This window comes from Pyrus communis, chromosome 16 (genome assembly GCF_041283825.1).
Source record: "Pyrus communis isolate YQ-2024b chromosome 16, ASM4128382v1, whole genome shotgun sequence".
Classification (NCBI taxonomy): domain Eukaryota; kingdom Viridiplantae; phylum Streptophyta; class Magnoliopsida; order Rosales; family Rosaceae; genus Pyrus; species Pyrus communis.
In genome coordinates, this window is record NC_142580.1 from 16,309,709 (window position 1) to 16,381,797 (window position 72,089).

The 72,089-nt window shown below is 37.7% G+C and overlaps 4 protein-coding genes, 1 long non-coding RNA gene and 1 pseudogene across 6 annotated transcripts; 4 read left to right on the plus strand and 2 right to left on the minus strand.

Annotated features, from left to right (window-relative positions):
- Positions 1–1,343: 1,343 nt before the first annotated feature.
- On the plus strand, positions 1,344–3,320 carry LOC137732363 (7-deoxyloganetin glucosyltransferase). Its single transcript, XM_068471675.2, has 2 exons — positions 1,344–1,910; positions 2,209–3,320. The coding sequence occupies exons 1-2, from the start codon at positions 1,385–1,387 to the stop codon at positions 3,135–3,137; spliced, it is 1,455 nt and encodes a 484-aa protein (XP_068327776.2). The 5' UTR covers positions 1,344–1,384; the 3' UTR covers positions 3,138–3,320.
- A 1,631-nt stretch (positions 3,321–4,951) lies between these two features.
- Positions 4,952–5,633, plus strand: LOC148690047 (uncharacterized). Its single transcript, XR_015957532.1, has 2 exons — positions 4,952–5,080; positions 5,254–5,633. It is a non-coding gene; the product is annotated as an uncharacterized LOC148690047 (long non-coding RNA).
- Positions 5,634–20,232: 14,599 nt separating this feature from the next.
- Positions 20,233–27,401, minus strand: LOC137731383 (uncharacterized). The gene is made up of 15 exons (XM_068470493.2): positions 26,880–27,401; positions 26,328–26,486; positions 26,062–26,178; positions 25,820–25,904; positions 25,286–25,394; positions 25,112–25,179; positions 24,907–25,032; positions 23,867–24,807; positions 23,332–23,535; positions 23,163–23,223; positions 21,900–22,013; positions 21,323–21,436; positions 21,146–21,232; positions 20,888–20,963; positions 20,233–20,593 (listed from the first exon to the last, which is right to left on the minus strand). The coding sequence occupies exons 1-14, from the start codon at positions 26,960–26,962 to the stop codon at positions 20,937–20,939; spliced, it is 2,295 nt and encodes a 764-aa protein (XP_068326594.2). The 5' UTR covers positions 26,963–27,401; the 3' UTR covers positions 20,233–20,593; positions 20,888–20,936.
- An 8,590-nt stretch (positions 27,402–35,991) lies between these two features.
- LOC137730853 (beta-amylase 1, chloroplastic) lies at positions 35,992–39,462 on the plus strand. Its single transcript, XM_068469843.2, has 4 exons — positions 35,992–36,854; positions 37,607–37,817; positions 38,091–38,201; positions 38,283–39,462. Exons 1-4 carry the CDS (start codon positions 36,265–36,267, stop codon positions 39,084–39,086), a joined length of 1,716 nt encoding a protein of 571 aa, XP_068325944.2. The 5' UTR covers positions 35,992–36,264; the 3' UTR covers positions 39,087–39,462.
- Positions 39,463–44,779: 5,317 nt separating this feature from the next.
- Positions 44,780–46,046, plus strand: LOC148690048 (uncharacterized). Its single transcript, XM_088688150.1, has 3 exons — positions 44,780–44,915; positions 45,156–45,290; positions 45,617–46,046. Exons 1-3 carry the CDS (start codon positions 44,862–44,864, stop codon positions 45,695–45,697), a joined length of 270 nt encoding a protein of 89 aa, XP_088544276.1. The 5' UTR covers positions 44,780–44,861; the 3' UTR covers positions 45,698–46,046.
- A 9,012-nt stretch (positions 46,047–55,058) lies between these two features.
- On the minus strand, positions 55,059–57,532 carry LOC148690049 (uncharacterized; annotated as a pseudogene). Its single transcript, XR_015957611.1, has 3 exons — positions 56,090–57,532; positions 55,890–56,008; positions 55,059–55,805 (listed from the first exon to the last, which is right to left on the minus strand). The product of XR_015957611.1 is annotated as an uncharacterized LOC148690049 (transcript).
- Between the last annotated feature and the right edge of the window lie 14,557 nt (positions 57,533–72,089).

Here is a 72,089-nt window from a genome sequence, read left to right on the forward strand (position 1 = left end):
CGAGGGTTTTGAGTCGTTTGTTACTTGTTTTCCCTTGGGTTCTGAGCACTGGCCACTTCCGTTTATGCTCCTCTTCTCTGCAACCAACAACCACAAAATATTGCAGTTCAGCATCAACCCCACACAGTACAAAACATTCACATTGTAATATCATGGTTGGACATTAACAGGACATATGGAATTGCTTCCTGCCTATCTCCAATGCCATTCAAACAAGGTGGTCCGAGGAAGGTAAAAGGAAATAAAAAAAATGCAGAAACAAAACCAAACAAAGGATGGTTCATTGAACATAACCACAAACCATTAAAGAGTGCATAACAAAAATTTCTTCAGCTCACATAATTTCTCATCCAAACAATTCACAAACATCCAACCCTACATGCAATTTAATAAAATAAAAAAGAGAAACTGGTAAAGATTCGTGAACCAAGAACATAAAAACGAAAAACCACACAGATTTATGCTAACATAACAGAGATGAAAGTATGTGTCCCTTCTGCAAAAGAAACTTGTCGATTTTATGGCCAAGCATGGTTTCTGAGTTCGGATTTGAAAGAAAAGTTGAAATATGAAAACCCCAAATTCTAATCTTAAATTGATCTAAAAATCAAAACCCTAATTTGTTCAAGTGCAGAGGTCTATGATTGAAAATTTCTCAAACCCAAAACAACAAAATCAAATAAAGCTCAGTAATATCACGATCTGCAAAACAAATGACGAAATAAATTGAAGATTCGAAGTTTACCAGACAACTCCGAGCAGATGAGGGCGAGCAGATGCAGATGAGGGAAGACGCAGAGATGAGGACGAGCAGGAGGAGTGACTTTCTCGTGGTTTTCTCTGGGCTTACGAGTCCGCCCGAAATTGAGGATCCTCGTTAAGAACTCGTAAGGAGGTGTACAATCCGAGCGAGTCCCACCTAAGGTCATTAAACCTAATCCTGGTGCAGACCAAATAAGGGACTATAGTCCAGTCCAGTCCAATCCTCCCTAATCCTGTCAAACAAACGGGCCTAAAAGGACTACTAGTGCAATTTGATCTTGTATTTAACGATTTGTTGAATGCATGTGGGATTATGTTATTCGAGTATCATATGGCTCATGCTATATGTAGAAAGATGAGAGAATAATTCAGGCCAAGCATTACAAAAATGAAATTTTCTAGTATGCATTGGCAGAAAGTGTACATCAGAATCCTGGTCCATTGAATTTTTAGCCGAATATCTTGACTTTTTATTTGTGCGTACTAGAAAATTCCAATTTTTTTGTTTTATATATCAGGACAATGAGATCCTGGCAAAAGAGTTTGACTTGCCAACATATAAAACACATCATTTGTGAGAGTGGTGCATACACATACATACGCAGAAATATTGAAAGATAAGATGGGTTCCAAGGAAGTAGCCAATGATAAGCCTCATATCGTTTGCATTCCCCTTCCAGTTCAAAGCCACATAAAGGGAATGCTCAAATTTGCTAAACTCCTCCACCGTAGAGGCGTTCGCATAACCTTTGTCAACACTGAGTTCAATCACAACCGTTTCCTCAAGTCTCTAGGACCCAACTCCCTCGACGGCTTGCCCGATTTTCGGTTTGAAACCATACCAGATGGCCTTCAAAGTTCAGATGAAGATACCACTCAAGATGTGGCTTTGCTTGGTGAGGCCGTCAGAACAAATTTCTTGGCTCCATTTCGTGACCTCCTAAAAAAACTGACTCAATCATCAACTTCCCACAATGATATTGCTCCTGCGAGTCACATTGTTTCGGATGGTTGGATGGCTTTCACCGTCACGGCGGCTGAAGAAATGGGAATCCCTGTCGTACTCTTCTTCACTATTTCTGCAAGCAGCTTGATGGGTTTCAATCAATTTCCTACTTTGGTGGAGAAGGGACTTACCCCTCTCAAAGGTGAAAGAAATAAATATTTTGCATTGAAGTAACTAATTATTTAGTCCTTTGTCTAATTTTAATTTCTCGTTTCTGATCAAATGGTTTTCATTTTTTATCTTGTATTTCTGAAAGAAACAAATACATAGATTTGTCAAGTTGGCTAGAGCCATGTGCCACCCGCTATGCATCCAAGTTTGAATTGATCTTTTGTATTGTATAAGTACAGTGTAAACTATCGCTTGGATAAAAACAATAATTCTATTCGGTACTTCATTGACACACAAAATCAATTTAATCTTTTCATGTGTATATGCAGATGAGAGCTGGCTAACAAATGGCTTTCTGGACCAGGTCATAGATTGGGTTCCAGGATTTAAAGGTATAAGGTTAAGGGATCTCCCAAACAACTTTATCACAACAAATCCTAATGAATCACTAGACTTCTTCTTGGACGCAATTGAAAGATTTGGTAAAGGATCAGCAATTGTTCTTCATACTTTTGATGAATTGGAGCAAGAAGTTTTGGATGCTCTCTCATCCATGTTTCCACGTGTTTATGCAATTGGTCCTCAACAGTTACTTCTTAATCAGATACCGCAGCACGCTCTGAAGGCCATGGGATATAGTCTATGGAAAGAAGAAACGGAGTGCCTCCAATGGCTAAACTCCAAGGCACCAAGTTCCGTCGTTTATGTGAATTTTGGAAGTTTAGCAGTCGTGACAACTGAACAACTTGTTGAGTTTGGTTGGGGACTAGCAAATAGTAAGCTTCCCTTCTTTTGGGTAATTAGACCCGATCTTGTTGCTGGTGAATCGACAATTTTTCAACTTGAGTTTTTCGTGGAGACGAAGGAAAGAGGTCTAATAGCAAGTTGGTGTCCACAAGAGCAAGTGCTTGAGCACCCATCAGTCGGAGGGTTTTTAACGCATTGCGGTTGGAATTCAACGATCGAGAGTCTATCTGCAGGTGTGCCTATGCTATGTTTTCCATGCTTTACTGACCAGCAAACCAACTGTTATTGTATTTGTAATAAATGGGGTATCGGCATGGAGTTAAGTAATGGTGCCAAGAGAGATGAAGTAGAGAAGCTTGTTATAGAATTAATGGAAGGAGAGAAAGGCAAGCAACTGAAAATTAAGGCCATGGAGTGGAAGAAACTGGCGGAAGAAGCCACTACTCCACATGGTTCATCATCCACAAACTTGGACAATTTTGTGAATCAAGTGCTTCGAAGAAAAAGCTAAGATGTCATATGTCTATGACAGTTTTGTCAAGTCTCTAGTGGATGCTACATTGTTTTTCTTCTTATAAGTGTAAACGCAATAAAGATGAAAAGAAAAACGTATAGAAAGTAATGTTATATTTGTGGGGTACGTAAAATCTCTGTGTCCTCTTTTAAATAGAAATTCTTCTGTTTCGATCGCCAAGCTTGAGTTAGATTATTTTGAACTGAATATGGACTTCTGTGAAATATCATCAAGGCTAGACCTTGAGCAAAAGCCATGGGAGCATGAAGAGTGTGATGTTGTGTACGTTTCTTACGCTTTAGTTGATGAAAGGAACGATCTGCTTGCACTTTGTATATCGTATACATAGGAAATTTCCACATCTTATTGAAGAACTCTGGACGTGCTTTGATAAACCAACTATTCCAGATATCTCTCCACGTCCGAAATGCATGGTAAACGTCTCTCCAAGTCAGCCACACAAGTTGGATACTCTTCAACCTCTTCAACAGATAGCAAGGAATCACACTCCTTCCTTATCTAAAACTCATGTGTAACTTAGTTTTGAATTTCAAATGTAATCAGATGATATGTAACCAACCTCATCTTGTAATCTCTATATAATGAAGTCCATACCTTACTCATAATTAATTGAGTTGAGTTTATGCAATCTATGTTTACAACCCTAGCTTAAATTCTTTCATGGTATCTCTGAGCTAAAAGTCTAACGACAGATTTTTTTTTTTTCTCTCCTCACATGGCTTCTCATTCTTCCTCTCCCGTTCCCCTCCCAAATGTCTCCAACTTTCTCACGATCAAACTTGATCGTACCAACTACCCCCTCTGGCACGCCCAAATGCTCCCTCTCCTCCGCAGTCGTAATCTTATTTCCTTTGTCGAAGGAACCAGTCAGTGTCCTCCCGCATTCCTGAAAGATGATAATGGCAACATCACTGACAAAGTCAATCCCGACTTCGACACTTGGATCCAACAGGATGCCACTGTTATGTCCTGGATCAACTCTTCTGTTCACCCTACCGTACTTGCTGCTTTAATTGGGAAAACTAGCTCCCATTCTGCATGGACAACCCTACGTGATCGATATGCTTCTCAGTCAACCGGTCGCCTTCTCCAACTCCGCAGTGAGTTGATGAATACTCACAGAGGTGATTCTTCCATCTCTGAATTCTTGGATAAAGTTAGTTGTCTCGCAGATACTCTCTCTCTCTTTGGTGCTCCTGTTTCAGACTCCGATGTTGTTGCCATTATTCTCAACAACGTAGGCCCTGCCTATGAAAGCACCGTTGCCTCCGCCCAAGCTCGTGATGAGGCCATTACCTACAGTGCTTTGGAAGCACTTCTCCTTGGCGCTGAAAGACGACTGAAAATGCATTCTGCATTTGGTACTGACAATGGTCTCACTGCCCTTGTAGCAGGCCGCAATGGCAACCGTGCACCTGCATCTTTTCGGGGACGAGGATCCTCTCCTGGGTTTCGTGGTCGTAGTCATTTTCCTAGTGGTCGTGGCTCTTCAAATCGCCACTGCAACTCTCCTCACTTTCACCAAGGGTCTACCTCTAATCAAGGATCCCACTCTCAACACGGGTCCAACCCTCACCCAGGCTCCCACTCTCGCCAAAATGATGGGATTCTCGGCATAGCTCCTTCCCAAAGTCCTTTCACTACAGGACGCATTCAATGTCAAATATGCAATCGTCATGGCCATTCTGCGATCGACTGCTTCAACCACCTAAACATGTCTTATGAGGGCCGCGTTCCTGCACCTCGATTGCAAGCGTTTGCTGCTACGGCACCTTTTCCCTCTGCCACAACACCTGCCATCCAGGAGTGGTTGTTTGACTCAGGGGCTAATGCTCACATCACAAATAATTCTGCCAGTCTTTCGAATCCTCATCCTTATAATGGCATGGACCAAGTCAATGGAGTTGTTGGTGGAACAGGTTTGCCAATTTCACACATAGGGACCACTTGCATTCGTACACCTCACTCCACCTTTAGATTACCTAATACACTACTTTGCCCAAATGCATCCACCAATATTATTTCAATCCATCGCTTTACCAAAGAAAATAATTGCTCTCTAACCCTATATCCTAATTCGTATTCTGTTCAGGATCTTCACACGGGGAGGATGCTTTTACAAGGCCCGAGTAGAAATGGATTCTACCCCTTCTCTGGTGTTTCATCAACAAATAAAGGCGTGTCTGCATTTTTAGGTACTAGAGTGTCCAATTCAATTTGGCACCCTAGGTTAGGTCACCCATCTTCTCATGTTTTGCAAAGTTTGGTTTCTAGGAATAAATTGCCCATTAAAGGCGTTGTCACTAGTGAGTTCTGTCACTCATGTCCCATGGGTAAGAGTCACAAGTTACCTTTTCAATTGTCAACTTCTAGGTCTTTGTCTCCATTAGAATTGGTTCATTCCGATGTATGGACTTCACCTTCATTTTCTATCAATGGTTTTAAATATTATGTAGTATTCATTGATGATTATTCCCGCTACTCTTGGCTATATCCATTAAAATTAAAATCCGATGTTTTTTCTACTTTTGTGTCATTCAAGAAACTGGTTGAAAACTTGTTTAATACTAAACTCAAATCACTCCAAACCGATGAAGGAGGAGAGTACGTCAACAATACTTTTAAAACTTTTTTATCTCACCATGGAGTTTTCCATCGCTTTACATGTCCACATCATCCCGAACAAAACGGCATTTCTGAACGAAAACATCGTCATATAGTTGAAACTGGCCTCACACTCCTTGCTCATTCATCCTTACCTACTTCATTTTGGGATGATGCTTTTCATACAGCAACTTATTTGATCAATCGTTTACCAACTAGAGTTCTCCATGATGAGTCTCCATTACAAAAGTTGTTTCACAAATCTCCTAACTATGATTTTCTTAAAGTTTTTGGGTGTGCATGTTTTCCTTATCTTCGTCCCTATAATACTAATAAGTTACAATTTCGTTCCAAACGTTGCATTTTCTTAGGATATTCATTAAATCAACATGGTTATAGGTGTTTAGATATGTCCACAGGTCGCATATTTTTGTCACGTCATGTCTTATTTGATGAAACTATTTTCCCCTACAAAGAATCCATTTCTACAAAGCCTTCCTCCTCCCAGTCATCTACGATACTGACCATTGATTCCCATCCTTTAATAAATCCCCCTAGGAATCCTAGCTCCACTACTTTCCCACCAAATCCGCATCTCACCTTCCTTTCCACCCATCCTAACACTATTTCTCCTACTTTTCCCCAAAACCCGCACCATCCCATAACATCTACACAACCTAACCCTACTCCACCAACTTTCCCACTACATCCGGACCCCCTCATCCCTTCCACTCCATCATCAACTTTCCCACTACATCCGGACCCCCCCATCCCTTCCACTTCCTCATCAACTTTCCCACTACATCCGGACCCACCCATCCCATACACTCCATCATCAACACAACCACATCTTACCTATTCACCTATATTAAACAATTCTATTCCATCCCCATCACCCTTCTCACCTGTACACTCTATACCTGCCCTTTCCCCACCTCTATCCTCTACGAATGCAGTAGGTGTTGCTCCTGTCTCATCTTCCTCTCCACGCCACAGTCAACATGTTCACTCCATGGTCACCCGTTCAAAGGATGGCATTCAAAAACCCAATCCCAAATATGCGCTTATTTCTAATGTGACTACTGACCTCGTTGAGCCTACTTGTTTTACACAGGCAAATAAGTACCCTGAATGGCGTATGGCAATGGCAGAAGAGTTCAATGCTCTGCAACAAACAGGAACGTGGTCCCTGGTTCCTTTTCATTCCACAATGAATGTTCTCCCAAATAAATGGGTGTACCGTATTAAACGTAAATCTGACGGCTCCATTGAAAGGTTTAAAGCACGTCTTGTTGCCAATGGTTTTCGTCAACAGGAATGACTCGATTACAGCGAGACGTTTAGTCCTGTCGTCACTCATGCAACCATCAGACTTATTCTCTCCGTGGCTCTTCATTTTAACTGGCAAATACGCCAGCTTGATGTCAAAAACGCATTCCTCCATGGTTCCTTAACTGAGGAAGTATACATGCGCCAACCTTCTGGCTTTGTCGATCCACAGTTTCCAGCACATGTATGTCGTCTTCGACGGTCCTTATACGGCTTAAAACAGGCTCCACGTGCCTGGTTTCAGTGTTTCTCTCAACATTTGGAAGAGCTCGGGTTTCATGCATCAATGGCAGATTCTTCATTGTTCATTTACTTCAATGGAACTACTGTTATTTATTTACTCATATACGTTGATGACATCCTTGTTACAGGTAATAATCCATCTCACATCTCCACATTGATTCAACAATTGGGAAACAAATTTTCAATGAAGGACCTTGGGGCCTTGCATTATTTTTTAGGAATGGAAATTACGAGAACACCGACGGCCATGTATTTAACCCAGTCAAAATATATCCTGGACCTCCTCAAATGAACTAACATGGCTGACGCCAAACCATTGTCTACTCCAGCCATACCTGGCCGCAAGCTTAGTTTGTATGAGGGTGAGCCCTTGGATGATGGTACAAATTTTCGCAGTGTTGTTGGGGCTCTCCAATATCTCTTATTCACACGGCCTGACATTGCTTTCGCTGTAAATCAAGTCTGTCAATATATGCATTCACCCACAACTACACATTGGGCTGCAGTCAAGCGCATTCTTCGCTATTTGAAAGCCACTCATAATCACGGTATCGTTTACAAACCCAATTTGTTGTCCCTAACAGCCTTTGCAGATGCCGACTATGCTGGTGACCCCGATGATCGTCGCTCAACTGGTGGCCATTGCATTTTTCTAGGGGATAACTTGATCTCTTGGAGTTCTAAAAAACAAAGAGGTGTGTCTCGCTCAAGTACAGAGGCTGAGTATCGCCAAATGGCCTATACCTCTGCCACCTTGTCTTGGTTCCGCCACATATTCCGTGATCTTCATCTCCCTCTAAATCCACCACAATTGTGGTGTGACAATATCAGTGCATTGGCAGTAGCTTCCAATCCAGTCTATCAGGCTCGTATGCGTCATGTGGAAGTTGATTATCATTATGTTCGAGAAAAAGTAATTCGCAAAGAACTAGTTGTGGGATATGTTTCATCCGTTGACCAACTCGCGGATCTCTTAACCAAGGGTTTGTCCACAGCTCGTTTTAGTTATCTCATCTCCAAGCTTCCTGTTTGTCAACGTCCACTCAGCTTGCGGGGGCGTGATAAACCAACTATTCCAGATATCTCTCCACGTCCGAAATGCATGGTAAACGTCTCTCCAAGTCAGCCACACAAGTTGGATACTCTTCAACCTCTTCAACAGATAGCAAGGAATCACACTCCTTCCTTATCTAAAACTCATGTGTAACTTAGTTTTGAATTTCAAATGTAATCAGATGATATGTAACCAACCTCATCTTGTAATCTCTATATAATGAAGTCCATACCTCACTCATAATTAATTGAGTTGAGTTTATGCAATCTATGTTTACAACCCTAGCTTAAATTCTTTCATGCTTTAGTATTTGCGATGCTTGCCCTTGCGTGGTTGAATGGCACACGTGGTAGCTCCGTTAGGTCTCGTTTCGAATTGCTTCTCCAAAAAAACACTTAAATTGATAAGCGCTTTTTTTTACAAGTGCTTTTATTAACACAATGAAGAAGCATTTCGGATTAGCCCAGTGGTAAATGTGGGTAGAGTGATAAGTAAGAGTAGATTAGGTACAAAGTTCGAAACATGATGCAACAAAAAAAAAGCACCTAATTAGAAAACAATTACAAGAGTTGGAAGTATTCAATGTTTTTCAGCTAAATGAAGTAAAAAACGATTTATTTTGTTTGGTGTTTTGGTCATCACGGAGCAGTCTTAAACGTAGCCTAAAAGCCAGTAGGTCGTATTGCAACTAAAACTTGAAAAATGAAAACAACTTAATATTCTTTTTGTTATAAACTTCTAATTTAAGTGTGATTGTGTAAATTCTAGATTAGATTTGATTCTAATTATTCTTTCCTATATGGACTTGTATTCCTTAGAGGAGAAGGATTTCTTCCCTCTCTTATTACTATAAATAAAGGCGATGCACTGCGTAGGGGGAATAACACACATTCCTCTACACAACCCTACAAACACATCTCTTTCTATACACTCTTTGTGCCACCGGCCCCCTTCCCCTGTCAGTTAAATATAGGCCACAACACATTATCAGCATGCTCCTACCACTACTTAAGAATCTAACATGGATGCTTTCTTCTGCTCATGCATCAAATTATTTTATGAATATGCATTGAATTAATATGGAATTGAAAAAAATTATTATAAAGTTTTTTTTAAGGGTTTCATTGAAAAGCTATCCATGTCAATGGGCTTCTTTTCCCTTGAGCCGAGAACCCGAACCTGGAGCCACGGCTCCAGGCCCAAACCCTAAACCCGATGCCCAAACGGCATTGCCTCCCTCGAACCGTTGAGTAGCATGGCCTGCAGCCATGCCCAACCACCTCTGGCTACCTCCTCAACGAAATGCAGTCGTCACAGACGACTCCGCCGTAGCACGATATTGTCCGCTTTAGGCCTCAACCATGCCCTCACAGTTTTGTTTCTAAGAACTCATGCGAGAACATCCCAGTGGGTTACCCATCTTGGGATTGCTCTCGTGCGAATTTGCTTAACTTCGGAGTTCCGTTGGAATCCGAAGCCAGTGAGTTCCTAAAAGGCCTCGTGCTATATGGAGGTGGGCATGTACATATACGGCACATCACCCCCTCTCCGTTGGTCGATGTAGGATGTTACAATCCACCCCCTTAAGGGCCCGACGTCCTCGTCGACACACTCGCATAACACGGCAGAGTGGCTCTGATACCAAATTGTTACATCCCGAACCGGGCTCCACCACATCCCTGGCATAACTTCTCCATAGCACGATATTGTCCGTTTGGGGCCTCGACCACACCCTCACGGTTTTGTTTATGGGAACTCACGCGAGAACTTCCCAGTGGGTCATATATCCTGGGATTGCTCTCACGCAAACTCGCTTAACTTCGGAGTTCCGATGGAATCTGAAGCCAGTAAGTTCCCATAAGGCCTCGTGTTATATGGAGGTGGGTATGTACATATAAGGCACATCACCCCCTCTCCGTTGGTCGATGTGGGATGTTACAGGTGGCGCTGGTTTTGTTCTTCGACAAGTTCACCCAGCTTGAGCTGGGATGTCTGGATTAAAAACCCAAGCCCACTTGGGCTTGGCCTATTTCTCCGCAAAGTTTCAGCCCTTTGGGCTTGGACACTTTTCTCGGCCTACATCACAGAGCCTAATTGAGCCTCTGTTGGACTTAGCCCGCGACACCAGCCTGTGGCTTTGGTGTCCCCGTGTCCCCACCACAACAAAACCAAACCCCCAGGAGGAACATATACGTTACGAAGCAGCAGATCCATGCCTATCTGTCTTGGGCCTACAGCCCAGCTAAGCCCAACCTAGCCCAATTTTTAGGCGTGGGCCACATGTTTCAAGCTACTTAGCCCACCCGTGGGCTTTAGCCCATTATTTTGGGCCCCGAGGTTTAATCACCTATTTTTTACGCACGTTGGGTTTTATATTTTTTTTTTTTTTTCACCCACACTTTAAATTTGGCCCAAAGTCCAAATAATTAATTCAATTATAATTATATACTTGAAGTTCTATTTGCATATTTTATTGTTGCATATTTCTGTATATATATTTGTAATTGTCTGCAGAAACATATGAACCTGAAGTTCATAATTATTTCGAAACCTAAAGTTTCTAGAAACATGTCATGTTTGAAAACTTGAAGTTTTCCTTAAAAACATCACCCATGAAAACCTGAAGTTTTTTTCATGTAAATTTAAACCAATACATGTCTATTAAAACTAGAGTGTTCTACCCCTATGTGAATGGATTGATATTCTTCTCCATTGCACTAATCACTTCTTGCCCATTTATATTGTGATAGGAACATGTCTAATTTGAACAAATTCGACTTCACCGCTTTATAGGTCTCTAGAAGGAACTACCTCAAGTGGGTCCAAGATGTGAAGCTCCACCTCACTGCAAAGAATTTGCATCCCGCCATTGAAGATGAGACGGACAATTCAGTTGGTGAAGCTTAGAAAGCCATTGCCATAATCTTCATCCGAAGACATATTCATGACACACTGCAAAGCGAGAACCTTGCTGATGAGGATCCACGAACATTATGGGTCACTTTGGTTGATCGTTTTGATCACCAAAAGGACATCTTCTAGCCTGAAGCAAGACATGACTGGCAGCATTTGCACTTCCAAGACTTTAAGTCTGTGAATGAGTATAATTCTAAAGTTTGTCGAATCTGATCAGTTCTCAAGTTCTGTAACGTGACCTTGACCAAAGAGGATCTCCTGAAGAAGACCTAGTCGACCTTCTCTGCTACTAATATTGTACTGCAGTAACAATATAGGGCTCAGAAGTTCACTACATTCTCAGATTTGATCTCTATTTTTCTTCTCACTAAAAAGCAAAATCATCTGTTGATCAAGAATCATCAAACTCGACCTGCTGGGGCGACTGCTATGCCTGAAGCACACTATAGCATAAACAAACAGCCAAAATGTCAAAATAGGTGTGGTAGGGGCAACCAGAAGCCAAGATGGAGGTTTAAATCAAACTTTATGCAAGTGGATGAACCGGAGAGTACCAAGATGGAGGTTTATGACTTTCAAGAGGCTATTACCCTATGGAAGATTAGAATCTTAGACATAAACTATTTTTCTAGTTGAATTTAGACAACGGGGCCGAATTCCACCTAGTGGACGAACCCCCTTGTGTTTTTTGTTTAATTTTGAACAATTTTCCTTTTTATTTGGATTATTTGTTAGTGATTTGTTTTTTGGATATTAAGGTTTAATAAATTACCATCTTGAATACTTAAAATTATTTTGAATGGATATTTGTTTTTAGAACTTTTATGCATGTGACCGATTCAAATTAATTTTCATTCTAGGTATGACTAGTGGAAAAGTTAGTTGTCTGGCAGATAGTGCAACAACGCACACCGTTTTGCGTGAATGCATCTATTTTACTAACTTCATACCTAAGAATGCACCTCTGACAACCCTCTCAAGCCCATCCAACATGATCGAATGATACGGTAAGGCATGTATAATGTTGTCCAATGGTACAATTTTGACCATTGATGAGGCACTTTATTCTCCGTGTTCCAGAAGAACGTTGTTGAGTTTTAAGGACATTAGAGATAATAATTACCACTCTGAAACCTATGTAGAAAATGGAGTTGAATTTTTGTGCATAATTTCCTATGAATATGGCCAGAAACGTATTCTATAGAAGATGGAGCGTATCTTGAGTGATCTGTATACTATGACCGTATGCCTTATAGAAAGCCACTAAGTGGCTGGCCCTACCTCTAAGACCACGCACAAAATTACACTTTGGCATGATCGTTTATGAAACCCTGGATGAACAACGATATGTCGTATCCTCAAATCATCACACGGGCATCCATTAACCCGAAGTTTAGATTCGATTCAAGGAATCGCATTTTAAACCTGTTCTATGGGAAAGCTTATTATTAAACCTTCTTATGACAAGATTCATTCAAATCCTCCTATTTTTCTACAAAGGATTCAGGCGGATATTTGTGGACCAATTCACTCTCCATGTGGACCATTTAGATATTTTATGGTTTTGGTTGACGTTTCCACACGTTGGTCACATGTGTGCTTGTTGTCCACAAGGAACGCTACATTCTCCAAACTGTTGGGTTAGGTTATCAAGCTCAGGGCTCACCACCTTGATTATCTGATCAAATGTATTCGATTGGATAATGCTGGAGAATTCACATCTAAAACTTTTGATGCTATTGCAAGTCAGTTGGGGTTGAACTTGAACATGCAGTACCCCATGTTCACACCCAGAATGGCCTGGCAGAGGCATTCATTAGGCGCTTACAAATGATTGCTCGATCGTTGGTCATACGTACCAAGTTCCCGATCGCTACTTGGGGCCATGCAATATTGCAGGAAGCCATGTTGGTCCACCTGAAGCTTGTTGCGATTGATAGTAGCTTATTTATGCAACTTTGTTAGTTTCCTTGCATTTACTTAGTTAGTTTCTATTTATTTTAGCATTTTAAGCTATTTTCATGTGTTTGTAGGTCCAATTGGCTAAAATGGCAAGAAAAGGCAATTTGGAGCATTTTTGGCTTGGAATGGATAAAACATGCTTGGAGCAAGGTGGATGGACGAAATTGAAGTTCAAGAAAGGCTAAGAATCAGCTAAAGAGATGGAAAAAATTAATTCAAGACTTGGAAGAAAAGGAATCAGCTACAAAGAAGGAAACATGAGCCAAACTTCCTTATTTTGACTTAGTCAATCCTAATCTTTTCCTACTTAATTTCCAGCTGTTAAGGGGGATTCCTAAATATATTGGGACACTTAAATATATGTTCTAGAAGCCTAAATCCCATTCCTACCTTGGTGCCGCACCTTTCCCCTTCTTCTCCTTCTTTCCTTGTCGTGCAAGTTCCTTTCCCTTTCCCTTTGGATGCTGCCACAAATCCCTTCCTTTTTCCTCTTGGATTCTAACTTTAATTACCCTTTTTCCGTGAGGATTTGGGGTCCAAATCTTTCCCAAAACATTTAATTAATGCCATGCTTTTCTCTCCTAAATTATATATAATCTGCCGCACAAAACCATGGGGGGATTCCATTCATCACAATCCCTGACCATTCACTCCACCATCCAACCTATCAGTACATCCATCCTTCACCATATTTACGCACCATACATTCATCCATCACTCAAACCTTCACCCACACCTTGTGTCGCAGCAAAGAAGAAGAAGAATGACCCTGGGACGTGCTTGCCATTCAAGCTTGGATTGTTGGAGCGTTTCTAGGTGTATTCAATCTTTTGTTTTCAATGTTCAAGTTTAATTATCTTTGTTTTGCGAACATGAGGAGCTAAACTTGTTTTAGCTAGAGGAGACTTTGAAACCATGATTATATTTGCAATATAAATTGATTACCTCCAGTTGTGATTTCATAAATTGTGCATGCAATTTACTTAACTGCTTGATTGATAACTTATTCTTGTATGTTGATTAAGGAGGCCTACTTAGTTTACATGCATGAATTTGATGCTAGAATATAAGGGAGTTTCACATAATCATTATGAACTTATATTCACAAGTAGTGGAGGTTGCTGGTCACGATCGTGTTAAGTAAATTCCTGGCAGAAGTATCATGATGTTCATAGTTACGAATGCCTTGTCAATGCTTATGATTTTCACAAAGCTTAATGATCTTTGATTGTATCTCTATTATGTTGTTCATGTAGGGAACTATTGAAGAATAATTTGGTTACCGATGCGTATCCCATCCAATTCAATGACTTAAGGAAAATCTGAGGGTTATCACCCATTAATTCACCAAATTCGTATTCCTTTAGCTTTTCAAATCTGTTTGTTTAAACTTTAAATTCGTCAAAAACCCAATCTCCTTTACTTTGTTGTGTCAAATTAGTTAGAATCTGTCCAAATTTGTGTTTTTAAGTGTTTTGAGTCAAGTTAAAGTTAGAATTCGCTCAAATCACTCTTTAGTTTCTGTTTTGAGTCAATTTGCTTGTTTTGTGCTGTTTTGAGTCTTTTTAGTTTGTTTTGAGTTCTTTGAGTCTACTTAAGTGTTTTCAAGCCTAGTTTTATGTTTTTAAGTTTAGATTTGTGTTTTTAAATCAGTTTAGAGTAGATTAGCAATTCCTCCTAATTCCCGGCCTAAAACGATCCTTACTTACATCTTTACTACAATTATCAATAAGAGGGTTTAATTTAAGTGCTAGTTTATAACACATTAAATTTGTGTTGGTCCGCCTGAAGCCTGTTGTGATCCAATTATATAGCGCCCTTCAGTTGTTTACCGGATACGAACCCGACATATCTCATCTGCGCATTTTTTGTTCTGCAATCTATATGCCGGTTTCACCACCCTTGGGTACAAAAATGGGGCCTCAACAAAGGATGGAAATTTATGTCAGATATGATTCTCCTTCGATTATTCGTTACTTAGAACCTTTGACAGACGATCTATTTACCGCTGGTTTCGCGAATTGTCACTTTTACAAGAGAGTCTTCCCGTCGTTAGGGGGAGATAAGAATATCAACGTTCCTGAAGAACGACGTGAATTATCATGGACAACTCCCACTTTGTCTCATTTAGATCCCCACACCGCTCAGTCTAAAGTTAAAGTGCAGCGCATATTAGATCTTTAGAGCATAGCTCAAAGCATGCCAGATGCTTTCACTGATCTAGCACGAGTGACAAGATCACATATTCCAGCTGCGAATATGCCTACAAAGATTGATGTACCAAATGTACAATACTTCCCTCCTAGAGGCCCAAGATGATAATTTTGGCGATTCACGTACATTAGCAGCTAGCTAATCATCTACCGCTACACAAAAACGTGGCAAACCTCTTAGTTTAAAGGATTCACACCCTCAGAAGAGGAAACCCACGTCACAGACACCTGAAGAACCTATCGTGAATCCAACTATCTCTTACTCATTCTATCCAACTCATGAGGAAATTCTAGATTACAGACCCGTCCTTGAAGAGACGAAGCCACCTCTTGAGAATCGTGAGATTTTGGTCTATTACGCTAGCTTAGATGATATTTGATGTAGAAATGAGATGGTCGTCGACAATGCAATAGCATATGCAGTAGCTACTAAGATCATGTTGAGTGATGACATTGAACCTCGTTCCATTGATGAATGTCGACGTAGAACCGATTGGTCAAACTAGAAACAAGCAATCCAAGTCGAACTCAATTTGCTTGTGAAACGTAAGATGTTTGGACCTGTAGCTCCTACTCCTCCACATGTGAAGCTCGTTGGCTACAAGTGGGTTTTCGTTTGGAAGCGTAATGAGAAGAACGAAATTGTGCATTACAAAACTCACCATGTTGCGCAAGGCTTCTCACAACGCCCTAGGATTGACTATGATGAAACTTATTCACAATTTATAGATGTGATTACTTTTCGCTACCTTATCAATTTGGTAGTTTGCCAAAAACTGAGTATGTAGCTGATGGACATAGTAACTGCGTATCTCTATGGGGATCTTGATACAGCAATTTATATGAAAGTTCCTGAAGAACTTACATTGACTAGATCAAATATTTCCAAACCCCGGAACACGTTTTCAATTCGACTGAAGAGTTCACTCTATGGTTTGAAGCAATCCGGAAGAATGTGGTATAACCATATGAGTAAGTATTTGACTAGTCAAGGATATGTGGACATGAACTATGCCCTTGTGTGTTCATTAAGAAGTCACATTTTGGTTTTGTGATTGTTACAGTATATGTCGATGACATGAACCTCATTGGAAGACCTGAAGAGCTCGCAAGTATTGCTGCGCACCTGAAGTAGGAATTTGAGATAAAAGATCTAGGAAAAACTCGATATTGTCTCGGTCTTGAGATAGAGAACTATTTGGATGGAATCTTAGTACAACAAACGAACTACACCCAGAAGGTGTTTCACCGCTTTAACGAGGATAAAGTGAAGCCTTCGAGTACTCATATGATCAGTCGATCACTAGATGCAAAACAAGATCCCTTCCGTCTGAATGAGGATGATGAAACGATTTTGGAGCCTAAAGTTCCTTATCTAAGTGCGATAGGCGTTTTACTGTACTTAGCTCAATGCACTAGACCCGACATCTCCTTCACTATTAATCTTTTAGCAAGATACAATAATGCACCAACACGCAGACACTGGACTAGTGTTAAAGACATTTTACGTTACCTTAAGAGTACTATGGATTTAGGCTTGTTCTATCCTTACGAATCCTCGAGTGATGCCGCACCCCTTTATCTCGAGTTGATTCTCACCTTGTTGGTTTTGCCGACACATGATACTTATTTGATCCGCACAAGGCACGCTCTCAAACGGGTTATGTCTTTACCGTTGGAGGCAACGCAATCTCTTGGAGGTCAACTAAATAGAACTTAGTTGCCACTTCGTTTAACCATGCTGAAATTATCACCTTACATAAAGCAACTCGAGAATGCATTTGGTTGAGAGCAGTTGTGGGCGATATTCGAAGCTCCTACGATCTTTACCGCGTCGTTGATGTCTCGACGACGATCTATGAAGACAATGCAGCATGCATCAAACAACTCAAGAAGGGTTACATCAATGGAGATTACCGAAATTCTTCTTCTCACATCAACAACAAGAGCATCAGAAGATTAAAGTCACGCAAATCCGTTCATAAGACAATCTGGCCGACCTCTTCACCAAATCACTACCGAAGGCGATTCAAGGAATTAGTATGCATAAACTTTCTGAGTTGTAACATTGCTAGTTCTCTTTGGAATTGTGTTAAACTCATGGGGAGTATCCTGAAGTATACTTGCTTGATCTTAATGTACTATTTTTCCCTACAATTAGGAGCATTTTTCCCACTGGATTTTTGCTACCTAACTAGGTTTTAATGAGGCACCCACCTTGGGTTGATCATATCCCTGATGACGTCCCATAGACATTTCATTTGACTTTGCATTACTCACGCATTTTTCCTTAGACTATGGATTTTGTCCCTACTCGGGTTTTTACCATAGCCTTAGGGTTTTTTGTGAGATTTACTTCCTTATGCAAGTTCCTACCTTATTGAGAATAGCATGTTCCCACAATCAGTGCCAACGAGTCGACTTCCTCAACCTCTACATGATGCCTAACCTACTTGAGTATTTTACACACTCAAGGGGGAGTGTTATAAACTTCTAGTTTAAGTGTGATTGTGTAAATCCTAGATTTGATTTGACTCTAGTTATTCTTTCCTATATGGACTTGTATTCCTTGGAGGAGAAGGATTTCTTCTCTCTCTTATTACTATAAATAAAGGCACTGCGTAGGGGGAATAACACACATTCCTCTACACAACCCTACAAACATATCTCTCTCTATATTCTCTTTGTGCCTCCAGCCTCTTTCCCCTGTCAGTTAAATATAGGGCACGTGGTTTTTTGTTTTCGTTTTCGTTTTATTTTTGTTTCTTTATTTTTTAGAAAGTCTTATATTGTATACTATTTCATACACATTTCTTCTACATCACTCCCATCATCCTTCTTACCCTCTTCTTTGTCTCATATATTTTCTCTATATTAGTATTGAGTACATACTTTGGGCTTCATGCTCTTCAATTGAAATATTTGAAGAAGAATTTCATGGAATTCTCTATTTATTAAGAAATTGCTTCTAGAGATATATTAAAACTCAAAAATCTAAAGTAGTATGCAATATCCACATGCCATAAGTCTCAAATTTAATATAACAATATACTTCTAGAAACGTGGTTGAGCCTAAAATAGGAGACTATGTCTCTGCCAAGATGTCTTATCCCAATAGCGATTTTATTTCACTTTAGTAAAAACACCAAAGAAAACCCTTTGGGATTCAAACTATAGGTTCACTAATCTCACATTTTTCAATGGCACAAAAATGAGATGTGCCTCTTTCTAATTTGGTTGACCCTTTTACTTTGTCAATATCAATGAAAAAACATGATTGTATAGCCCTTGAAGATATGAACAGCTACTATAATAAAAAAAAAATATCAGTGGTCATCAATTCGTGATCCAATCATTCTCATTTGCATGCCCATGCTTAAATCATAGGTATACGACTGCTCGGATATGCCTCTTCATAAATCCCACTGTCACTCCTAAGACAACCATCTTAAGACCAATTATTTGGAAAAATTAGATCATAACTTCTTATGGAGTGGTATTTTCAGTTGGGCTTGAACTTTATTAATTTCTAAGTGTCAATAAGCGAACCTATATATTTGTCATGTTTTAGGCATGCAACAAGTTAAAGAAAACATGATACGAATCATGGAAGTAATAATCAAATAGCGCATGCTACTCCAAATCGATGGTGCTGCATGCTGAAAGCCTCACAAGCGTATTGCATTGTCTTGCACTGTAACAGATAGAGTGCAAAATTCATCTTTTACTTCAAAAATAAATCTGAAACAAAGAGAATATAAGACATACCATGGAATGAAGGATAAATGATCAATATTACTAGTGCAGAAGTTTTAACAAGAATTATAGAGAGCATAATCCTCCAAAGCATATTTGCTTGTTTGCGCTGCTTCGATCTTGCAGTTTGTGTGCGATTCTCTTATCTCTGATTCTCCAAAAGCAGAATTCAAGAGCACATTCTTGCTGATAACGCATTGGAAATAAAATATAGAACGAGAGAGAACAGAGCGAGACAGGAGTGCTGCCAACGTCGGAGTCTTGGTACTGCAGAAAATTGGACTAGTACTGGTCTGAAAATGATTTGTGTAATCGTCTTGCCTTCCGTAAAACTCCGGAGCAAAGTAAGTGGACGAAACTTGATGAGCACGGCTGGTACAATGCGTCAAGATTGCACTGTTGAGGTACGGGACTACATGAATTCTTCGTTTCCTGTTAAAGAGATGGACATCCAACGTGATGCATCGTCCCTACTTGACATTGACATGTACGGAGCTTACATAATCAAAACTAGGGAAGATCTATTCCTTGTCGCAAGGATTTCTTATTGCAACATTTGCCGTGTTTATAAGCTCTGTTATTCGACGGAAGATGGTAGATGTGGACGGATAAAGGGGAAATTGATTGGAAATCTTGCTCTCTTTTGGGTGTGAGTCAGTCCAGAGTACAGTGCTCTCTCCTGGATGGGAACTCGATTCACTTCACGGAGATCGACTTCCATGTCCAGAAGAAGAAAGACACTTCCGACAGAGCCATTTTCTTCTTTGTTTAGGCGCGTATAGTTTGACAAGCAAACGAGCGGAACAAGTTTGTGCTCTTCCAACGGTGGGTAAAGCTGGTAAAACAAAGGGAAGTGATTCACCTACACCCATTTTCTCCTTTCCGGCACGTGCAAAACGAGAAAACAGGAGTGCGGAGATCAATCCCAATAGAAAAGTACGTTCCCGCAACAAAAATCGAGTAAAAATAAAACGAAAGGAAAGGAAAACAATAATTTAGAGAAACTTTGCTCTGCTTTTTTTTTCCTTTTTTTACAGTGAAGGCCAACATACAAGGGCCTAAAAACACAATGCCTTGTTCAGGACAAAGAAAAAGAGAATCAATTACATTCCTAACAATGTCCAACGGAACCAAACACGCATATACAACAACACGGTTTTTCGCTCCCAACTTATCTGTTCCCTTGTTAAATTAAATTCCCTAGTAATTTGAACAACATATACTCTAAAAATACAATAAAGAAAAATTACAAAGCTGTATTTTTCGATTCTGAATAGAGCGTTTCACAGGCATTTGATTGAAGAAGAAACAGTCAGGCACAATATTCAGCTTCATGGATACACCGTGATTTCATCCTGAAAGCAAAACATAGGGCCATTATAAGTTTCTTCCCCCAAGAAACCGGAGCCATCGGAATGTAAACTAATATCTTAGACCTTATTTCTTAAAGACGTAGCTTATAAACCTACGAGTGTATTCAATCCATGCCCGTCCTATTCAATCCATGGGCTTCCTATAAACCTCTAGAAAATAAGTGTAATATTAAAGGCGTCATACTCTGAACGCTCTCCATCCTACACATTGGTGCTGGAAGTAAAATTAATTTGACAAAATCTAAAAGCAATAGATCTTCAAAAAGAGAAACAGACCGGCTAGGCTGAGTGGTTCGTCCCACAAGTGGAAAATGATGGCTAGGTCCTAGCATTCCAAGGCATATGTCGGGACCTACAAAAATAGACACTGGTAATATCAGGAGAATGAACAACTAAGAAAAGTAATTAAACATGTAAAGGATGAACACTTTGATTTTGCAGCAATTAAAAAACCAAACATGAAGGAAAGGCATAATTGCATCCAAAAATAAAGAACAATGAACAAATAAACCCTCCAATTGGGTCATGATGTACCTCAAGCATGTTTTCATCAAGAAAAGCAGTTGTTGTCTGATTCATGCAATAAGAACTATCATATTGGAGGATCCTTAACTTCCCTTCCTGCATTTCACAACATGAAAACACTGAGTTGTGGGAATTGGGGGAGGAACCAAACAAGCAAAAGAAGCTTACGGAAACAGAATTGATTACCTTGGTTCCATAGACAAGGCCACCTCCAACTGAAGGATGAAAGCAAGCTACATTGACCTCATCCTCTGCACTAGGAAGAACTCTCACAAGTTCCATATCAGAAACTCTGTAGACCTGAATAACAACTACGAATGTTGCATGAACACTCATAATAGAGGACAACCAAAAGCAACTGGTAACACATGAAAGTTTATATCATGCACAGTTGATCCACAAGCCACAACTATGGTCAAATTTATAAGAAAGTTGACATAAAATCTATTTCATACACGAGTTCAGTTGCAAATGACTTTTAGTTTGCACCAAATTCAATTATTCCACTCTAAGACTAGTTTAATCCAACTTAGGTTGCATACATTAGTCTCAACCAAAATTCATAAAAACTTCATATCCTTGTCATTACTTATTAGAAGCAGATTAAATATTACATAAGTTTCTAGATGTTACTTTACAGATTGATTGAAACACCCAATGTTAATAAGACACAGATTTGAAACAAAAATAAAAGATACTTTAATATTTAAAAATTAAAACTAAAATGAAGAGGGAGGGACGGAAGAGAACTAAAAAATCTTACCTCCAGAATGGTGTAAATAGGCACTGTTGTCTCTCCATCAATGACAACACTCTTAAGAAGTGAACTGTGACGACGGCCATAGGCAAGTAATATATGCTCTGACGTAGGAGAGAACTGCCACAGTAAATCAAGGAATAACAAAATGGAATAAGTGTGTGATGAAAGTACAAATTCTTTGCTTGATCTAGAAGAAATATAAAGGAAAAAATATTATTAGGTTGTGAATCTTTTGCTTATAAATGAGACAACTATTAGAGTTCGGAGATCTATTCAACCTAAGGACTATTGACAGGTGAAACTGAGAATACTTAGGCAACAAAGGCAGTCACTTAATAGAATGTTCATAACCAGATGGCATGCATGAAAAAGTTACAAATAAGGGACTATGTAACTCAGACGTATGTGTGTGTCTGTGTGTGTGAATTACTGTTACAAACAGGTAAACACAACTAGAGAACCCCAGAGATTCATGTGGAATAGAACAAAGCTAAGTACCAGAAGCCCACTAAAATACAATATACACATCTTTTAATTTGTGTAGTTAAGCAGTCAGGTGGGTATGTGCTGAGGATGCGTAACTTAAAATATTATCTAAATAATAAAAACCTAATGTCTTAATGATCTGCCACTAAGTCCACCCATAGAACGCTGCCATAATGATAGTTCATACAGAGTCCAAGTCTTCACTCATTTATATACCTTCTTCTATATCGGTTTATTGATTATTTGTTTTAATCATAACAGCAGTGCATTGGACATCTAGGTCATATACCAATCAGCTGTTGGATTGAATATTGAAACAACATGATCACACATCAACAATATAAGGCAATCCTAACAGATTCTCCCTACATAAAACATACCTATATATGTATGTGTTTACATACCGCTACATAACAAGACTGCTTCAACTTTAGATTTTCTGGTGGCAAATGCCTTATAAAAAATATGCGTAACTGTAATTCATTACATTCTACGAACATAATAGATATCTCCTTATCATAACTCCAGAGTATCTAACTCAAACTAAAGCTAGGCTGAGCATTGACATGAATCGTTGAGCTCTTATGATGAGATTTCAAGGGATGCACTCCATACAGGGCTGCTAATCATAGTTTTCAGTTAAAATGAAGCATTTTCCGTTAAAGATTTGCTTTAGTCTTAGGGAAAAAAGTTAAATAAGTAAAGAATTGTCTGAAAATCAATGAGAAACTAATGATCAAGATGACCCAATAAGTCATACATCTTCAAAATTTAGCTGACCTGAATAGATGTTAAGCAGTGGGCAGCTCTTATTGCCCGGGATGCAAGAACCATTCCAAATCTAGATAGATAAAAGAAAATCAGGTTGTAGAAAGAAGGAAAATGCAAATGGAAAGGTAAAAGAGAAGTATGAAAATGCAACACAGATTATAGGGAGTTAAAGCTTTACGTTGCTTCCTCAAGGGAATATATCCGGAGCTCATACATGACATGGTGTGCTGAAATTGGATGTCGAGTTGGGGAAGTTGATGCCCCTGTCGCATCATGGTTGACCTGGCTCTGCAATCCAGGATCAGCTTCCATATGGGGCAACATACATGCAACACAAGCAGCTAAAAACCTTCCGCAAGGGGAAAAATGGGCACCCATCTCACTGCAACAAATTATTAAGTAAAAATCCAAAAAGATACAGCCAGTAATACTATTAAAGTTCAAACAATCATGCAATGCTGAAAGAGAATAAAAGAACAAAAGCCAACATTTCATGATCATCTCCTAATCAAATATTTCTTTGCAAAAGGTGTAAATCCAGTAAAAACAAACTACCTTTGACAAAAAAACCAAACGTAAAAACAAACTACCAACTGATGTTGCATCCTTTATCAATGTACTGGTTTTGCAAGACTTACGAATAAGCTAAAGGCAATGTCAAATTGTATAGAACAACAAAGTACCATGAACGTTGAAAACAGAAAGAAATTTACCTACAAAGTACAGCATGTGGAATGGTTAAGCGACATCTTTCTGCATCAAGGGGAGAACAAGGATTTTTCAAATCGTGTGGCCAAATTCTGAGCTTTACAGTGCAAGGCAACTCTGCAGCTGCTGCTGCAGCAAGTGAGTTGGCAAGTTCCGATTGGATTCTACTTGCAACTGGTTGAGGCTCACTTTCAGCATGCGCAAAACTATTGAATCCAGCACCTTCATTAGATCCAATCGTCGACACCATATGAGTTCGTGAAGTACGATGCCGGGAACTAGATCTTCCAGTAAGCCTGGATTGGCTCACACTGGTTGGTATTACCGAGGAAGTTATGGCTGGATTCATCTCACCACGTGCAGATGGATTATCTTGTGTAGCATCACCTACCAGCCGCATATTCCGTTGGCTAGCTTGGGTCTGACCAATTAACCACCCTTGCAAAAAAGGAAGTTCCCAATATGTTGAGTCACCAAATGGGAAAATATGATTGCTCCTCCCTTCAGGTTGCACTTCCAAAGCCTCTAAACTGTCCATTGCAGGTTGAGAAACTTCAGTTTCCATTTCACTCAAGAAAGTATTAGTTTCTGTCTCTTCTGGTGCTGGAGAAGAGCTACTAGGTTCAATTGGGGACAGCAGAAGTTCATACTGCCCTGAAGGAGTTGAATATGTTAGCAACCGCACTGAAGCAGAAGGATCAACTCTCTGTTGCACACTACTTGAACCAATGTCCGTGTCACTACGCTGCATAGATATTCTCCCATTATCTCTAGCAAATGAAGGCCATATCAGAAATGGTAAAGACATAAGAGGTAGTCCATCTGCCAAACTGGAACGATCACTAGATTGACCATCTGCCAAATATACGGTAGGTGGAGGATAGCGCAAATAACCCGGAGAAGTTGCAAGTGTCATCGAGGAATCTGAGGAGTCCATGTCATTGACCTACAAATAAGAAAAATACATGATTCAAATATATTTAATCAAAGAAAACGATTAATATTTCTACCAAACAAACAAAAAAACGACTACCCAAAAATTTACCTCAGCAGTTAAAAGGAAAGGAGCTCCATGTGGGTGAAAATGCACAGCCCGGAGTGAACGTCGTGTCTTCAGTACTATGCTTGGTGAGGATGTCTCCCCTCTCCTATTGTAGTGCCATATGTACAACTAATGCAAGATTTAAAGGTTAAGGCCATTAATAAGAGATAAGCATGATTAGTTAAAATTTCCTAATAAAAAATCTTACCTTGTGACCTGACGCAACAGCGAGCAGCTCACCTTGGGCATGGAAAGCTATGGATGCAATGGGACGCACTGTGTGGAGAAAAAAGCACTAACAATCATATCCATGACACAAACTTAAATGAAAAAAAGAATAAATTGTTTGTTTTAATGATTGATAATCAACGCAAAAACTTACAAAAATCACGAGATCCTATACATTCTGCCGTGTTTGCATCCCACAAGCGAACTTCATGATCCAGACTTCCACTAGCCAATATGTCTGGATACACAGGATGAAATCTAACCTGCAAAAGCACAACCAGATGGTGAGAAATGCACAGCAAGCTAATGAGATGTACTGAGTAGCTATGCTGAAGTGTCAGATCTGGTAACCAGTAATTTTGTTGATGAATAAAACAACTAGATTAAAGTGGCAACATCCACTAAAAAAGATTAGGATAAAGCAACCCAAAGACTTTTGACGAGAGCATAAAACTTCTTGCAGAGAGAATTTTAGCATTATAAGCATAGATGGCATCCTATATTTCTTAGCAAAAGAATATGGATGAAAAAGAAGCTTTAATGTTTCACCAAATCTCAAGCTGTTCTGTTTAAAAAATTGTTCACAACATCTTGCAGCAAGCTGAAGCAAGAAGCTAACATTCAACTTCAAGTATTTGAACAAAAACAAAAGAAATTCAGAATCAAATATCCAGTGCTGTAGACTTACCACCCACGGTGTCCTACGGTGACCACTCAAGACCTTTAAGCAGATCCCAGTTCGGCAATCAATAATCTTTACAGTATGGTCTCCGCTGCAATTACAGTTGCAATTGAAACTTAATAAATGATACACTTCTTAGAATAAATATAACTCAACACTAAGCTTTAGGCAAATCCCATACCAGGCCGAGATATATATATATATATATATATATATACATATATATATATATGCATAGCAGGACTTACTGAGTTGAAGCTAGTGTCGTTCCATCGGGGCTGAAGGCTGCTGCAATAGTTGAACGTGGAGGAGGCACAAGCGGACAATATTTGGAAGACAAATGCTGGAGTGACTCTGCCTCCACCCTGAAGTCGATCCAATTTCAAGACAGACCATGAATTGAAAGATCAAACTAAATGCAAAATAATTCAAACAACTAGAAAAAACAAAGCAGTATGCTTTTTTTTGTTGCAAGAAAATTATGAGAGAGCGACTAAATGAATTGGCAGTTTACCATGAGATAAGGCTGTGCCTAGCATCTCTAGCTGTTTCAAACTTTGGGCCAACAGAATCGGAATTAGACTTCGGAGGTTCCCCCCATAACTTCTTTGACCAATGTTTCGTTTGCGGAGAAACCTCTCTCCGTGCTAACAATCGAAGGACATTGCTAACACTGCCAGTTAACATCAGATACATGCAAATCAGTTTGAAATCAAGAATTAGTGCCAATTAATATTCCAATCCGATTTTACAAAATCAACACCGAAACCATTTCTCAAGCACGGAAAGTACTTGAAACAACAACAAAAACAAAAACTCGGTACCTCCTCAATCTCCAAAATTGTCTTCCTAAATTCTAACCAATTTCGATAAAAGCTAATCAAGCGAAAAACCAAATTCGGATTGGAACTAATTCAATTAGGATCACCATGCAAAACCACAAAATTAAAGCATGAATAGATATAATTTGCAAAAGCATTAATCCACAATACACCAATTTGGTAATTGAATTACACAAAAACTCATGAATTCCTACCAAAATTCAATAAAAAAGTCCAAGATTCACCTGTGCTTGCACGGATTGGGCTGAGGAACGCGCGGCACAGAGGTGGAAGGAGAATTGGGCTCGTCGGAAGAACCTGCCCTCATAATTTTCACGGGAAAATGTCATAATCTCAGCTTTTCCGGCATTCTAGGGAAATTTCAAATTGATATCTTGAAAATCCAATCAAATTTACATGAAAATCATCACGCCGTGGAAAGAGTAAACTGAATAGAAGGGGGGCTTGAATTGAATTGAGCTAGGGGTGCGGATTTGGTGTCGGAGAGCGCGGCGTGGGGTACGGTTGGGGAGGGAGGCGGCGAGATCTCCAGTCGGCGGGGAGGGAAAATTGGGAGGGGAAAGTGTCCGAGTGTCTGTGCGTGCGGCCGTGGAATTTGGATTTGGAAAATTCCGTCTTGGGTTTTTTGTGATGGGGCATTGGACAGATGGGGGAGAGGAGGGGGGCGCTAGGTGGCTTCGGGACCCTAGGGAGTTGTTTGTTGGACGACAATGCCCTTGTTGTTGTGCCCTCATCTGTGGTGTCGTGGAGTGTCAACGGTACGCGTTTTGATCATAAAAGGGACAAATACAAGATTTAATGTAAATGACCAACATTATGTCAATAAAAGGGTATTTGCCATATTCCGTTTAGAAATTTAGGGCTTGTTTAATATCCTATTTGAAAATTTTTATAATTTCTCAAAATTTTTCTTAAAAATTTTTTTGATAACAATTTTCTTTAAAACTCAAAAACTTGTTTGGTATACGATTTAAAATTTTTAAATCTTACAACTTAAAGTTGACAAAGAGATCTAAAAAGAGGGATTCGAAGGTCTTATCCTAAACCCTAAATTGGCTAAACTGCAATCGACGCCACCTCCTAAGTTATGTAGCTCATCATCCCAAGAGTAGAGCCCGACCAACCCTGACCTCATTGAATCACAGTATGCAGAAATTCTACACCGTGAAGATTACAGCACCCGCAACCTTTACCTGAGAAATTGCCTGCCTTCCGTCCACTTTGGACTTCATGGCAAGTATAAAAGTTGTTCTTCGTGTTGAGATATACATGCCTGTGAAGCACAATGACTTGGATTTTGGGCAAAAAAATGTTCTTAATCTCCTGAGCCCATATCTAAGATTTGTTTGTTGAGATTTGATGCGATGATTTGGTTATTCGATTTTTGAGTTAATTGTATCGCCACTCGATTTTTGTAATTAATGACAATCTAACCATTGGATCATCGTCAAATTTGAATAAGATGTTGTGAGCTTGATGGATCTTAGTTGGCTGATCCAAGGTTCTAAAAAATGCAAGGCGCTAGTCGGGCGACAAACTAGGGCATAACGCCTACGCTGCTAGGCAGGGCTTAAGCGGACTAGGCGGATTTACGTAAAATAATATAAATAAGTGTCTATTTATACTTTAAAAAATACATAATTATACTGAAATACATAAATTGAAAAATAAAATTACACATAGATTATTTTAAGTAAATTTATTATATTTTAAGCAAAAATAAAATTACACACCTGGGAAGGCTAGGTGGGTTAGGCGGCCTCGACGACCTTTAGGCAATTCTGTAACTTCAAAAACTATCGTTGCAAAGGTTGTGAATCTTCGGTGTCCCACTGCAATTTCATCGCGTTGCTGCGCCTTGTCCCCTGTCTGCGTGCGTAGAAGAAGAGTCAGCATCAAAGATTTGACAAGAGAGGAAGAGAGAGGGAGAGAGAGAGCTTTGTAAATTTGCAATTGCAGAAAAGAAGAAGTGCGACGTTGCTGTGTTAGCTAGGGTTGGAGTTAAGGATTTTAAAGTTGGCTGATAGTTCTTTTAAAATTAGGGAATAAGTTATTTATTTATTTTATTTTATTTTATGTGAAAGCAAAGGCCCAATCATTTTTTAATTTTCTATATGACTACTGTAATTAAATTAACAATATTAGGAAATGACTTAACGGTGAGAATTAGGAAATCATTATAAACCTTACAGGGTGCCTTAATTAAATTTACGGCTATGAATAATATTATGTTGACTAGAATTATCGAATCACTGTGGCATGACTATATTTATGTTATATGCTCATCGTTTGCTGCACCAATGTTGGTACTCGTCCGGACCAGGGCCAGTGTTTAACGTGTATGTTCATATCGCACCGTACGCTCACTTTGGATCCATTGTATGTGCCAGTCTTATCCTACATTGTTGTAGGCAATTAGGACTTGTATGTGATGCGCATAGCGCCAGTCTTCACGTGATTGTAATACTAGAGCGTAGATTATTTTTTCACATAGTCATGTTCATGTCAGAATACCTCTGCATGAACTCGTGTGTCAGCAAGTGTCGATGAGCAATCGATATTGTATGTTTGTTTATGCGAGAATATGTGATTACGGACGTCATGTGTTTATTTATGAAAGCTTGTGACGTATTGCATTCTTGAAATACTGTTGGCTTTGGTAAGTATTTTCATACTATACGTAGTATGTGTATTTTGGAAACTATACTCGTTTTATGGCGAGGGTTATTATGTTTTCGAAAAGGTTTTACAAAACTTTATTTTTAGGTCCACTCATCCTTATTTTTCGTCCTTCCAGGTTTTAGTATTAAGCTTTCGCAGAGGATTCTTGTCAAATTTCGATATAGGTGGTTACCTTCGATGGTATAATTCTCATTCTACTTTTACTGTACTTTACTTATGCTCTGACATCACTTGTGAATTGAGTTCAATCCCACTCATATGCGCACTCTTATATTTACGCACTTTTAGGTTTAAATTTACTCACATTTTCCACATCACTACACTTTTTGGCTTTGTCACCCTTCGAGTGTCAGCCAGCACAGCTCGATTTGGAGTCCAAGTGGACATTCCAGGTTGGGGTGTATCATGCACATCCCATACCGTGCATTTTACCACTGTAATGGTGTTCGAATGTTCTATTATACAAACTAACCCCCATAAAATACCCCAAGTTCATAAACCTCTTTTGCTAGTCATCGTATCTAATTCATTGATCTCCAACCCAAATCGACAATTTATCCTGCCGACATCCTATTCTAATGTGCACACCAGACTTGCCTAGGAACTGGTTTCACAATAAATATATTCAACTACACAAAAGATCCTTTCCAATTAGCCTCATGTCCAAAGCAATCTCAAAACTGAAGTTCTAACCACATCAACATGAATGATGCACAAATAATGTCATTTCATCTTTCACATGTGCCATAGTATATTCTCAACGAATAGCATTTCCATAACCAATAATAAGTAAACACTTAATTGAAGCAATTAGCCAATTAATATCTAACCACATTAATCAAACAACAAGATCAAGAACATTATAACATTTCACTATCTTTTAATAAAATCAATTTCCGTAAAGGTTTTCCATATTCCCGTACCTAAATTCTAAAGCTAAAAACTTGAGTAAGCTTGATCACCATCTATTTCTTCCACTATCTTTTCTTTTCTTATCTCTCTCTCTCTCTCTCTCTCTCTCTCTCTCTAGATAAGTATATATAATGTCTACATTAACTCTTATTGCATGCACCACAACCCCTCATATTTTCTATTTCATTCTATATCTATTAGAAGTAGGCACTTAAAACCGAAACACGAACCAAATCATATTGAATTGCACAGAATGAATCAGTTTTGAAACCGAACCGCAATGTAGGAAATGGTTTGGTTTCAGTTTTGGCTTTTGAAAACCGCACTGTAAATATTAATAAAATGTCCATATTAGATGTCATGTTTTAATTGGTTGTTTGTTAGAGTCCATACATTTAGTATAAACTCAACAACACTAAAATATCATCATTCCTCACTTCCTTTCTTTAGTCTTCGACATAATATCATCACTCATCAGTAAGGGTGGGCACTTGAATCCATTGTCTTATTCTGAATATGTGATCAATTGGTAAATGTTCCACACAAAGGACGTTGAGAAATCGAATTGCAAGGGAAATAATACATAGCTTCCTCATAGATTTGAGGGTGCAACCATGCAAGTCTATTTACTGGGCAATTATAATATACATCTGCCATGAGCCCATGACATTAGATCATCGATACATGTTATCTACTGCACAGAGTGTGCATGTAAAGTTGCAAACCGTTCATTCATTTCTTCTTCCCAAGCCTTAAATTTTCGCTTGGAAATTGGTACCTAGCTAGCTAATAAGGTTGCTCTATGAGGACTTTTTATTGGTTTTTAATGAAGGATTAGTTTCATTTTATATACGGATTATGACATTTTGTAGCGGTGCGATTAGCTACTGCTTATGTTTAACTTGTACCATTTAGGAGCATTCTCTATGATGTTCAGACTGAGAAATGCTTAATAATATGTTCTAATGTATGTTGTCTTTCATTTCATTTATGATCTTACTAGAAACTACTTTTCTTCTAGGTAAATTTTTTTTTTTTTAAGTTCTTTGTTGATTGCATTCATGTAAAGCTTGAGATAACTGACCGTTTCGTATTTTAATTGTATATTTTTTTGTAAAAACCGAACCGAAACCGTTTGAAACTGTGTTATGTAAAAACCGTTTTTTGTAAAAACCGAACCGAAACCGTTTCGTATTTAGTTTCATTACAGTTTTTGGCTTCAAAACTGCATCAAATCGAACTGTGCCCACTCGTAGCATCTATCCTTGCCTACATTGCATTTCCTCATTGTGAGGATCCGGGGGATCCTCCAATCACATTTGTTCATCGTATATCGGATGGTCAGTTTTCATCAGATACTATTTATATTTAATTTTAAATAAAAAAAATTATAATGATTTCTAACTGCATGATGTACGATAAACGAATACAATTTGAGAATTCTCGATATCCTCACAAAGAGAATCCGACTAGAATCCTCACCCTACGATTCCCTCTAAAACAATAGGAACTGTCCTATTTATACTGGGGAATGTCGGCAACAACTAGCCTATGATTGGTTTGTGGAAGCGGCAAAAAAAAAAAAAAACAAGAAGATAAAAGAATGAATCTGAAACTTAATGACCAAGTCCTCTGGAAACAAGTGTCAATAGTTTGATAGGATGGAATCTACACCTTGCCACCTCCATGCACAATTAGTGCTTGCAAGCAGCTTTAATACGAATACAAGAGAGATAGGCATGAACCAAATCATGCCACGTCAAGTTTGAAGCTAAAAACTTAACGCCCAAGTGAAGTAATGCATATCAGTTATCTGATTATCAGATAATAATTGTGTTAAATACATTATGAGGTCCAATTTGCCAAATTGATAAAGTAGCAACTCACCTTATATATAGATTAAGTCAATTATTACTTTTGCAATTAACTCAGTTGCTACTTTATATATTTAGGAGTAAATTACATTTTGGCCTCTTAAGTTTGGACATCATTTCACTCTCATACCATTTTAAAAAATATTATAATGTCATACCTAAAATTATCATTTTGTTACAACATCATACATCTATTATAAATTTAATTAAATTGGATGTTAGTTGATGACATGACAAATGAAGGTCCCATATTTTTATAAGAAGAGAGACTATATTCATACATCCCAAATTATTTCTTCCACATTTTTTTAATTTTTTAATATTCTTCTATCAAGTGTTAGTGGTGTTGTGGAGCCAAAAATTATGGAACAGACACGTGGATTATTTCCCAAGAGAGACAAGGCTGACCATATTAAATGAGCAAAGAGCAGTCTCATTCACCACGTGCAATTGAGAGAGTAGACAGAGGATTAATGACTGCTCAAGGCACCCCTGCTCGTAGGAAAAGTTTAAGATATTTATGATAGAATAATCCCTTATTCTTATCATAAATACATTCCTAATTAGAGAAAACATCTTTCAAGTAAGTACTCCTAATCCCATTTATTTAGGATATTTACCTAATTGCTCCAAGATATTTATTTACATAAATATCTTGGAATATTCTCACTAGTGTTCTAAAAATCGGCCTAGGCGATGAAGACCCGCCTCGATTTAGGGCAAATCATTTCGAAAAATTGGTTTGGAGCTAGGCGGTCCTAGGTGGCGGGCTAAGCGGCACCTAGGCGGTCCTAGGCGGCTCCTAGGCAGGTTTGATTTTTTATTTTAATTAATTGTGTGCTTTTTTATTTTTTAGTTTCATGGTGGTATACTTATGAAAATGGTGTACCTAATTTGCAAAGGATGGATTGATTACAAGTTCATCCAATTGTGAAATGAATTGGAGAACTTTTGAGGGGATACATACAAAAAAAAAAAAGAAATAAAGAAATAAACTAGACACAACAATGTTAAATAATTTAGTCTATATCCAATCTAATGCAAGGATCATGAATAAGAAGAATTTAGTCTATCATCCAAGAATACTCCTCATTATGATTATATGCTTATTGTTTTTTAAATATTGAACTTGTTGGATGGATGTACTTTGTGTGTTCTTCTAATTCTATTTTTGCATTTTATCATTCTTCTATTATCCATACAAGTATAGTTTTTTATTTTTTTTAAGTGTAAATTGTCACTTATTTACAAGATATATAATAAATTTACATAAATCCACCTAGGCGCTTGCCTAGGCCCTGCCTAGCCACCTATGTGCTAGGCCCCTGCTCACCGTCCGACTAGCACTTAACGTTTTTTAGAACCTTGATTCTCACTTAAACACAAGCCTAGGCCCGGCCACCCCTAAACCCTAAAGGGCCGGCCCATCTCCTCCATCTCTCCTATAAATACTCAATTTATCTCCAAAATTCAGTAAGCTTTAGTTACCCCTAAAGAGGCCTTTTGCTATCCACAAACACATTCTTCTCATAATTCTAAGTTTGGCATCAGAGATTCTTTGCCCAAAGCCCCTCATTCATTGTGAGCGTGTGAGACTTTTGGCCTTAATTTTAGGTGCTATTATTTTGCAGGTGCAGGTTCGTCAATTAAAGAAAGGCAAAAATTTGCATCCACAGGTGTGTTAAAAAATATTAAAGAAACAAAAAGGTGTGCGCTCAATAAAGGACAGGAGCCACGAGGATAATAAATAAATAAATAATGTTTAATAAAGCATACTAAAAAAAAAAAAATACTAAAACTAAATAGTAAGGGTGCATTTGTTGCATCGGACTATCTCGGACTAGACTAGCTTCAGGGACTAAGTTGGACTAGCTTAGACTAGACTAAGCTGGACTAACTTAGTTAAGTGTTTAGTCTAGTGTCGAACTAACAAGTAGGATGATTAACAAACTCTACTATTATATTATTTAATCCATAATTATTAATATTTTATTTTTATCCTATCTTTTTATCCCTCTATTCCTCCCTTACCATCCCATTCTGTCCCTCTTTTTCTCCCTCTTTTTCTCCCTTTTCCATGCCAATCTTTTCCTCCCCAGATTAAACCTCTCGATTCCAGCCTCTTTCCTCCCTTCTTCTCGATTTTAGTCTGTATCTCTTTCTCTAGCTCTACGCTAGTTAAATGGAACCCTCACAGCTCCATTATTTTTTATGAGTTGCAAGTTTCTCGACGAGCTTTCCGACTAAACCTCATCGGATTAGATGAGGTTTGAACCACTAAAAAACTCTTCCCCATCTCTGGTCCCGGATCCGAGCTTTGCATGCTCGAATCTGTCATGGATTTGAAAAAACCCAAATCGGCCGAGACTTCCAGGCCATTTCTCGGCCACCTCCAACCACCTTTTGGCCTCAATTCAGGTAGAATCGTAAGCCCCTCACTCCCATCTTCAATTTGGTTTTTTATATGAAAATTGGTTGTGATAGTCCAATGGTTTTCGAGGGTGAGTGGTTGAGGAGTAGGGCGAGGAAGAGAGGGGGAGAGAGGGGACAGTCTTAGCTAGTCCCATGGTTTTCGAGGGGTCTCACTAAGACCAGCTAGTCCCTGATTTAGTCTAGACGAGTGAGACTTAGTCTCATTAAACCTAGTCCCTGTCGGGAACAAACATGGGACTAGACTAACCCTTAGTCCTGTCCAGTCCCGTACACTTTAGTGAGGGCAAACAAACGCCCCCTAAAAGAACAAAGTCACTCAGTACTACAGTTTGGTGATATTCCTTTTCACTTGGAAGTGAGAGGTCTTAGGTTCGAATCTCGTGGATGACGAATTTGATACCAAATTAGGCTACCCATTGTGTGACTTAGTCGAACTCCTCCTCCCCTTAGTGTAACAATATCAATGTACTAAAAAAAAAAAAATAGTAAAAGAGCAATAACAAGCCTCTTGATATAACAAGAAATTTTTTGTTACTCCTTTAAGATTTGTTTTTAATTAAAGAAATCGTCCCCCCTCCCTCCCCATCGGCATTGCCTTCATCTGTCATCCCTTATCCCTCATTTTCCCTCTTTGTTTTTTCATGGACATTGCTTGACGAGAGGGCTAAGTTTTGTAGATCGAATTGCCTAGATTTGAATAATTAAAGAAACAACTCACTGATATACCAGAATTGCCATGTGAAGGACAAGGTTGTTAGGAAATTTCTGGATGGTATTTATATACATGATTGAGAAGATGACGATTGGTGAAGAGAGATTTGATTTAGGGTTTTTTTTATCCTTTCCCATTTAAGCATTTTTTTTTTTCATGTTTAATCAAATAATAGATGATGTGAGGATGAAATATGAGAGCACAATAATAATTAAATTTGAGTGTGAAATATAATTTATCCTAATTTAGTTAGAAGAGTGACAAATGATAGCAAATCCCATTTTGCTCCAAACATTTTCAAAAAAAAAAAAAAAACCTGCCTCTTAAAACAGATCATAAACGTCGGCCGTCCATCCAAAATCCTCCTCATTCAGCGGGGCGTGGTGGCCCCAAAGCTGCTAAGCCTGCTATATCCCACCATCGCCAAAACTTCGACGCGTACCGAAAAACGTCAAGCCTTTACGTGTCGGAACACTCACTGTCATGGCTCCTAAAGAACAGAAGCCTCACCCGTTCCCTTCCCGCCACGTGTCTGCGCGAAGCTTGGAACCTTCGCGGGAACAAGCAGGCATCACACCGTCCGTCCTCACGTACGTCGATCGAGCGATCGTAGCTGTAGCATTCTCAGCCGCTCGGCCCGCTGCCACGTGGAGACGAGGACACGTGTCTGAAAAGTATCGGCTCGTAAAAGATCTTATTCCAAGGGAGCTACGGGACAAATATCCTGTCTCCGTAGCTACGAAGCAAAGCTCTTGCGTTCTATAAATGCAGGAGTTTCACCATTACCTTTCTCTTACACAAATATTTCAAATCGGAACCAAAAAACGATCTGAAAAAACAAAATTCAAAGAAGTTACCGACTGAAAGGAGAATCCGAATCTCCAAAAGGAAAAGGCAGAGGCGAAAATTCAAAATTGTTCTAAAAGTTTGAATTTTTGAAATCAATTTACTTTTCTCTCACTTTCTGGGGTTAATTTCTGTTTGGCTACGAAGAAAATGGCGTTGAGCATGACGCATCAGATCGGCGCACTCTCTGGGACTCCAGTTACGACGACCGAAGCCAGCTCATCATCCGTTGAATCGGTCAGCACGTCGCCGATGTGGAAGTCTCCGGCGGCTAGTCCGACTTGCAAAATTCAGAAGCCGGAGGGGATGGACGGGTTGTCGCCGCCGTTGAGCCCGTGCAGATCGCCGGGTCTCGGGTCGAGCCGGGCGGATCTGTCGATGGCGTGCAGGGCGTTTGCGACGGAGGTGGAATCACCGGTTCTGGAGCACCGGGTGAGGGGTGCGCACGATAAGGGCACGGGAGTGCCGGTTTATGTGATGATGCCGTTGGACAGCGTGACGATGAACAACTCGGTGAACCGGAAGAAGGCGATGAACGCTAGTCTTCAGGCGCTGAAAAGCGCGGGGGCGGAGGGTGTGATGATGGACGTGTGGTGGGGTTTGGTGGAGAGGGAAGCGCCCGGCGCGTACAATTGGGGCGGGTACGCTGAGCTTCTCGAGATGGCGAAGAAGCACGGCCTCAAAGTACAGGCTGTGATGTCGTTTCATCGGTGCGGCGGGAACGTCGGTGACTCCGTTACGTGAGTTATTTCTCTCTCACTTCATTCTAATTTTTATTGTTTTCACGTATTTCTCGGTTGGTTTTAATTTTTACTTTCACGTGCGATAGTGGAGCGTGGATGCACGCTCCTTGTGCGAAATGAAAATACATTTTGGCATTAGATATTTCTGGAAGTTACTGTACTACATTTTGGCCTGACTCTAACACGTTTGGAAAGTGAAACGCACTAGAAAGATTCTTACAAACAAACTAGCTTATGCCTACAACCACAACAAGTGTCCCACTGACAGGGCACGAGTTGCAGCTTCCCCATAAATATAAATAAAAATAAAATGTGAAAAGTTCTGAATTCGATATTATGAGCTGGTGAGTTTGTTGAATTGTGCTTATGGACAAGGTAAAATTCTCTCTAACTTCTCTGGTTCAGAAATGGTGGATAATCATGATTGGTCAACAGTTGTCTCACCTCAACTTTGTTATCTTTGATGTTAGATATATCTTAACATTATTGGCCATCAATAAAATGAAATTTAGATCTATTAAATTACATTATTATCTATCAATTCTTTGTGTGATACAAGACTAAATAGTTTTTTCACTCTATTTTGATTGACAAATAACGTTCTATTAATTGGTAGTTTTGATATGCACTAAAAAATAATGTCGTATTTTCCATTTTTATTGGCATTGAGCTTGAAATTACATTGTGACGAGGAATTTTGGAAATTTGTGGCGATATGCTGAATAGTGGTCTATATTTGTTGAATACAGCATTCCCTTACCCAAGTGGGTTGTGGAAGAGGTTGAGAAAGATCCAGACCTTGCATACACTGATCAGTGGGGAAGGAGGAATTGCGAGTATTTATCGCTTGGCGCTGATACCCTCCCAGTCCTCAAGGGCCGCACGCCGGTCCAGTGCTACGCCGACTTCATGCGTGCCTTCCGGGACAACTTCAAACACCTTCTTGGTGACACCATTGTGGTAATACTTCCCTCTCTTTTGTATACTTGTTTGTTTGTCTAGAGAAGATACTTGGGCGGTAAATGTGGCACGATCATGGCACACGTAGTCGCTGTAAATCCAACGAACAAGGAATGCCAAGAAAAAAAATGAGTGAAACTTAATCGATAATGAATGTATTCTCTCTTTTTTACAAGACAAATACATGTGTCTGCAATGGTGTTAAATCTTTAGTTAGAAACTGCAGATACATGCCTTGCTTGTTAAGCTAAATTGTTTCAAATTTCTTCTCAGGAAATCCAAGTTGGAATGGGTCCAGCAGGTGAGCTGCGTTACCCTTCGTATCCCGAATCCAATGGGACATGGAAATTTCCAGGAATTGGCGCCTTCCAATGTTTTGACAAGGTATCTATTGCCCCTCTCTGTCTCTGCCAGTAGCTCTTAGTTTTGTACACCGCGGCTAATATATAATGTACCATGATGCAGTATATACTCAGTGGCTTGAAAGCTGCTGCTGAAGCTGCTGGTAAACCAGAATGGGGTAGCACAGGTCCCACTGATGCCGGCCACTATAAAAACTGGCCGGAAGATACCCCTTTTTTCAGAAAAGACGGTGGAGGCTGGAACAGCACTTATGGTGAATTCTTCCTCGGCTGGTACTCCCAAATGCTCTTGGACCATGGTGAGAGAATACTTACCTCAGCTAAGTCTATCTTCGAGGAGGCCGGTGTAAAGATCTCAGTAAAGGTTTCAGGCATCCACTGGCATTACGGGACCCGGTCCCATGCCCCTGAGCTCACAGCAGGGTATTACAACACACGATTCAGAGATGGTTACGTTCCTATTGCGCAAATGCTAGCACGCCATGGTGCCATCTTCAATTTCACTTGTGTTGAGATGCGCGACCACGAGCAGCCACAGGATGCTCAATGTTTACCAGAGAAGCTTGTTAGGCAAGTGGCTATGGCCACACAGAAAACAAACGTACCACTTGCCGGTGAAAATGCACTGCCAAGGTACGACAACTACGCACATGAACAGATATTGGAAGCATCATCTCTGAACGTTGAGGGCAACACTGAAGGCAACCAAATGTGTGCGTTCACATACTTGAGGATGAACCCGCATTTGTTCCAGCCCGATAACTGGAGGCGTTTTGTGGCGTTTGTGAAGAAAATGAAGGAAAAGGGTAGCCACAAGTGCCGGGAAGAGGTGGAGAGGGAAGCGGAGCATTTTGTGCACGTTTCAACACCTTTGGTGAAGGAGGCTGCCGTTCCCCTTATGCACTAAGAATGCAGGACTAGGCTTTTAGCTAGCTTGCTTCTACCGCAGTCAAATCTAGTGATGAGTAGTAAATCGCACGGTCGTATACGAAGGTAAAAACATAATGGCAAGACAGTTGCTTCTCCATTCCCTGCATAATTTCTCAATAGCCGATTTATTTAATCTGTGGCTACGGAAAACGAGTAGGGGCGTGTGTGTACTATAGGATTTTGGGGGTAAATGTTGGGATTGTTTGTATCAATACCCCCGTAAAATACCATTTCTATCCTCTTTATTAAGCTGTTATGGAAAATGCGTAGGGGTGTATTATGTATAGATAACCTCTTTCAAGTTATATTATCGTGAGCAAATTAATAAAACCTAATTGGAAATCATGTAAAAAGTATCCTATATTGAATCTATCGACATTTGTGGTCTCTACTCAGACCCTCTCCTAGTCCTAGACTACTCTCTCTCACTCACACTGATTTTGGCACCACCACCTCTCTGTCGTTGCTGACTCAGAATCCACCAAGAATCACCAACAGTGCAGCCAAGCGCCCCTTCCGAACATCGAGCGACGCCATCGTTGCTGACCCGAATTCACCAACATCCCATCATCCGCCCACCCAGATCCGCTGCTACATCACGTGCACACGAACCCAGAACCTGTATCAAACCGTACCTGCTGCTGCTACCTGACAAACCCCAAAATTCTACAACACATCGCACACCCGTTGCGTCTTGCCAGTTTGAAGTCCTAGCCCATATTCGTGTGTCCATCATGACCTGCACAAATTCCTTCTTGACGAATTTGCAACAACTGTACCCGCCGGCACACCTTCGTCGCTGCTACGTTCGCACTTGTTTTGTGCGTTCTGGAGAAAACCCAGGAATAGGAGACACAGAATAAAAGAAAAAAGATAGAAAAAGAAAATCAAAAGAGTAGGAAAGAAAACAAGAAAAATAAAATTATTTGTTTTGCTTTTGGCCCACACGGGCAAGAACAAATTGATTGGTTTTTCAATTTGTTATTATTTGTTAATTGGTTGTTTGTGGTTGTTGGGCTTCTTTCTTGTTGGCCCATGATATTTGAAGCTGCTTGGGCAAAATTTGGGCTTTATCCATCACCAATTGACGTACTAATTGAAGTTGCTTGGGAATATGGTAGTTTGGGGTTTTACCGCTCCAACTCGATTTGTTCGAATCGGGCAAAAGTGTAGGATCAATGGTGATCGGTCCAATTGTTCTTCAGATTTTTCTTGTTGTACCTCCATTGCCGAAGTGAAGGTAGATTCTGAACATATAGCTGAGAAAGTGTTAGCCTTTCTTAATGATACATGTAATGATGGTAAGGTTTTAAAGGTTTTTGCATCTGTTACGAATAATACATAGATAATTGACTCTGGTGCTACTGAACGTATGCTTTGTGATTCTAGATAGGTACAAACTCTAAAACCATCTCCCAAAACTGTCGTGAGTGTTGCCAATGGTAATGTTGTCCCCATTATCGAAGAAAGCGATGTCTTACTTTCTGATACCCTGAATCTTGATTCTGTGCTTGTTCTTCCTTCCCTTGACTATAATTTATTATCTGCTACTCAAATAACTGTTACCCTACATTGTCTTGTAATTTTTTGGTCTTCTTTTTGTGTTTTAAGGACATTCGAACTTGCAAGACGATTGGTTATGGTATTAGAAAGGGGAAGCTGTACTACTTGGAGCTGACATCGAGCAGTTCCCGAATGTTGACTCAAGCTCTTGTAGTGGAAGGAAATCAAGGGGATAGGAATAAAGCTTCAGAGATTTGGTTGTGGCACCGTCGACTTGGACATGCTTCGTTCGACTATCTGCGGAGGTTGTTTCCTATTTATTAAGCATGATATTTCTAACTTTAAATGTGGTGTTTGTGAAATGGCTAAAAGTCATCGTACTTTGTTTTCGCCTAGTTTGAATAAAAGTTCAACCCGTTAATGATAATTCATTCTGATGTTTGGGGACCATCTAAAACTGCTACACTTGGTGGTGCTCTTTGGTTTGTTACTTTTATTGATGACTGCACACGTATTACTTGAGTTTGTTTGATGAAGTCAAAAAGTGAAGTTACTTATTTGTTTCAGCAGTTTTACAAAATGGTACAAGTACAATATAAGTCACAAATACAGGTTCTCAGGAGTGACAATGGCGGCGAATATGTAAACTTTGAACTTTGTGCTTTTCTTGATCATCATGGTATTGTTCATCAAACTACATGTCCATATACTCCATAACAAAATGGTGTTATAGAACTCAAGAATCGTTAGCTTCTAAAGGTTGTTTGCGCTTCTTTGCTCGAGGCGCATCTCCCGTTATCCTTATGGGGAGAAGCTCTCACCTCAACTGCGTATCTCATGAATCATGTTCCATCCCGATCAGTAGACTTTCAGACCCCGTTCTAGACTCTCTCTTCATATGTTGATGCTCCTACAGTTCCTAATCTTCCACCTCACGTGTTTGGCTATGTGGCCGTCGTTTATCTTCATAAACAGAAGAGAAGTAAGCTTGAACCTCGTGCCTTACGGTGTGTGTTTGTGGGGTATGCCTCAAATCAAAAGGGGTATCGTTGTTATCACCCTCTGACGAAAAAATTGTTTGTCACTGTGGATGTTGTGTTTCATGAGAATGATATGTACTTTGCCAATCCCGATTCTTCACTTTAGGGGGAGAATCAGACAGAAGTTTAAACTCTTGATTATACTATTCCAAATATAGATAGTGTGAATGATTTGGATTTAAGTGGTGATGCCTTGGAAATAAGTGGTGATCATTCACACGAAAATAATGATGTGAATGAATTGGAACTGAGTGGTAATGTCTTGGAGACAATTGGTGATCATTCACATGGAAACAATGTTGAAAACCTTGAAATAGACAAGTCGATATGGCTAGATAACTCACTGCCAATTTCCTCACCATCGAACAATCCTGTGTCACTAGCTATCTCACAGTCGATCTTGAGTCCCAATAACCATAATTAATCGTCTTCGATCTTGAATGCACCACCACCACGTCATCTCCCTGATCACGTCAACTGAGGTATTCCAAAACTTACTTAAGAGGCTAACCCTAAATGCAAAACTAGGTATCCGGTGAGTAAGCCCAACCCTGAGTCTAATGTATTATACCTGTTAAGTAATTATGTGTCTACTGGTCACCTGTCAGAATCAAATAAGTCATTTGTGCGTCAATTATTACTATATCTATTCCTAACAGTGTGCATAAGGCTTTAGCTGATCCATGTTGTTAATCAGCAATGAATGAAGAGTTGAAGTCTTTGAAGAAGAATGCTACCTAGGAGATCACAAACTTGTCAGCTGTCAAGAAACTTATGGGATGTAAATGGGTCTATACGGTGAAGTACAAAGCTGATGGGACAGTGGATCGCTGCAAGGTAAGACTAGTAGCAAAAGGATACACTCAAAAATATGGAATTGACTATATGGATACATTTGCCCTTGTGGCCAAGATCAATACAGTCCGTGTTTTGTTTTCCTTGGCTATAAATCTTAATTGGCCATTAAAACAGTTCGATGTGAACCAAGTACTAGTAGATAAAGGGAGGTATCAACGGTTAGTGGGAAGATTAATGTATTTGGCACATACTAGACCAGACCTTGCTCATGCCTTGAGTATTATTAATCAATACATGCATGATCCAGGAGAACAACACATGAATGCAATTATGAGAATATTGAGTTATTTGAAAGGAAGTCTAGGGAAAGGGATTTTATTTAAGAAGAATGGTCATTTTAGTATTGAAGGTTATACAGATGCTAACTGGGTTGGTTCGAGTGACGATATGCGCTTAACATCAGGTTACTTCACCCTTGTTGGTGGAAATCTGGTTACTTGGAGAAGCAAGAAGTAAGGAGTAGTAGTAAGGTCGAGTGTAGAAGCAGAATACAGAAGTATGGCCCTTGGTATTTGTGAGATTTTATGGCTTAAACTACTACTACAAGATTTGTGTGTCAAACATAGTCAATCAATGAAGTTGTTTTGTGATAATAAGGTTGCTTGCGATATTGCTCATAATCCAGTGCAACATGATAGAACTAAATATGTAGAGGTTGATAGGTTCTTTATTAAAGAAAAGCTAGAAGGTAAACTAATTGAAGTGCCTCTAATAAGAACAAAAGATCAAATAGCTGACATCCTCACCAAAGCAGTTTCTAGTGAAAAGTTCTCTAAGTTTCTAGACAAGTTAGGCATGTGTAACATATATGCACCAACTTGAGGGGAGTGTTGACTTGTATAGTTTCCTATAATTTAGGATTTCCTAGTTTAGGATGGATCTCATGTAATATGGGAGAAACCTCTTTGTAATATCATGTAATTATTCTTCCCTATTTGGTTAGGATTAATATTGTATATTATACCTCTTCCTGAGAAGAATAAACATATCATTCAAAGCATTGTATTGAGGGAGAGAACTAGGGGTGGGTAAACATGGACTGATATGCAGGTTAGGGCCAGGGTATTTACAGGGTGGACTAACCCATTTCTAACATACAATTAATGGCATGATCTAATTATCTTTCTTTCTCCATTTCTCATTCTCCCTCCCACCTCCACTCGACTTCTTGAGACAGAGAGTAATTGAGTCGATTCAAATTCGACTGTGTCGACATCATAGTAGCCAGCCACCGCACGACATCCCCTCATCATTGTCTCCCGACTCTCTTCCCGTCCGCTCATTCGAGAGTTGCAACCATCACCACTATGGGACCATGATTTTCTGAGCACATGACACTTGGAAAGAAGGATTGGAATGCTTGAAGCCATGGACCCTACCAAACTTTTGCCAGGCTAGGCTTAACGCGTATTAAAGTACTTGTATCCCAAGTAAGGAAATCCTAATTCAAGTCAAATTATGATATCTTGGGAATTATGCAAGTAATCCTAATCCTAAGAAAATTGGATATCTTCTAGATAGTTTCTGGATTTAATGAAGATTGCTTTCCATAAAAGGACTCTCAACATCTCTATAAATACTCTAACCTGGGTATTTATCAAGCGACGTCTCTCTAACTCTCAAAGGAATCAATGACAAATGCAGATACACCTCTCACATATTCTCTCTACGCCTAAAAGAGAGATTTGGAAGTGCTTTTAAAATGGTTGAAACTGCTTTTAGTGAAAATATTTTTGAATCCAATCATTAGTAAGTGAATCTTAGAAAAACACTCGATTCCTACAAGAAGCACATCTGGTGCTTCTATTATAGGAAGCACTTCAAGTACTTTTGGATCCAAAAACATTTTCTCTAAAAGTTCTTTTAAATTTGAGTTATAAGTTTCTATGTGACGTGGCAGAGTGAGTGGTAAACACTGTTCAATAAACATAAGATAACCACGTATAAAAGAAATTATGTTTGATTCAAATTTTGTAAGATTGTAACACATGTTTTGTTTTAACTATAGACAATATATTTCACTCATCATATCATATGATGCTATATAAAAGTTCCTACTCAAGTTTTTCTCGTCCCCAAGCGAGTGATTAGTGGTGCATAGTCCTTTCCATTCGAAGGACCATGCCAAAAATAGGAACTTGCCCTACTAATTTTCACTCAATGCCCCATTTCAACAGCAGAAATACACGCTGCAGATAGACTCGCTCCCAAATCCATGTCCCACTGCTAATTGGAACCATAACTTAGTGTATATATAGACGTTTTCCAATCCGAGTTTTACATCAATCAAGAAAACGTTTACATCATTAAGAAAACCACAAGTATTCTCATTAATAAATTTTTGAGAGAAAATGTCCAGCATGCAGCAACCATTCAATGCAGGCCAATCCCAAGGCCAGGGCCAGGTATGAGATTGATGTTTTCAATTCAAGCAGGGTGTTGTTATTTCCACCCACCTGTCATATTCTCTCACTCGTTGACTATTGAAAATGTTCATGACAAATGGATATAAAGTGAGTGGGGAAATAAGACAAGTGTGTGGGTGCAAGAACACTTTTAAGCTGCAGAACGTAATTTATTAGATGATCATCGTACTCGTGCTGTATATGTAATACAATGCCATATGTTTTATGTTGTTGGTGCAGGCTAAGGCAGAAGAGTGGATGCAGTCCACACAGGAAACAGCACATGAAGCTAGGAACGCAACAGCTGATGCAGCTCAGTCAGCCAAGGAGTCTGCTCAGCATGGAAAGGACCAAAGTTCTGGATTTCTTCAGCAGGTTATAAATATTTCTTGATTAATTGTTAACTCCTTCACTCTTTTGACATGCGTGAGAATTTGAGTGATGCTTAAGGGACTAAACTAATTCAGTTTAGATGATCACAAATTATGTGAGGGTCAAATCCACTTATTACATCAATTTGTATATTCAGCTGTCTATAAACACGTAAATTGCCTAGGAATCAGCTAATGTGGTCTAAAATTTTGATCCCTCAAACATTTTCGAATAATTTTCAAACACATGCTGACTATAATACAAACAAGTGGGACGGTCATCAATAAATCTTGCAAACTTTCTGATAGAGCTATTCTCAATTGCCACAGACTGGAGAGCAAGTGATGAACATGGCACACGGTGCTATGGACAGCGTGAAGAACACACTTGGAATGAATGAAAAGAAATGAAGAAGATATATACCAGCAACAGCCACATCTTCCTAATACGATTTGTGAAGATGTGTGGTATCAACTAATTAGCATCTACATATGTACTTCGATGGATATAGGGTTTTGTTAATTAGGAGCATTTCTTTCTCTTGATTCCTTATCGTTAGGGAGACTCAAGTTAATTTGTCTGTCAGTGTCAGACTGAGAAGTCTTTGAAAGGAAGCTCATGTCATCAGTTGGAATAAACTCTACAGATATATTCTTTAGTTTGTTTTCCATTTTTCTTCCACATTACAGCAATCAATGTAATAAAAGCTTAACAAGTACTGCAATATGCCATGCAATGCAAACAAATTGTTTTCTTTAATTACCTTTGTTAACTCCATAATATATCTTCTGTTAGTAATCCTATAACACCACCAGGGAGTTAATTTCAGTATTCAGTGCTCGACGCTGACACCCAAATCGTTCAAAATTCTTGTCCAAGTGAACTACTACTAGCTCCCTATCAATTCATCTAAACTTCTTCCTAATTAGTTGCTCAACGCTGATACCTCAAACTCCTCTTCCTTCATTAACAAGTTGCTTTTATTGTTCTTTCTACCTAGGCTTAGGGTTAATTTCTTGTGATCCCCAAGTTAAAATCAACAGAGGACCAAACCGAAATCCAGTCCAGCAAAATATATATTAGGAAGCAAATCAAGCTGATCTGAACTCCAAATTGACCTTTTTGCATTAATCTTGACAAACTTGCCTCTCCAACATTTATTGCGCTCCAAAGAAACTTTGTTCTTCATGCATGGGATAATATATACATACATATATATATATATATATATATATATATCTGTATGTAATTATGTATCTCAGTCATCATCATTCACTTGCATACAAGAGCCGGTCGATCATGGATCCTTCTATCTAAGGATACCGATGATGATGTGTTTCATTTTTGTAATCTTGAATGCAAGATTTGAAACTTGAAGATGAGCAGTTACACCATGGTAATATTATCTCCCTTGGATCTTCTAGTGACTGCTTTTCTTGAGGACAAAAAAACAGCTTTAGCAGCTGGGGGTTGTCTTCTAGCTTTTTATCCATTATATTGGTATTAAGAAAAAAAAAAAGTATTTTCTCAATTCAATAATGACGGTTCACTTTCCGTACTACCAAGTAGTCCGGAGCATTGAAGAAAAGAAAATTTGCATCCGTTACTCTTAAATCCTTTCTTTGGAATTCAAGTCCCTCGCCCACATGTTGAAGCTTTTCCAAATACTATTAGCATTTACATACCCTGTAAGTAAAACACACAGAACGCCAATAATGTGTTTTGTACAATCAAATTCAATGTTAAGTTCTTTAGAATTTTAAACAAAATTAACTAACATTTTGTTTTCATTTAACTTGTTTGTTAACTATTTTTAGTTTTCAAAAACTGAAACTACAAGCTACTTTTTTTTTTAATCATTTGCCACACTTGCGTGGCTGTTGGAAGGTTTGACACTCATCCAATTACAGGAAAACGCTTTTAGGGAAAATGACTGAAATCACTTTTAGAGAGAATGTTTTTGGATTCCAAAAACACTTAAAATCCTAAACCCTTATTAGATTGGTGCTTCTTACAAGAAGTACTTAAAGTTTTTTTCCAAGATTGACTTGCATTTTACTGAGCATTGGTTCCAATTTTTTATTTTATTTTTATATTTTTTATCAAAAGCACTTTTAGCCATTTTTAAAGAACGTCAAAATAAGCTTGACAATCAGATCCTGTTTTCTTGCTATCAATTGCAACAAAAAAAAAAAAAAAAAAAAATTTCTTGGGGACATGGAGATAAGAATAATTTTATATAAAAATTATCAAGAAGTTACCAGTTTGGTCCAAATTTCTTCTCCGATACATATAATTAAATTAAATTTGTTAATATGACTAAGCAACTCTTTGGAAAAATTAAATATGACTAAGTCGGCGCTTTCTTAGATTGGTAGTACGCTCACCACTTTGTTAGGGTTAGTTAAGATTATTCTTAGTTCCTTTTATTTTCCTTTCTAGCTCGGGTTACCTTTTCGAACCTCTCTTCAAGATCATATGCCAATGGAGGACCCAGAAAACGTCCAATCAAACCAAATAAAACGTTGTACATCAAGATGGTCTGAACTTCCAATCGACCCATGTGCATTGATCTCATCAAAGTAGTCTTTTGCAAACGTATTGCGATTCAAAGCAGTTTGTCCTTCATGGAATAAGGCCGTCAAATTTGTATCGCATTCGTCATTGTCATTGTCGTTCCCTTGCTTACCGGAACCACCATGGATCCTTCTTCCTCAATATACCGACGATGATGGGTTTCGTTTTTCAAGTCTTGAAGGCAAGGTTAACAGCTTGAAGAACACACCCGATGAGTTACGCCATGGTAATAGTATCTGTCTTGGATCCTCTCAAGGATGGCTGTTTTTCTTGTGGAACAAGAAACAGCTACAGCCGCTGCTCTTAAATCCCGTCTCTGGGATTCAACTCCCCCTCCCACGTTTCAAAACGTTTTCAGATATAATTAGCATTCAATACAAGACGCAGAGTGCCGAGAGAGAGCTTTGTACAATCAAATTCAAGACATCTACTCATGCTAATAACCAAATTCAGGGCACGGAAAGTTACAATGTTGGCTCAGCGAAAGATTTGGCGAGACACATCAGCAAAGTTGTTCTGTGTTCGAGACCATCTTGCAGTAGCAGCAAGAAAAATATTGGAGTTTTGGTGATGTACGACTTCACAGATAGGTGGTTGAACCTATATAGGAATAGTAATTATCTTGCGTTTTGTACCACAACAGATCGTAGGTGGAGAAAACTTGCCAAGCACAGAACGTAAATTGACGTTACCAGCTATGACAATCAGGTTTATGCTTTACACCAAAGCTATTATGTCGAAGTCTGGGATTTCTCCAAGTCCTTTCTCAATAGAAAGATGATAATCTGGCCTGATCAAAGAGCAAAAATTCCTAATAATTACAGGGATTACATAATCAAAACAGGAGAAGATGTATTCCGAGTTGTGCGGTTCTACAAGGATTTTTTCAGTGAAACAATTGCGTTCCATATTTATAAGCTGGAATATTTGATAGATGGTAAATCGAGATGGATAGAGGTGGATTCGATTGGCAAGAGTGCTTTGTTTTTGGGTTTGAAACAGTCCATAGTAATGAGCTCTGCACACGATGGCTTAGAGTGGGATGAAAATTCAGTTTACTTCACACATATCATTTAGGTGTGTTTAATTTGAAAAACAAACAAGTTGAAAAAGTTTGTGATCTTCCAAAGGGCCCTGCACCACCTGTTTTTTGGATTGACCTGAATATGCTTCAGCATTGCATGCTAGGCTAGGGAGGAATTAACTCTGCCTGGGGTGAGGTACATTCATCGGTGTTTTCTGCAGTACTAGAGTTCAATTATTTGAATCGTCTACTTGTCAGTTTTCATTTTTTTTAGTATTCGGGAACCAAATAACTCATCAAGTTTTCTACTTAAAAATTAACTGAACTAAACTTTGTGGAAGTCTTGGAGAAGTGAGTGATTTTGACCTGCAGTAATTAGCGAGATGAAAGGTTTGAGTTTCATATCATCAGCTTTCTTGGGATCCTGATGGTGGATTACCTCAAGCAATTTAGTTTTAAATTTATTCGATTTGTTGGAATTGTTTTGTTCAGGATAATGTTGAAAGACAGGAAGTTGATGCTGCAGATTGTAAGGCAGTAGATCTTTCAGAGTATGCTATCACTTCCTTTTAATATACGGGACGATGTATTCCTAATTGTGCGGCTTTACAAGAATTATTTCAGCGAAACAATTGCGTCCATATTTATAAGCTGGAATGTGCTATAGATGGTAGATCAAGATGGATAGAGGTGGAATCGACTGGTAAGAATGCGGTGTTTTTGAGTTCGAATCAGTCCACAGCATACCTTTGCAGCTGGCAGTAATGAGGTATGCACATGATGGTTAACTCAGAATGGGAAGAAAATTCAATTTACTACACACATATTGGCAGGAATTAACTAGCAAATTGGGAAACTTAATTTCTTTGCTCGCTTGAGTGATTCAATTTTTTTCCCTGAATGAATGCTGGTCAAGAAATTTCCAGTTAACAAAATTTTTGGTTTTTCTATTTCTTTTTTTTTTTTTGGAGAATTACAACAGACGAGATGATCATGATCCAAATTTTTGGTTTTTCTATTGCTCCCATCAGTTTGTAATCATGATCCAAATGCAGTGGATGCACTGCAAACATTCTTTCACCTTCATAATCACCATTAGATAATATTTCAAAATGAAAGGACGAGAAAGAAGAAAAAACTAATTTCAAAGCATGAACCCTACATATTGCCCATCGATTTAGTGTGCGTGGTACTGAATCCATGGCAGCAGTGATGGGACTACAATTTGCTAGAGATCTGGGATTCTCTAGTGTGATGCGTGAAATGGATTCCAAAGCACTGGTGCAGATGATTAATGACGATGAGGACTGCTATGAAACTACAAGTTGGTCTAATTGAGGAGTTAAATCCTTATCTCTGAGTTTTGAATGATATTATCTACACTAAGAGGGAGGAGTAGGTTTAGCCTCACAATGAGCTAGCAATAATGTGGTTCAAATTCACATTTGGTGAGAATCGAACCTATGACCTCATTCACTTACAAACGAAGAGGAATACCACTATGGACATGCAAATTTCGGTGAAAATAGATGTTCACCAACATATTAAATTTTGGCATGCAGGGGCTTACATGGCATGGGAGGACGGATGAGTTATCGAGGACACATGTCAACACTTGGCGGAAATGAATTATTTGATTTTAATGTAATTAAATCAAATATTAATTGATGGAGACAAATCACTAACCGGCCCATAATCGAGTCCTGGTTCTTTCGTCAATTAATCAAGCCCACAATCAAAGCCAAATTCATTCATAGGCAAGGCTTGGAGAGTCTATAAATACGAAGCTCCAAGACTAAAAAGGAGTCCAGAAAATCATTTATGTCCGGATGCTAAAGTTTTGAAACTCTGAAGCTCTCAAACACTCAAATCCCCTAAACACTCAAACACTCAAGAAAACCCTTCGCGTTCTTTGTCAAACCCATGAAGAACCACCAAGCACCCCTACACGTGCCGGTTCCTCCATTGCCAAGTTTCAAAATCTTGCGGCGTCCGTTTATCTAAGATTAAGTCATCGCAACCCTTGGATCAACAACACTACACACCTTACATTTTGGAGATCGAATCAGAGGATCAAATTGTAAAGAGATTGTAACCTAAACCCTATATTAACACAATTATTACTTTGTACATGTGTTCTCTTATCATTTGTTACAGAATTTTCGTGTTTACAACCACTAAACTATAGTACTAAGTGACACCTAATTTTTCTATTAAATAGCTACTTCTGAAACAAACGGAAAAGTAGTAAATAAATATAAAAAAAAAAATTTGAACCCTAGTAGAGAAAATAGGAAAGCAATCAATAGTATTATTTTATAGCGTTTTTTTCATGAAAATACTATTAAATTGCCATATTATACTTTTAATAGCATTTAAGAAACTTAATATGGCGTTTATGAGCAACATGCTATTAAGGGAAGCCTTACTTATAGAGACAAAATTATATACCATATTTCACACAACTTCACACCTTTTAAAACATTACATGGAGGGACAAAAAACCCAATAACAAAAAACAAAGCCCAACCCAAAAAGAAAAGGGCCGACTAAATTACGGTTTATGCCACTCGACTATAACCGTTAATAGACGGCCACATTAACCACTACACGACAAAAAATCATAAAAACTACTCGGTTCCTTTCCCTTTTCCATTCAATACCCGCGTTACTCTTCCCCCAAACCTCTATCATTTCAGAAACCCTATCACGCAAAAGATACTTCCCCAGAAACCTTAAAATCTCCATAGTTTCTGATACTTTCAAGTTGGATTTTTAGTAATGCAATGCACAAGTTCAGCCAGATCCCATAAAAGATAAGTGTTTCAAAGGTTTTCCTACTACTCAAAATCGTCCTTTTTGCATGGTTACATTTTGAAATATGTCAAATACGAATGCATTATCAAAGTTTTGGATGCATTACCAAGTGTTTTTGCACTGGTTTGTGCAAAAGAAAACTATAAAAAGCGCATGCATTATCAAATGTTTTTGGCACTTGATTTTACAAAAAACTCAGTGTTCCATTTCGTGAAAAAACAATTTTAGTGTTTTAGATGTTTCAGTTTGCTATTTTAGTTTATATGTATACTGATTATGAACTTTGTACTGATGCTGCACTTGTAAAAAATGCATGCATTATCAAGTGTTTGCTGCACTTTGGAACTGATGCTGCACTTTCAAATTGATGTAGCACTTTGTACTGATGCTGCACTTTATAAATTGGTTTTGCATAATTATGTATCTACATTGTGCGTTACCAAACCAATTCTACATCTACTTGTGCACTAAGTGATGCTACATCCACTTTTGCGCTAAGTGATACTATATCTACTTTTGCGCTAAGTGATGCTGCATATAGCTTGTGCGCTAAGGTACTGTTTGGTACGCAGATGGGATGGAACGGAACAAAGGTTCCGTGTTATGTTTGGTACGCGCAGGAAGGAACGAGACAGTTGTTCCATTCTGCGTTTAGTACGCGCTGGATGGAACACAACCAAAAGATTAAATGACTAACTTACCCATGCATCATCATATGCCTTACAATAAGCACTAGAAAACCGCAATTAATTAAAAACCAGAAAACTTTCAACAAGCTATCAATCCCAGATTGTCTTGGATGTAAGCTGCACAGAGGTTAAAGGCAGGACTAGTAATTTTGTGGGCAATTTCAGGATTGAACACAATCTGACTTCGATGATCAGTCTAGTCGAAGATAATGAAATTCTTTGGGCAGATGCTAGAGGTTTGAAATTCAACACCATGGAAAGGTTTGAAGTTTACTTTTTCAATTCCAAATCAATAGTAAATGCCCTCACTCTTCCATAGGAAAAACTAAATGGAAACAAAATCCCAAAGTTAATCAAACATTATCCAACACTTCGCACAATAAACACACAAAGAAAACCCAATTAGTCTAACGAATCAAAATTTCAAAAAAAAAAAATGAAGACAATATTAGTCTAACAAAGCAAAAGCTTATTAGTCATTACTAAACTGGAACCTGATCAAATCACAACACAAAAATCAAATTAAAATGATTTATTAATTTGAGCTGTTTCCTAGCAACATAAACAGAAGCTAATTACACAGAAACACTCAGAAAACAAACAATCAGCAGAATTAAAAATTACTTGAACAATTAATCCCAATTCAAAACCATAGATTATGAATCCAAACCAAACTAGATCATTCATTATATCGTATTATCCAATGAAATCAACAAGAACTACCTCAAAAGCAAACAAATCAACCTTCAAGCCCCTTAAAAACCAAAACCCAGAAAAAGTTACAGCAGAAAAATGTAAAGATCAAAACTTTGAGAGCAAAACCTAGGTTTTAAGGAGAAGATGGCAGATTAGAACCAGATTATCGATTGTAGAGGATCAGATAATATCGTGAAAAAAAATGAGATTGGAATTGGATGCAGAGATCGAACCTGGAGATGCAGAGCTTTGAGTTCCACTTTGTGGGGAAGAGAAAAGAGAGGCTATGGGAGAGGATGAGGAGGAAGGTTGCGAGATACCTGGGAGATGCAAGCAGCAGAGAAGAGGGAAAGAAGATGATAGGGTTTTGTTCTCCGATTTGTATGGTGTAAATATTGAAAAAGATAAGGGGCATTTTTGTCTTAAAATGTTAAAATTTTGTGTTCCATGGGCGTGGAACGAGTCGTTCTAAGGGGGAGGCGGAACGAAAAATCAGCCAAATTTCGTCCCGTGGGACAGCGTGTTCCACGGTTTTTGGGCACACCAAACGTGGGACGGAACGCCTCATCCCAATGTATTCCGTTCCATCCCACGTACCAAACGGTACCTAAGTGATGATGCATATAGCTTGTGTGCTTAGTAATGCTGCATCTAGCTTGTGTGCTAAGCATCCACCCTTTGCATCTAGTTTGTACTGATTCTACACTTGTAAAAAATGCATGCATTATCAAGTGTTTGTTGCACTTTGAAACTAATGCTGCACTTTGTAGTGATGCTGCACTTTGTACTAAAGCTGTCCTTGTGTGCTTAGTGATACTGCATCTAGCTTGTGTGCTAAACATATGCCTTTTGTAGTTCATATGTGTGTTTGCTACACTTTGAACTGATGCTACACTTTGAAAGTGATACTGCATTTTGTACTAATACTGCACTTTGTAAATTAAATATGCTTGTACTTTCTGTTTGTAAATTAATTCTTGTGTGCTAAGCATCTGCCCTTTGCATCTAGTTTGTCATTTATATGACTTCTTATTATTTGATAATTTATTATACTCATGATCATTTCATTTTTTTTATTTTTTTTATTTTTTTTATGAAGATGATGACAAACGCAAAACATCTTGCAATAAAAAAAGAAATCAGCTTCTCTTGCTGTAAAGCATCGAGCAACAGATGAGAACTATGCTCAAATAAGGCTGAATCTCTTGGCCTTTGCATAATTAGTACAAAAGCTCAAGCCGAAACTTGAAGAAAAGCCAAAAGTCTTGGCATTCATATATAAGTCAGCTTTCGGTAAGCTAGTGAAAGATTACATAAAGAGTGATTTACAAATGAAGAAATCCGATTGGGATGTTATATATATAGTGAATTGGTATGACACTGAAAAGGGGATGCTCAGATTCAAAAACGGATATTGCAAAGTAAATGTTGATGATGTCCAACGAATATTTGGGATCCCAAACCGAGGTAGAGAAGCCCCTTAGTCAATAAGAGATTGCAGAATCCCAAAGCCTAGAGAAAACAAATTCATTGATAAATACTTCTCAGAAATGACAAGAATCGGAAAAAGAGAAATTGCACAAGCAATCGAGTTGCATTTGATGCTGGGACATCAGAAGGGGATCAAGATGCAGCCTGCCATATAATTCTGTATTTGCTCAACACTAATCTGCTTGGGAGCTCAACGGGGAAACTCCTTTGGAGTTTGGCCAAGAATTGCAACTTTATCAATAACATCAATCAGTACAACTGGGCCAAGGAAACAACAAGATACTTGTTGGAGTCAATCGATAGAACAAAAAAGAGGAAAAGAGACAAACAACCAATGTATTAAAAGCGTGAGGCGTGGGCGAGGCGTCCGAGGCGAAGCCTAGCCTAGGCGTGAGGCGAAGCCTTACAGGATTTAATTTTTTTTTATATATATGTTTTATATATTATACATATAATTGTATAAAAAATAATACTATGTAAAATAAACATCCATTCTCAATTTTTCATTCAAATCCATAGTCATTCAAAAGATAATATCATTTAAATTCATCATTCAAAGGTAATATCACCCAAATTCATCATTCAAAAGGTAATACAAACAAAGAAAACAATCATTCATCCAAATCATCTTCATATAAATCAAAATACAAACAAAGATATAAATCATTCATCTAAATCCTCTTCATCTAAATAAAAGGCAACATCATCCTCTTCATTGCCAACTCTAGATGAACTTGTCGGGTATCTCATCATTTCATCAAAAGAATCTTCCGAATCATATTCCACATTTCTTCTAGTTCTACTTGAGGATTCTTCATTACCCCGTTTTCTTTTGTATGTAATAGGACCCCGAGGTTGAGTAGGCTCACGAGGAGAAGGAGGAGGAGTAGGTTCATGAGGAGGAGGAGTAGGCTCACGAGGAGGAGGAGAAGACTCTCTAGGCTCTCGATTGTTTGAGCCACCTTCATAAACCGGGGTTGGCACATTCCTTACGGCCTCAACATTATACAATAACTCATCCTCAAGCCATGTAGGATCTTCGGGAAGAACGAGATCTTCTATCTCTGTTATCCATTCATCATCGGAGGCAATTTCTTCCACAACAATAGGATCATACTTCTCCATCCTTTTCTTACTTCTTTGTTGTAAAGCCAAATTGTACTTGACATAGGCTAAAGCATTAAGCCTTTTGTGTTCAAGCCTATTCCTTCGTTTTGTATGAATCTACAAATAAATCAATTCTATTATTCAAGTCTAAACATTTCAAGCAAAAATGACACTTAAGATACTAATAATATATTTACTTACCATTGAAAATGTGCTCCAATTCCTCTCACTTCCCGATGCACTACAAGTAAGGCTTAGAACTCGGATAGCAAATTTCGTTAACTCGGGTGTTTTATGCCCAAAGTGCTCCCACCAAGCCGCTAAAAAAACAATATTAACAAGGTAAGTAATTTAAAGGTTAATGATAAAAAGATATTAACAATTAACTAATTAAATCTTACTTGGTGTTCGCTTTTTCCTAGTTTGCATAGCCATAGAATCCGCAAATGGACCACGCTTATTAGTAAATAAATCCAATTGAACATCGGCCTCTTCACGTTCTTTCCCTTTCCCAAGCATCCTATCCATGCAAGCAAACAACCCATTTCGCACTTCATCAGTATCTGAGAAATTATCCTCATGTCGAAATTGTGGGTTTAAGTAATAGCCCGCCGCATGTAGTGGTTGATGAAGTTGATCGTCCCATCTACGATCTATCTTTCTCCAAATAGGCATATATTTTTTCTCCACTTTGTTAAGATTGCTTGCAATTTTCTCTTTTACGGCATAACTCATATATAAAACCCATGGGGGGTCTCTCCTCCGAATCAACCTCTCTCAAAACACAAACAAGAGGAAGAACGCCCTTAATGCAAAAGGAAACTCGACCCCAAAACTCACGATCATATAACACATGATGCTTAGCCAACTTTGCTTCACGGGATTTTGCATAGGTACTTTCCGACCATTCTTGAGAGGTAAACAAAGCAACAAGATTTTCCTTTTGCTTTTGTAAGCTTTGTAGTGTAAGGAAAGAAGTGGCAAACCTAGTGACCGCCGGACGAAGAATTTCCGAATTGTTAGTGTACTTTCTCATCAAAGCTAGTACCCATTGATACCCATATAAATACTTTGAAATACACCTAGCACGTTTGAGTGTGTCATCAAACCATGACATCTTAGAAATATCTTCTAGCATCAAATCAATGCAATGAGCCGCACATGGAGTCCACCACACCTTCTCTTTCCTCTCCATAAGTTTTGCCTCGGCATTCTTGTAGTTCGAAGCATTGTCAGATATAACTTGAACCACATTCTCCTCCCCAATTTCTTGAATAACGTCATCCAAATAGCCATACAACAAATCTCCATTCTTAATAGAGGCCGATGCATCAACCGATTTTAAGAACCAAGTACCTTGAGGGCTATTGACAAGAAAGTTGATTAAACATCTACTTTTGCCATCCAACCATCCATCCGACATAATAGTGCATCCATATCTCTTCCAAGCCTTTTGATGTTCTTTCATCATACTTTGTACATCATCAACTTCTTCTTTGAGCATCCAAGTTCTATATTCATGGCTTGTAGGAGCATCAAAGCCGGGACCAAAATTGGACACCAATTTCATTGCATTAACATAATATTCATTGTTTGCCGCATTGAATGGAATGGCACTAGTGTAGAACCATCGGGCCAATGCTCGGGATGCTTGTCTTTTTTCCTCTTTTTTGAAAGGTGTATTCAACGTGGTTTGACGAGCTTCCGATGTAACATACCTATCAAGTGGTCCCCTTGACCTAGGTGGTAGAAAAGAACCGATTTGTTGTGAATGTGTGGCACTTGCACTCCCACTCCCACTACTTACATATGTTGTCCTTGTTGTGCCCATATCGACACTTGCACTTTCTTCTTCACCACCACGAGGTCCACGACACAACTCATGACTAGCTTTCCTCTTTTCTTTAGTTCCCATAATATTAGCAAAACATTCTTCCTTCACATTGGGTGGGACTTTTTTACAACTTATCATTCCTCCCGAACTTACACCACCTAAGTGATGTTTGAATCTAGAAATTGAACCCGTGCATTTGTGGTTACAAAAAACACAATAGAAGTGCTTAGTGTCAGGATCCAAATCTTTTGTCCATTGCCAAGCAAAATCTTTCTTAGAAGAAGAAGCCATATTCTTCAATACCCTAAACAATAAACAATAGATGCATGCATACAATTAATGAACCAATAATTTATTAATTAATTTATATACCAATACCAACAATTTCCAACAATTTATAACAATTTATTAATTAATTTATAAATTAATCCTTTAGTGCCAATTTCTAACAATTTCTAACAATTAACCCTTAATTAATTTCTAACAATTTCTAACAATTAATAAATTTCTAACAATTTATTAATTAATTTATAAATTAATCCTTTAATTAATTTATTAACAATTAACCCTTTAGTGCACATGAACACAATTTATGGCAGTGCACAATTGCACATGAACACAATTTATGGCAGACTGGCAGTGCACATGAACACAATTTATGGCAGACTGGCAGTGCACATGAACACAATTTATGGCAGCCGGCAAAACATTAAGTTTATGGTATTGGTATAAGAGTATAAGACTATAAATTTAAAACAGTTTGGCAGCCACAGACATAAAACCGTGGGCTCTGTCCTTGTTTTCTATTCCCTGTTTTCTATTCTGCTTCTTCCTCTCTCTCTCTGTCTCTCTCTCTGTCTGTCCCCTGTTTTCTATTTTGCTTCGACCTTCCCCAGAAAACACTGGCCCCAGAGAACTATAAACTATTACAGAGGACTTTTCTTTAAGATCCTCGCTAGAAAACTAAATCCCCATTAACCCCAGAGAACTATTAACCCCTTCCCCAGAAAATAAATCCCTAATTTCAGAAACCCTAACCTTTGGGATCTTGCTGACGGCGCTGGGGCTGGGCTGATGGCGCTGAGGTGACGGCGGCGGGGTGATGGCGGCGTGGCGGCGTGGCGACACCGATGTTCTGAGCCTTTGGGCTTCTGGCGCGCTGGAATAGAAGAAGCAAGGCAGAGTCGCAGAAGGCAAAAGGCAGAGGCAGAAAAATGGGTCGAATTCGAAGGTATGGTGGGTGATGAAGACTGAAAATCCTTACCCACACGACGTCGTTTTGGGTTTAAAAAAAAAAAAAAAAAAAAAAAAACGTCCAGACGCCTTGAGGCGCGCCTCCACGGCCTCGGCGTCTCCGGCGAAGCATTTCGCCTACTCCAGCAAAACTGAGGCGTTTGCCTCTCCACCCAGCCTCAAGGGCGCCCTAGGCGCGCCCCGAGGCGAGTTCTTTAAAACATTGCAAACAACCAACCGTCAGTGGCGCTGTTGTACTTTTACTAGTAAGCAAACAAAAACTAATAAATAAAAAAAATCAGTTTTTGTCCTATTTTACAAAAATATACAACTCTCTAACTTTTATTTTGTCTATAATATTGGATTTATGATCACATGACAATCATCAACCTAATAGAAGGAAGGGAGAAACGCTCACCAACAACAGTGAAGTGGGATTTGGCAAAACTAAATGCAAAATTCTACAAAGAAGCAAATGAAGATTTGGAGGTAAAACTAATACTACAATCACTTTTATGTAAAAACATGATTCTACATGTACTTTCTGTGCAAAGATATTCTGCACTTTGATGCTGCAATTTGAACTGATGCTGCACTTTGAACTGATATTACTCTTTGTACTGATGCTGCACTTTGAATTGATGTTGCTCTTTGAACTGATGCTTTACTTTGTACTGATGTTGTATTTTGTGAATTAATTCTGGTTGTACTTTTAGTTTGTAAATTGGTTCTTAAACATCTGAAAAAGACAATGAATATGCGTCTAAATTTTGTGAGTAAAAACATTAACTGTCTAGGTTCGATGCTGCATTTTCTATTGATGCTGCACTTTGTAAATTAATTCTGGTTGTACTTTCTATTTCTAAATTAATTCTTAAACATCTGAAAAAGAAAATGAATATGCTTCTAAATTTTGTGAGTATGAACATTAAATGTCTAGCTTCGATGCTGCAATTTGAACTGATGATTGACTTTGAACTGATGCTGCAGTTTGTAAATTAATTTGGTTCTACTCTCTGTTTGTAAATTCGTTCTACACAACTATGAATCTACATTGTCGATCCTTTCACAGATGGGCAATGCAAAACAAATTGAGGATTCAATTGAATATCTCCCAGAAGATGATGATGACAACTTTGTCGATCCTCCACCTACGTCAAAAAAGAGGAAAATGGAAAAGAAAGTAGCTAAAAAGAGACTAAGATCCAAGAAAGCTAAACCGTCAAACAAATTAGTGTTTCATCCTGAAGGTGAAACCGTAGTGGGTCCTGAGCAAGTAGCCAATGAGGATGAAGCCGTAGTGGTACCTAAACTTCTTAAAGTTGTTGCTGATGATGAGATGATTGATGTTCAATAGCAAGAAGATGATGATGATGAAGGAACTATTTCAGATATGCCGAAAAAAAGGCAATGATCAAACAAGTGATGATGAATTTCAAATGACACTGTCTGCGTGGATGACAAAAAGAACAAATCCAAGATAAGCTAAAAAGTCAAGACGATGACCCGGTAGACAAAATGGTAAAATCCAAAAACAAGCTAATAATCCATAATTGATGATACATACTAATATTCTGTTATAACCGATGATGCATACTGGTCCTAGATTATGACTTGGTAGTATGAATTGAACGGCCCATTTTCTCTCTTAAAATTTTCTTTATTAATTAATGGAAACATTAGGAGACTGATTGCTAATCGGACATGGAGCTCCATAATAAGGGCAAAATCTAGGACCAGGTGCTCTGCAGCCAAAAGAAATAAATAAATGCATCCCAAATCCTTACTTAAAACACAAGATAATGTCAAAGAATAAATAAATGCATTCCAAATCCTTACTTAAAACACAAGATAATGTCAAAGAAGAAAATACCTTAAAAGCTGTATGTTTTCATCAAATAGTTTTATTTCCAGTATTGACATTGTGGTTTATAGGACCATAGATATACGTTTATAATATAAAAATGATTTGTTTCTGCATAAGGGCTATAGATATATGTTTATCATATAAAAAAGATGATTTTTGCTATTTCTCTGTAATTTTCATTTGAAACTGTTTTTATTGCCTTTATTATAGAGCTTCTGGCCATAGATTTCAATCCCGATTAGAAATTCAGTCTTCTAATGTTTCCATTAATTAATAAAGAAAATTTTAAGCAGAGAAAATGGGCCGTTCAATTCATAGTACAAGTCATAATCTAGGAACAGGGTGCTCTGCACACAAAAGAAATAAATAAAAGCATTCCAAATTCTTACTTAAAACACAAGATAATGTCAAAGAAGAAAATACCTTAAAAGCTATATGTGACTTACTATCATTCTTCATCAGATCTCACTCTTCACCTGTTTCCCGGATTCATCGTGAAACCAACCCATAAATACCCTATTGTCAGCCCCAGTAAAAAAATTACATTGCAAATCACAATAAAACTAATGATATTGGTTCGCCCTTCGTGCTCGGTAACAAGAAATTACAGAATTACTTACAATTAAGGGAGGAGCATGCAATTTGAGAATTGTGATCTCACCTTGCATGCAGTAGCGATTGTAATTCCAAACTCGATTATTCGATTATGATTGTAATTGGCAACTATGAGTACCGTGAATTGAAATCAATCCTATAGCCACAAGAACATTGATATAATATGATTAAACAAACTTAGCAAATTATACAAATCCAATCCAAGCCCTAATTTATAAAGCTATAATCCTTATTGCAATTCGAATCTCTGCAACCAATGCCAAAGCCCTAAATATATTAGATGAAAATTACAGAGAGATGACTGAAACGAGCAATCCGACCATTTGACGATTTCACTTGAGAACACTGTTTGTTAGGGTTTCAAGTTTATGATTGACTAGATACATGACTTAAAAAGCTAATAGATGATTTCCTTACAAATAGTAGAAGCGCTTGTAGACATATAAGCTTCCAGAACCAGTTCTTTGCATAGGTTTAATTTTGCAGATTGAGCTTTTGGTAGAGTTCAGAGACAAGAAATTGATGGCTTGTTCTATATAGGGAGTTTTAACGAAAATGACCTGGTACTATTCATTCTTAATCAAAAGGACATTTTGTGTATGAAAAGTCCATAATGGATAAAGCTCTTTTCTTTATTTACTCTTATGCCATTATTTTATTATTGCAGAGGGGTCCACAATGACGTTGACATTTCTGTCTGAAAATACATTATTTTACATGATGCTATTCAACTTATACTAATTTGCTGCCAACTCTTTATGCTTCCATCATGTTGTCGATGTTATGCAGCTCTTCTTCAGTCAAATTATTCCAGTACTGTTCATCGCCTTCTACTGGCTTTACATCTCTTTCTCTATCTACTTTCACCTTGTAATACATATATTTTGTTTCTCCTTTGAAATTTTGAGGCTTCCAGTATGGCTGATGACGAGCTTTTGACTAAATATGCATTTCTTCTTCTTTTGCTACTAATATCATATCATAACTAAAATCTTCAAATTCATCCAAGGCAAACATTTGGATCCCTCGAAATTTTAGAATACTTTTATATGAAGGAGTCCACCTGTGCGGAGAGATAGGGGATAGTCTAAAGGACTCTTCATTAATCATGGCTATGTGCCTAGCTTTCTCCTTATGCATATGTACATACCAATCTGGAGGACTACTAATAAAACTTATGCAAATTTCTTTCCACTTTTCTAGATACTCTTCAGCTACTTTTATAAGTCTTTCAGGAAATGATTCTAGTTGGGAAATATGGTTAATAAATATTTTATCAAGATAACCAAACTCTAATAGTAAGGACAGGGTAACTTCTATCAAGTTATGCTTTTTCAGATGATCATAACTAAAATGCCATGGTCTAAAATCTCTCATGTTAATCCTGGCCACATTTATGCTAACTTCTGGTTTACAAATACAACTCTCTATATTATCACAAAGACATGGTGGGTACATCTTTATAATAATATCCATCCCCGATTTTGGATCAAAGATGGATTGATACAAAACACATTGTAATTGTAATTGTAACTCTTTCATGGACTGTGATGCTCTACTCATGATTTCATTTTGCATATCTAATGGCATTATCCTTAATTTTGCTTTTGAAATTTCTTCTAATAGGATATCATCTATTATTAAGTCTAAAGATATATTCCTATGAAAACTTTCATATCTTTCTTGTTTTTCTTTGTCACTCAGATGCTGATGCTGCTCCATTTCAATGTCTTCATCTAAGAGCTCAATCTTAATCTCTTCTATGGGCTCACTAGCCTATTGTTCTATGGGTTCAATAACCTCTTTTCCTTTATTCTTATGTTGATCAGTTTCCCAACCTATTTTCAATTCTCTTTTCTGGGTGTCACTTTCTTTCTGCTGCATTCTGAGACATTGGAGTTCTTGGTTCATTTTGGTAAACTTACTAAGTAATGACTCATGGTCCCTAGAGATAGCTTGGAGTTTGTGCTCAAGAGAATGAATATGATGCTGGCTTTGATGGAAATTAAAATTAAAGCTATCAAACTCTTGTTCTAAGGGTCGAATTAATTTTTCATGACTTAACCTCATGCTTGGCTGTTTGATTTGGATATTCCAAAAATTATCTAAGAGAATCTGTTGCCTATCAGAAAGCGCTGGTACCCTTGACCTATACCTCAGAGTTGGATTTCTGATTCCTTCAACAATATTGTCATTAAAGTTGAAAATGGGTACTCATGCTGGTTTGCTTATGCTATTTTGGAATCCACTAAATGGTGGAGTTTGATAGTGCATCATTATGCTACTGAAAGGTGTTCTTCTGCCTTATGGTCTTGTGCTATTTGAGGATGATGGTCTACGATATTCCATTCTTGTTCAACAAATTAATCTTGATAAAATATCAGCTAATGTATTGTCATTACCTTTTATAATGCATCAAAATGGCTATAATGAAAAACTATATTTTGACAATCTGTTCTAATTGTAAATACTTCATTGTGTAAAAATAAAGAAAATGCCTCAAGTGAGTTAATTATTCCTAAAATTTCTAAATCTGTTGGTGGTAATCTTGACTGTACATTACTAAATTTTCTGGACGAATATCTACAAACTTGTTCATCAGACTTTGGTGACTCTTTATGCTTTTTCTGGTATATTATACCTGCCCATGCTAATGATGAAGCATCTGTTTCAACTATTTTGTAACTATCATCTAATGGTAATGTTAATGGCTTAAGTTTAGTAATTTCTTCCTTTATATTTTGAATTAATTTAATATCTTCACTATTAAAATACTTTTCTTCCCAAATCAGGGATAAAATTTCTTGCATAATTTAACAATCCTAAAAATGCTTGTAACTGTTTCTTATCTTCTAATTTATCTGGAAATTCTAAGACTTTTTTAGCTATATGATCTTGTAATTGTATTGTACCTGACTTAATATACATTCCTAAAAATTCTATATCTTGCTTTTCTAATGCTGTTTTATTTTTGCTAATCACAATACCATTATTGATAAATTCTTGTAAAACTATCACTAAAATATCATCTACATAAAAGTACCAAAATTATCATGTTTCTTGAAAATTTGATCCATCTTTCTTTGAAAGATTGACGGAGCATTTTATAGTCCAAATGGCATAACAAGCCACTCAAAATGTCCTTCTGGACAAGTAAAAGCTGTCCACTCAATTGATTCTTCTGCTAATCGTATTTGCCAAAATCCTGATTTACAATCAAATTTACTAAAATATTTACTCTCTTGAATTTTATTTATAAGCTCATCTTTATTTGGTAACTTATAACTATCTTCATATTATTATCATTTAATCTCATGTAATTATAAACTATTCTAGCCTTACCTCTCTTAAGCTTTGAATGTTTTCTCACTATAAATGCTGCTAATCTATATCTAGACTTAGAGGGTCTAATTACCTTTAAATTTAAGAACTCTTTTATTTGCTGCTCAAACTCTTGTTTATCTAATAAACTACAAGGCATGTCAACTATCTTTATGGTTAAATCTGGATTAATTATATCTAATTTTGCTAGTATTTTATTTTTATTCCAATGTAACTGTGGATCTTCTCCTATAATTCTAGTTTGTTCTACTAATTGTAATAATTCTTCTAAACTTTTTGGTTTATTTAACTATAATATTTCAATACGGGTTCCTTCTTCTAAAATTGGATATTTATGTTCAAATATTTCTTCATCAAACTCTTCTATGTTATTATGCTCATCATTTTCTTTTGAGTTTTCCAAATAATAACTATCTTGACTACTAGATTCTTCTATACTTCTGCTTTTGTATGCTTCTACAACATTACTTTGGTCAGTTATTGTAATATCTCTTTTGAAAAATGTTATGCTAGGATTCATAAATAAAAAGCCTTGTAAACTTTTCGAAAAATTTAAACAAAAAATGAATGGGTATGATCCTACTAGTGAAACAAATTTTAATGGAAAATTAAATTGTTGTTTTTCTACTTTAATAGACTCATTATTGATCCTACTAGTGAAACAAATGTTAATGACAAATTAAATTGTTGTTTTTCTACTTTAATAGACTTATTATTGATACAATGTGTTAAGTAAATTGGTCTCTCATCAAACTATGTTATTCTCACTGGTTTTGCTAATTTTTGTCTATATTTTTCTGGTACTAACTTTTCTCTTATGACACTCTTTGTACTCCTTGTATCTATCATAGCTGTTGTTTGTATCTTATGTTCTTTTGCTAATTCTATTTCACAATTTATGGTAATTAAATAACTATTTTTTGGCTTTTCTATGCTATAAACAATACTTCCTAATATTTCAGTATTTTCTTGTGATTCTGCTGAATTAATTTCTAATAACTTATTATTATAATACTTTTCACACAATATTGAATATGTATTATAATATTTATTTGCAACTAATTTACTACACTTATGATATTTTTCTGGCCAACCTAAATTAATGTATTTATATTCTTCTTCATGTTGTTCTTCTATGAATGCACACATATACTCTTCTAAATCACTATTTGTGTTACTTGAATTTTCCGAGTCTGAATCTATCATGTTAATACTCTCTATACTATAAATACTCTCATTATCACTTAAATCATCTAAACTGATATTGACTGAATATCTTCATATTCTTCTAACTTAAACAACTCCATCAAATATACTTTTTCTCTTGACTGTTTTCCTAATTTTGGACATTTAGGTCTAATATGTCCAACCTCTCCACATGAATAACATTTACAACTACACTTATCCTTTGGTGCTTTATATTTTCCAATCCAAGGTCTGCCACTTCTTTTCCTAAATTGTTTTGGAATATATTTTCTCTTCTTATATGTTCTTGAAGGTCTTATGTTGAAATTCTTATGCTGTTTGTAAGGTTTATATGACATATATTTCTTTTTGTATATTTTCTTATGCTTATTTTTCTTATGACAACCATATTGTTGTGGTAAATCTATATTTTTACAACTCATGTAAAATTGCTTTCTAATTTGTGTCTTAGCTTTTATTTGACTACACTCTTGTCTAATTATATCATATACATGTTGAATTCTAGGTCCTATTGCAATATCATTTTTCTTTGGATGCTTTTGTCATTCATTCCAAATCTTTTCTCCTATTGGTCCTTTTATTTTTGCCATATAAGTATCTAATAAATTAATATTACTAATTCTACCCGTTCTTCCTAAATATTTAAAGAAATCTGTTGTATACTCAGCTATATACTGTAAATCACAAATTTGTGATTGTTCTAAATTTCTAATTGCCCTTATTTGTTCTTGTTCACTTCTGCCATCTAATCTATTATGATCTAAAAATTTTTGTTTAATCAAAGTAACAAAACCATCAATATTAAAATGTGTTTTAGCTGCCTGATGCTATTCTGGATTTTGAACTTTCCATGACTGAAAATAATAAAAAATTAAACCATCTAAAGTATGTTCAAAATAATCTAACATATTTTGTGAATCACTAAAATCTAACATTAATGCTGCATGTACGCAACCCTTTTCCCATCTCTCAATCGTTCTTTCCCAATCTTGTGGATCTACATTATCTAAATTTAAAATATTACCAGCTATATTAATTTGTTCTAACTCTCTCAATTTGTTAGTCTCAAAAATTGTTGGTCAGTTCTACTTGCGTGTCTTGAATTTTCTACTCCTGATGTACTACTTTCTTCTGCTGGATTACATTCTTCTTTCAATTCTAATAAATTATTATATTCTTTTGATCCTAAAACATGTTCTACTCCTATTTCTAAAATTAATTTTTTCATCTCTTCATCTGAAATTCTATGTAGTTCTAAATCATATGTCCTATATTTTTCTAAGTACTCTTCTTCATCTAAATGATCAATATCTTCTATAAGCTTATCTACAATATGATCAAAAATTTTCTCAATTAAATTAATATCTAAATTATCAAAAGCCATATGTATACTCTCATTTTCGATCTCACTCTCATATTCTTCTATATTTTCTAGTTTCTTGTAAGTACTAAACCTAATTGTTGCATTACCTGTACTAGTTTCATATATTTGTACTTTATCTGGTTGTTTATTTCTTGTTACTTGTAAATTAGGTAATCCATTTAGTTCCTTCTAAAAAGCTATTATCTACGGGTTTTGCTTCTATCATATTTACGTGTTTACTACCTAATGTTTGAACTAAATTTTGAAATTCTAAATTAAACTTATGATTATATTTATCAGACACTTTACCAATATACATTAAGCTAATACATAAATTTTTATACTCTCCTTTCATATTATAATTGTCACATCCCGGCCCGGGGCGGATCACTTCCCGGGCCCGCTCCACCACCGTAGCACGATATTGTCCGCTTTGGGCTTACCATTCCCTCACGGTTTTGTTTTTGGGAACTCACGAGCAACTTCCCAGTGGGACACCCATCATGGGATTGCTCTAGCCCCCTTCTCGCTTAACTTCGGAGTTCCTACGGAACCCGAAGCCAGTGAGCTCCCAAAAGGCCTCGTGCTAGGTAGGGATGGGAATATACATTTAAGGATCACTCCCCTGGGCGATGTGGGATGTCACAATCCACCCCCTTAGGGGCCCGACGTCCTCGTCGGCACACTCGCGACCAGGGTTAGGCTCTGATACCAATTTGTCACATCCCGGCCCGGGGCGGATCACTTCCCGGACCCGCTCCACCACCGTAGCACGATATTGTCTGCTTTGAGCTTACCATTCCCTCACGGTTTTGTTTTTGGAACTCACGAGCAACTTCCCAGTGGGTCACCCATCATGGGATTGCTCTAGCCCCCTTCTCGCTTAACTTCGGAGTTCCTACGGAACCTGAAGCCAGTGAGCTCCCAAAAGGCCTCGTGCTAGGTAGGGATGGGAATATACATTTAAGGATCACCCCCCTAGGCGATGTGGGATGTCACAATAATTTTTTGTTCTTATGCTTACTTTAATATATTTATTAAATTAATTAATTGTCATAACATAATTTGGAATACATCCTATGACTGCTAAGTTTGAACTTAAATCTACTTCAGCTGTTGCTATTGCTGCTTGTTGGTGATTATCCCATCTATCATCATATATATATATATATATATATATATATATATATACACTAATGCTTTTGTGCATACTTGTGCTCTGGTTAATCCTGCTATTCCAATTAGTACTGTTCCTATATGAATCTGACTGAAATGTGATTTTCTCAAATGCATAACTGCTTCCTTACTTATTAAATTAAATGTAACTTCTTTATCGATACAGCTAACTTCATGTTGACTGATGCTAATTACAATTCTGCTTCTATTTTCAAATAAACCTAATTGGTACAAGTTATATTTATTTTTTTGTGTTTTCTCAAACCTTTTTGAATAAATTTGTGTGCTTCTTCTTCATTTGGATAAACATCTTCAGCTCTAATTACTTCTTTTCCTTTTTTCCTAAAGAGTTCCATTTTCTATTATCAAAAGGATTTAGCTTAGGTCTTCTAATATTATTATTTGCACTTAAAGTTAAATTTTCTAGTTTATCTAGCAAAGATGGTGGCAGTGATGAAGATTTGTTATGTAAAACTTGGTTTATTTCTACTATTTGTTCTTCAACTTGATCTAATTTTTCAGCCAAACTTAAAACTAATTGAATAATGAAATTATTTTGCCTAATGGGAATATTAGTACTGGCTACTTGTGTTGAAAAATTTGTTAAACCTACTAGTTCTTTATCTAACTTACTAATTTCTTTCAAAGCTTGGATATATTTTCTGCTAGTTCTTGAATCGGTCATTAGACTAATAATTTATCTATTTTATTATGCAACTTATCTACTTGTTCACTCAACTCTTTTTGCACTAATTGAATATTTTGGACTTCTAATTTTATCTGCTCAACTACTTCTAATGATCTAAGTTCTACTTATTTCGGCTTACTATCTATAAGGTCAACAAGCTCTTTTATCTCTCTTTTGCTAGGAAACCTTTGAATATTTTTATTATTATCTTCTAACTGAGATGTAATATAATCTAAATTTTGTCTAATTGGTTTTATGGAATTTTTCTGAAAATGCTCTAACAATTGGTTTAACAAATGATTATGCTTATTATTTTCTAATTTTATATTTTCTGCTTGACTAATAACAAGACCTACAATACTATTGGCTTGTGAATTTTCTTCACTATGCAAAATATGATAATGCTTTCTCAATGGAAAATAATAAACTAAACTATTTTGGTCTGATCTTATTTTTCTTTTTTGAGGTTCACTAATTTCTAAATTAAGGTAATCTATCATAAACTACAGTCTACCTTTCTCTAAAGTTACGGATAACTGATTTCTTAGAAACTCTCTTTCTTCTCTCAAGGTCTCAAAAACTTGATCTGCTACTCCTTTTGCTTCTAAAACTTTATGCTGCACTTATGTATTATTATATTTACGAATAAATGAAGGATGTTCAAGATAACCAAGATAAAACTTCTGCTTCTTCAAAGTACTGCTGATTCTTTTGGATATACATATTCTAATCTTCTCTTTATGCTAGTTATAGTTGGGTGTCTAGGACAATAAATACCTGGTGGTTGTGGTTGACAAGGTCTACAAGGACAATAATATTTGTCGTTCATACAAAAAAAAGACAAGTATGATATCAGTTGTATCAATGACTTTCGTCCTCAAGATACTTTACTATTATAATTATACTATTAAAATGCTAAACTTGGCTCTGATACCAGATTCGCACAGCAGACCCGGTTAAATAGTCACATGGCCATTATAATAACTAGACATAAAACCTTGCACATGGAACTCGATATGTTTCAGCATGACGGCCACTTGTAGTACTATAAGGCCTTAACGACTGAACTCAAAGGTACCCCGGTTAATGTCCAGTTATTTGTATGGCAAGCATTCAACTATAATAGAGTGCTCGAACAAAGTATGATCATCAATTTAGCAGGTTAATAATATAACTACAATAGTGTTTCCCTGTTTTGGACTAGAAGTCTAATTAAACAAACACAGTAAAGAAAGAAAAGAAAGCTTACTTAAGACTTGGAGATTGCTTGAATATGTACACTTGAACTTTTATTGATATATAGAATGTTTACAAAGATAGTTGTTTACAAGGAAGTGTTTACAAGGATGCTATGAAGACTAAAGATGTTTTGAGAGTATGAAGATGGTGTGAGTATATGGTGAGAGTAGGGTGTTTAGGTGCTGAGATATTGAGGTCTATTTGTACAATGAAAGGAACTGTTTTTAATAGACTGGGTGAGAATACCCTGTTCTAAAATCTTTACAGATGTATGGTATGGACAGTTCCTTGGTACTTGTCATCATCTACTGTTGCTGAAATTATTAGTACTGTTTCTGAAACGTGATCTAACTTATTTGTTTTCTTTTTGCTTTGCATGTGAACTTGCTTGTCTTCTTTTGCTTTGCCTTGATAAATGCATGTTGGCTTGTTGTATGGCTTTCTCCTGGAGCCTATTTTTTTGCTTTTGCTTTGAGTATGCATGTGATCATTCTGAAATGTTTTTCTTCCTCGTCTTCGTTCTCATGCCCAATTTGGGTAATATCAAAATTTTCTATCCTTATGATTAAAATCAAACTTTTCAGGGTGTTTTGGTTATTTTCCCCTTCTATATATGGTTAGCTCTACGTTTATTTTCTAAAGTGTTATTACCATCCCCGAAATGCTCACCCCCGCTGACTTTTGTTGATTTGTTAATGACTATCTTGATGAAATTATTTAAAAGGACAAACTTAAAAAGAGAACTGAGTAGTATTGTAGAATGTTACAAGTATTTTTCTACCGAAAACATGTTGCAATTGTTTTGATTACAAATTTATGTTGGGACTCTTTTCCTTTAATTGGTTCAATACTTTTCTTTGACTGTGAGCCACGTTAAGCTTGTGATAATGCTGATTGAGTAATGTTCTGGTGATGGTAATAGCATCACTCTGTTTCTAATTATTCAATCTTACGTTATTTAACCCAACAATGATACGGATACTGCTTTGTAGCCTGTGATTTTTAGTTTTTTGTCAAAAGCTTGTAATTTTACATGCTTAATTTTGCAGATTTTGTATTATAGAGGGACCTGAAATGGTGCAGGACTTTGACGAAATGGAGTTGCAAGAGATCCAAGATAATACACGAAGCTGATGAAACAAGATTTTCTTGCATATGGAAGAGGTGAGCCCACTTTTTTCGTATTAGCACATTGTTGCATATGATTACCACTTTAGACGAACTTTGTTTTAATTTTTCTTGCCAGAAATTTACGGTGTGTGAATCGTTTCCTTGCGATTGGCTTATAGTATAAAGCCAATTCATCCCAAAGAGCCTTTAACTTGGTGTAATAGTCTGAAACAGATTGTTGTCCTTGTCGAATTTGATAAATCCTTGAATCGTTTCCTTGTGAGAATCAATCCTCAAGATCTTTCCATGCTGCTGATGTGGATTTGCAATAGAGTATACTGCAAGCGATGTTGCCTTGCACAGACTGTCAAATCCATGACAAGACCATGTCGTTGCATCTTTACCAAATTGGATATTTGGCATCGGTGCTTCCAGGGTTTTTGTGTGATCCATCAATAAACCCAACTTTGTTCTTGGCGTTGAGAGTGATGCACATAGAGTGGTTCCACTGACCGTAGTTGTGTCTGTTTGTTGGAACTGAACTAGGTTACTAAGAGTTTTGAGAATGCAAAGTATGAAAGCGCTAGTATACTCGGGAGAATTCTTATTAGATTGAAACAAACAACTTAGGCTATTAAATAGCCTTACATCAAACAGGAAATCAAATAACAACCCACGATTATACAGGACCTAAAATCGTGGTGAGTGACTGGGTTAAAACAGAAAAC

Bases quoted from the DNA above. Each gene is read 5' to 3' on its own strand.
- LOC137731383 (XM_068470493.2), bottom strand. From the start codon at position 26,962: ATGAGGGCAGGTTCTTCCGACGAGCCCAATTCTCCTTCCACCTCTGTG. The intron at 22,014-23,162 runs GTCAGCTAAATT...TTACTGTGGCAG, and splicing joins ACTGCTTAACATCTATTCAG to TTCTCTCCTACGTCAGAGCA. The intron at 21,437-21,899 runs GTAAGATTTTTT...GTTGTTATTCAG, and splicing joins CTATTTACACCATTCTGGAG to GTCTACAGAGTTTCTGATAT.
- LOC137732363 (XM_068471675.2), top strand. From the start codon at position 1,385: ATGGGTTCCAAGGAAGTAGCCAATGATAAGCCTCATATCGTTTGCATT. The intron at 1,911-2,208 runs GTGAAAGAAATA...GTGTATATGCAG, and splicing joins GGGACTTACCCCTCTCAAAG to ATGAGAGCTGGCTAACAAAT.
- LOC148690048 (XM_088688150.1), top strand. From the start codon at position 44,862: ATGTCCAGCATGCAGCAACCATTCAATGCAGGCCAATCCCAAGGCCAG. The intron at 44,916-45,155 runs GTATGAGATTGA...TTGTTGGTGCAG, and splicing joins AATCCCAAGGCCAGGGCCAG to GCTAAGGCAGAAGAGTGGAT. The intron at 45,291-45,616 runs GTTATAAATATT...CAATTGCCACAG, and splicing joins GTTCTGGATTTCTTCAGCAG to ACTGGAGAGCAAGTGATGAA.
- LOC137730853 (XM_068469843.2), top strand. From the start codon at position 36,265: ATGGCGTTGAGCATGACGCATCAGATCGGCGCACTCTCTGGGACTCCA. The intron at 37,818-38,090 runs GTAATACTTCCC...ATTTCTTCTCAG, and splicing joins TTCTTGGTGACACCATTGTG to GAAATCCAAGTTGGAATGGG. The intron at 38,202-38,282 runs GTATCTATTGCC...ACCATGATGCAG, and splicing joins CCTTCCAATGTTTTGACAAG to TATATACTCAGTGGCTTGAA.